This window comes from Leopardus geoffroyi, chromosome D3 (assembly GCF_018350155.1).
Source record: "Leopardus geoffroyi isolate Oge1 chromosome D3, O.geoffroyi_Oge1_pat1.0, whole genome shotgun sequence".
NCBI classification, from domain to species: Eukaryota; Metazoa; Chordata; class Mammalia; order Carnivora; family Felidae; genus Leopardus; species Leopardus geoffroyi.
Window position 1 is genome coordinate 69,119,033 of NC_059339.1, and position 70,729 is coordinate 69,189,761.

The 70,729-nt window shown below is 47.9% G+C and overlaps 1 protein-coding gene and 1 long non-coding RNA gene across 6 annotated transcripts in view; one reads left to right on the forward strand and one right to left on the reverse strand.

Moving 5' to 3' along the window:
- The first annotated feature begins 11,545 nt into the window (after window positions 1–11,545).
- LIPG (lipase G, endothelial type) lies at window positions 11,546–33,058 on the forward strand. Of its 5 annotated transcripts, none has more exons than XM_045457461.1 (10): window positions 11,546–11,754; window positions 15,722–15,903; window positions 17,547–17,726; window positions 18,851–18,962; window positions 24,187–24,408; window positions 25,962–26,204; window positions 26,922–27,042; window positions 27,738–27,956; window positions 29,964–30,068; window positions 32,342–33,058. In XM_045457461.1, exons 1-10 carry the CDS (start codon window positions 11,667–11,669, stop codon window positions 32,361–32,363), a joined length of 1,494 nt encoding a protein of 497 aa, XP_045313417.1. In that variant the 5' UTR covers window positions 11,546–11,666; the 3' UTR covers window positions 32,364–33,058. The 5 variants fall into 5 exon arrangements, with proteins under 5 accessions (XP_045313417.1, XP_045313420.1, XP_045313416.1 ...); XM_045457464.1 differs by lacking the exon at window positions 11,546–11,754 and adding an exon at window positions 12,503–12,915 and having other exon boundaries at window positions 25,962–26,150; XM_045457460.1 differs by lacking the exon at window positions 11,546–11,754 and adding an exon at window positions 12,504–12,915.
- Window positions 33,059–65,000: 31,942 nt separating this feature from the next.
- LOC123587532 overlaps window positions 65,001–70,729 on the reverse strand; it is a 17,034-nt gene continuing 11,305 nt past the window's right edge. The window contains exons 2-3 of the long non-coding RNA XR_006707356.1: window positions 69,178–69,189; window positions 65,001–65,194 (exon numbers count right to left, since the gene is read on the reverse strand). This is a non-coding gene — a long non-coding RNA (uncharacterized LOC123587532). The remainder of the gene's footprint in view (window positions 65,195–69,177; window positions 69,190–70,729) is intronic.

Sequence of the window (70,729 nt, forward strand, 5' to 3'; positions counted from 1 at the left end):
ATATATACCCCATCTTCTTAATCCATTCATCTCTTGATGGACATTTGGGATCTTTTCATAATTTGGTTATTGTTGATAGCACTGCTGTAGATACTGGGGTGCATGTGCCCCTTCAAGTCAGCATTTTTGTATCCTTTGGATAAATTCCTAGTAGTACAATTGCTGGGTTGCAGGGTCGTTAGTTCTATTTTTAATTTTTTGGAGAACCTCCACACTGTTTTCCAGAGCGGCTGCACCAGGAAGCATTCCTACCAACAGTGCAAAAGGGTTCCCCTTTCTCCACATCCTCGCCAGCATCTGTGGTTTCCTGAGTTGTTCATTTTAGCCGTTCTGACCAGTGTGAGGTGGTATCTCATTGTGGTTTTTGATTTGTATTTCCCTGATGATGAGAGATGTTAAGCATCGTTTCATGTGTTGGTTGGCCATCTGGATGTCTTCTTTGGAAAAGTGTCTATTCATATCTTCTGCCCATTTCTTCTGGATTATTTGTTTTTTTAGGTGCTGAGTTTGGTAAGTTCTTTATAGATTTTGGATACTAACCCTTTATCCGATATGTCATTTGCAAATATCTTCTCCCATTCCATCGGTTGCCTTTTAGTTTTGTTGATTGTTTCCTCTGCAGTGCAAAGGGCAGAAGCTTTTTATCTTGGTGGGGTCTCAATAGTTCATTTTTGCTTTTATTTCTCTTGCCTCTGGAGACCTCTGACTTAGATTTTTAAGGATGAATAGAATAAACATCTTGAGGGGCTTTTCAACATAAATGTGCCTAGGCTTCTCAGGTAAGAAAGATCTGGTTTACCTCCTCATTTTACAAGTGAGGAAATGAAGGGGTTATGCTGATTGAATTAGAGCAAAACCAGGTTGGATTCTCTGGGTCACTACCCCCTCACCCCACTGTCTCTTCCTCTGCTCCCTCCAATGCCTCCGCCACCTGTGTTTTCCAAACTGTGCTCCTTCTGGTGAGTTTCAAGAAGAGATAAAAACACTCTTAACTAAAATGGAATAACTGCTTTTCCCTTATTTGCAGAAAAATATTAACATCAATAATATTCTCCCGTAGTTTTCTCCCATAACTTAAAAAAATGGAGGTATTATACTCATTTCAGGAATATAGCAAAATGAGTTGATATCAGTATATATTTCAAAATAACCAGCACAATAAGTCTGGTTCACATCCATCACCACACATAAAATGTTTTTCTCTTGTGATGAGAACTTTCAAGATCTACACAGCAATTTCAAATATGCACTACACCAACATCTCCCATAATTTTTTTTAACCTTGGATTTTTTTTTTTTGTAATTTTACATCAGCGCGGTGTATTCCTATTTTGTAAAATAAAATTTTAAACTTTGTTTTGAACTAATTTTTGCCTTACAAGTTGCAACAATCATACAGAGAGCTCCTTCTCCCTTACCCAGCTACCCCTAATGTTGACACCCTACATAACCACTGTGGAATGGTCAAAACAAGGGCCCCGACATGGGCACAATACTCCCAGCCTAACTGCAAACCTTATTTGGATTTTATCATGTCAAAAAAAAAAAAGTTTTATTTTGAACTGGTTTTAGGCTTACAGAAAAGCCATCATCTTTCTTAAACTATTTGTGCTTTCTAGTACTGTGTGCCTTTAACAGAGAAAAGAACACCAACAAGTAACAAAGGGGTAGTAATGGAAAACCCAGGACTGGCCAATAATGCCGAGACAGCTAGTGTTCCATCTGTATTTTCACACTGCGTTTTGTAGTTTGCAAATTTCATTAAACTGACATTTTAAAACAACTCAGATGAGCTACATAAATGGTTTATGTGAGATCATAGTTTCTGTGATAGAATGGAATATTTTAACATTTAACCCTCTTCGGCAAAAAGCATCATGACCTTTAGGAGCTCTGCCATCTACAAAGAGCTCGAACACTATTGCACTAGATAATGCCACCTGTCCGGTTTGAGATGTAACACACTGTGAGGGTGGTTGTTGATTTTGGGTTTTCCTAGGGGCAGAGTCAAGCTCTTGGCTTTCTGGACCAGGCTCTCTCAACCAGTTACTGCTGAGAGGGTGGCAGACCTCAGACCTCTGTTAACTATTAGGTACTGGGATCAATATTATGTGTCTTCCTTGGAATCATTCCTCTATCTCTAATATTTAGCTCTTCTGTGTACTAATTTAATTAATTTATATTTTCATACTTTAATTATTCATTTTCTTATGCATGCACACAGTGAAAAATTCAAGCCGTAGAGAAAAGCATGAAATAAAGAGTTAAAATCTTCCTCCACCCCTTCCAACCAATCTACACCACTGGTTCTTGGTTCTCAAAGGGCGGGGTGGGGAGGGGGTGCTATTTCCTGGGGGCATTTTGGAAAAGCATAAGAGTGTTTATGATTGCTCCAATGATTAAAGGGTATTACTGATTACTGGAATTTGGGGGGGGGGGGCAAGAATGCTTTTCATCCTGCAGGGAAAAAAAAAAAGAATTTACTGGCATCCAACGCCATGTTTTAATCTTAGTGGATGTTCATGAAAGTGAAAAATACTATTTACCATTACCTAAGTCTAGAATATAGGGGGTGTCGATGGCTGTGTGGGTTGTATACTCTCCAACCTAGGGGTTGCTATTCACATCACAGAGATCATAGATTTCAATATTATGCCATTTTTCTGGCAGATAGCAGTGAAGTGTCTGGTCCTACAAAATTAGCATGGTGTGGTCTTTTTCAGAAAAGTGGAGGTAAAATATTTTGAGGAAGGGAGTCCTTTTTCTGATTTGCGCAAGGTGACATATTGTATTTTTTTTTTAAGTTTATTTATTTATTCAACTAATCTCAGCACCCAACGTGTGGGTCAAACTCACAACCCTGAGATCAAGAGTCACATGCTTCTTCTGACTGAAATAGCCAGGCACCCCTGGATTCTTTTTTTAAAAATTCTTTCAAAATTTAGAAATTTAGAATATTATGGAACTCAGTCCAAAATTGTCTTCTAATTGCATTTAAAACTTTTAAAAAATATTTTATTCTTTTAAAGTAATCTCCACACCTAACGTGGGGCTTGAGCTTAACAACCCTGAGATCAAGAGTTGTGTGCTCTACCAAATAAGCCAGCCAGGCGCCCCTGAAGTGTTTTTTCCTGCAGTAAAAAAGTTTTAAAAGTTTTTGTGTAGTCAAGCTTACTATGTTTTTCATTTATCTTCTGTGTTTATATCCTTCTTAAAGATTCTTTTCCTAATATTTTACTTAAAACATTTGAAATGAGATGGCTTATAGTTTTTTTTCTTTCCTTTTTTCTTTCTGCATTTCAATCTTTGTCAGATTTTGGTATCAGTGTTATTCTGATTTTGCAGAAAGGATTTCGAAGCTTTTCTTCTTTTATTTTGAAGCTCTGAAAAAGTTTAGTTACAGATTTTATTCAGGCACTTATCAACAAGTATTTATTAAGTCCTGGTTCTGGAGATACAGCAATGACCAACATACACAAAAATCCCTTTCATCCTAGCAGGGAAAGGCAGACTGTAAACAAATAAGAAGTACAGATACATCACATGCCAGATGGTGGTAAGTGTTAGGGAGAAAAATAAAGCAGGAGAGGGAGATAGGGAATGTCAGTGTGTGGGGGGGATTACAACTTTCAATTGGGTCATCAGGGAAGCCTCATGAAGACATGGGAGCACAGATCTGAAGGCAGGGAGGGAGTGAGCCCTGTAAATACCTGGGGAATCAGCAGAAGGAACAGCAAAGGTGAAAGCTCCAAGATGGAACATGGATGGTGTGTTCAGAGGACAATAAGAAGGCCAGAATGAGGAGGGGGTTGAGTCAGGTGGAAAGTAGGGTGAATTAATGTCAGAGAGGTACAGGGGAGGCCTTGCAGAGCCTGGCCTTTTATGAGAAGGACTCATCTTTACTACAAAGGAATTGGGGAGCCACCGGAAGGTATTTCAGATGGTTTATTTCAGGTGACAGATGATAGTGGGGGCAATGGAGGTGTTAAATGGTGGTCAGATTCTGGATGAGCATTGAAGGGGAAGCCACCAGGAACTGTTGAATGTTGGATGTGAGATGAGAAAAAAAAGGGAGAAGTCAAAGGCAACTCCCATTTTTGGCTTGAGTGACTGAAAGGATTAGTTTGCCATTTACTGAAATTGGAAAGATGACTGAGGCAGGAGTAGGTTTGGGGGGAAAGATCAAGGGTTCAGTTTTTTTGTTTTTTTTTTTCAACGTTTATTTATTTTTGGGACAGAGAGAGACAGAACATGAACAGGGGAGGGGCAGAGAGAGAGGGAGACACAGAATCGGAAACAGGCTCCAGGCTCTGAGCCATCAGCCCAGAGCCTGATGCGGGGCTCGAACTCACGGACCGCGAGATCGTGACCTGGCTGAAGTCGGACGCTTAAGTGACTGCGCCACCCAGGCGCCCCAAGGATTCAGTTTTAAACATGGTATGTTTGAGATGGCTTTAAGACATCTAAGGTCATGAACAAGTCTAGAGTTCAGGGAAGAGGTTCAGGCTGGGGTTATATATCTCTATCTCTGTCTTTATCTCTCTCTCTCTCTCTATCATATCTATACATCTGTATATATCTCTATATGTTTCAGAATCACATACAGATGTCTTTGAAGGTGTGAAAATAGGTGAGATTATTGAGGGAGTGATTTTAGATAAAGGAACATAAGAGCTCCATAGATGGGGCCCTAGGGTGCTCTAGCTATGCCAACAATGAGAAGTCAGTCAGCAAAGAGACTGAGGAGGAGGGACCAGTGAACAAGGAGGATTTATAAGCCAGATGAGTTTCCAAGGCTGAGGGAGTGGCCGTGATGGGGGTAAGACGAGGGCTGGGGATTGACCTGGCTGTGTGGAAGCCACTGGTGACCTTGATGAGAGAGATTGTGGAAAGGTGGTGGAGTCCGAGTGGGATGGGAGGAGAGGGAATGGAATCAAGGATTAGGGACTCTTTAAAGGAATTTTGCTGTAAAGAGCAGCTGAGAAGGCGAGTCTTGAGACAGAAGGAGGTAGAGTCAATGCAATTTTTTTAAGACGGAGACATTGTAACTCGTGTTTGTGTGCTGATGATCCATGGAAACAATCAATAGAGAGGGGGATTGTTGGGGTGATGTTCTCTTGTGGGTGAGAGGGGATGGAATCGGGTGTTTAACTGGGGCTCCCCGGGCGGGGGGGGGCCTTAGACAGCAGTAGAGTGTTCATCTTTAGCAACAGGATGCGGGCTGAGGACATGGGGACAGATGTGAACAGATGGATGGGTGTGATGGTAGAGGTTTGCGGATGTTCTCTTTGGATTGACTTTATTTTCCCAGTGAAACGGGAAGTCAGATCATCAGGATGATGGATGGGGGAGACATTGGAGATCTGAGGGCAGAGGACAAGATTGGAGAGAGTTGTCTAAGAGAAGGAGTAGAAAGAGAAAATTGTCTAAGGGAATTTAAGTTGGTTGCTAGGCAAACTTCAAAGACCACGTGAGGTTAGTGGTGGTTACTTTAACTTAGCAAGCTCATGTATTTTTTTTCCCAGCTATTATCTGCTATGTAGGTGTAGATATAGGAATATGTGAAAAATTGGATTTAACTGAAGGTTTGGTAGTTTAAGGGAATTTATCTGGGGAACCATATACATCTGGCACTCTGGGAGTTGTAAGGATAGAATTGTTGGTCACTATCAATCTTCTCTTGTGGTTATGGGGTCTCTAGATATTCTGGGGTCAGTTCTTTGTAATGGATTTTGCTAGAAGATGGACCTTTTTGAATCAGGTTAAATTTTTTTCTTTTTACAGAGCTTTGGAAATGCCAGAGCATTTCAAAATGGACTTAATTTGGTGATCTAGCCTTCCAGGCTGTCATTTGAGCCATTATCCGTGCTTCTCAGTTTGGCAACGAGCCCCTCTGCCTCAGCCTTTCCTGTTCTGTTGTGTGGACGTGATGGGTGAGAGAAAGAGTCCTCGCAGGGCCTGCACGGTTTGCTCAGCTGGGCTCCCTCTGCACGGAGTTGGGTGCTGTCTTTTTGTCCTCTCTGTGGGAGGTGTGACCCCCGGGCCTGCTCAGGACCCTGAAGTTCTTGGCTGGGATCACAGTGGTTATTGAGTTTTTCTATGTAGGGCTAGTTGGAGAAGATTACTAACAGTGAATTCAATGGCACTCTGAGCCGAACCACTCTGGTTTTGTGGGGGGTAGAGGGTGTGAATGGGGCTTAATATCCTTTCCCTGGGTCTCATCCTGATAATGTAGCCCAGCACTGCATACTGTCTCTTCCCAAAGTAATGTGCCGGCCTGACTAGTTTCTCAGGTAAATTCCTGAAGCCATCCGACCCCCTGGTTAAACCCAGTATTTGACCTGTTCAATGCCTGTATATATGCAGGAGGAAAACAACCATGTGTAAGCCGCAAATACGGATTTGCAAGAACATCTCTTTATTAAGGAGAATTACTTAGCTCCCTCTAGATGTCTTCTAAGTAAAAGAATCCGAGGTGCCGAGGTTGTGATTTGCAGAGGAAGGGAAACAAACAAATAAACAAATCCAGACAAGCCTACCCATAGCTACCTTCAGCATATGGGAGAGCTGAGGTCATACTACAAATGGAGATTAAAACTGAGGCTCAGTTAATTTCCTCTGTAGTTACAATTCCTAACACAGCGCTCTCCAGACCAACTTTTTGGAGAATTCTGAGCCTTCACTAAACTTTTCATGGGGTGAGGTTTCTGTGGTCAAATCAAATTAGCAAAAGCCAGATACTCTGTCCCCCTCTTGGAAATTCATCATATACTTTATTTATGGAATTAATCATTCAACAAATATTTCACAAGTTCTTTCTATGTGCCAGGATTTATGCTGGGCTCCAGGAGAAAAAACAAAACAAAACACCAAAATCAAATATAGAAGCTGCTTTCATGGGGCTTATACACTAACAGGGAGGTGGACATTAATCAAATAGCCAAACAAATAATGTCTAATTACAGAGACAGGTAAGTTCTATAAAATAAAGGGCTAAGCTTATAGGAAACGTAGGCCAGGGGCCAGGGAAAGTGTCTCTAAAAGAAGAAAACACAAATGGATACCTGAAGTTTGAGAAGAGTTAGCATTAACCAGGGTCAAAGGCCAAATCTTGACGCTTTAGAATATCCAATAGAAATATAATGTGAGCCACATATGTAATAAAAAATTTTCATATTATGGCAGCCATGTTACAAAAAAATAAAGATATGAAATTAATTTTAATGACGTATTTTACCTAACTCAATATATCCAAAATATTGTCATTTCAGCATTTAATCAACATAAACAATTATGAATGCAGTATTTTATTTTATTTTTTCATAAAATTTTTTTTAAGGTTTATTATTTTTGAGACAGAGAGAGACAGAGCATGAGCAGGGGAGGGTCAGAGAGAGAGGGAGACACAGAATCCGAAGCGGGCTCCAGGCTCTGAGCTGTCAGCGCAGAGCCTGACGTGGGGCTCGAACCCATGCACTGTGAGATCATGACCTGAGCCGAAGTCAGATGCTTAACCAACTGAGCCACGCAGGCGCCCCTGAATGCAGTATTTTAATTACTTTTTTGTTCTAAGTCTTTGCAATGCGGTATGTCTTCTATACTCACAGCATATCTTTGTTGAGACTGGTCCCATTTCAAGGGCTCAAAAGTCACAGATAGCTCATGGGTATTTTATTAGAGCAGACAGAGGAACTGAAAAGAAGGCCCATGGGGCAGGAAGGGAGAGAGAGAAGAGGAGGGTGGTGTGAGCTGGGGTGGTGTCATTCCCCAGGGCAGTCCATGGAGAGGGTTGTAGGCCATGTGAAGGATCTTAATTTTGAACTTGAAGCCACTGAAGGGTTAAAGCATATTGAAGGTCCTTGGAAGTTCTGCAGGGAGGATGCCTGTTATAGCTTGTTTTTCACTCAGCGTTCCCATTTTATTCCGGGTAGCACCTGTTACCATTTCTGGCCCACACACTGGGAAATGCCGTTCCAGTCTTTCCTTTTGGGAGAAACGCTGCTGTTGATTGATATAAAGTTCAGTAGCTGAAGACCTCAGCCTTTGAGTTTGTCAAAGGGAGAGCCAGTTTACTTTAATTCCTGTTAGTCGGTCAGAAGTAAGAGACAGTAAGCAGACGGATGCTCCTCCCTTGAAGGAGGTTTGCACTCCTTTGCCAAAAATTGTAAGTAGTAAATAACTTAGAGGATCCCAGTGCCAGCCAAGAGTTGAGACGTAAGGCTTTTCCCTCTTTAAGGGCTTGTCAAGTCCTGCTTCCCCCCCAATACTTTTCCCAATAGCTTTGATTCACTTATATTTTTTTCTTCTTTGAATGTATAATGTGTAGTTTGAGTAAGCTGTGCATTTAATTATAGTTTCCACTTCTTTTTTGAGTTTCTTACAGCATTAAGCGTAATGCTGGACATGTGACAGATGTTTAATAAATATTCGAAGGGGTCAAGCTTGTACTCTTTTTTTCTTTTTCTTTTCTTTCTTGGAACCAGTGATTTACCTTTATTCCAGGATTTCCACTAAGTTGGGTCCTCTCGGCTCATCGTTTCTGTCCTTGGACAGAGAGAGGACACAAGAAAAGCACTGATTTTGGAATCAGAAACCTGGGTTTGTGTTTCATCTCTGCCTTTTTACCAGCTGTGTGATTCTGAGCACGTCGGTTATTTTGGCTCAGTCTTGGTTTCATTATTCGTGAAGCGAGATAGTTCTACTGAATGATCTCTAAGATCTGTCTTAGTTTTAACACTAGATTTCTGCCGTCCAACATGGTAGCCACCAGTTATGTGTGGTTACTGAGCACTTGAAATGTGGCTGGTCTGATTTGACATGCGTTGTAAGTATACAGTACAAGAACAAGAACGTAAGACATCTCATTAATACTCTTCTATATTGACGACATGTTGAAATACCATTTTAGACCTATTGTGTTCAACAAAATATATTATTTTTAAAAAGTTTATTTATTTATTTTGAGAGAGAGAGAGAGAGAGAGAGAGAGAGAAAATCCCAAGCAGACTCCATAGCCAGCTCAGAGCCTGACATGGGGCTCGATCTCACAACCACAAGATCCTGACCTGAGCCCAGATCAAGAGTCAGATGCTTCACCGACTGAGCCACCCAGGTGCCACGAAAGTATATTATTTAAATTAATTTCACAAGTTTCTTTTTTATCTTTTTGTGTTGCTATTAGAAAGTGCAAAAATATACATGTGGAGCTACGGAAAGAATTGTGTCCCCCCACCCAAATTCATATGTTGGAGCCCTGACCCCCAGTATGATGGTATTTAGAGATGGGGCCTTTGAAAGATAATTAGGTTTAGATGGGGTCGGGAGGTTGGGGCCCTAACGATGGGAATTAGTGCCCTTATGAGAAGAGACCAGGGGGCTAGCTTTCTCTCTCTCTCTCTCTCTCTTTCTCCCTCCCATGTGAGGGCATAGTGAGAAGATGACTATCTATAAGCCAAAAAGAGGGTCTTCATCAGAACCTAACCATGCTGGCATCCTGATCTCAGACTTCTAGCTTCCAGAAGTGAGAAAATAAGTTTCTGTTGTGCGAGGCACCCAGTCTACGGTATTTTGCTACCGTAACCTGAGCCGGTTAAGACATGTGGCTTGTGTTATATTTCTGTCGGACAGCACTGGATGTCTGGTAACCCCTCCGCAGCAAGCTGTTGCCACTTCTAACTTTCTGCCTTGTGTTCGTGAGAGCCGGGATGGCCTCGTGAACGTCCCTTGGGGGTGCTCTGCTCAGTGCTTTACCTGTAATAGCTTCTCAATTTACATGTGGTGATTAAGCCATCTCCTTTGTTGCAAGCACTATAGTTTCTGGCTCATTTATGCAGAAGAGAATCATTAAAATGATACTGGGTAGTTACCAGAATCTCTGTGGGGCACAGGAACCAGGCTTCGGAGATGGTTCAGGCACAGGCGGTGCCTAAATCCCACTTCCCACTGCTGTGCCAGAGAAACAGAGCTGCCTGCCAGAGCTGCTGCCCCACTGAGAGGGGCTACCTGCTTCTAGCCTCACTGGCTCCCAGTGCAGAGTTCGACTGATGGAATTTAAAGTGAGAACTCTAACAACAAGGGAAGCTGGAGAGGTCTCCTAAGAGGGGAATTCATTCCTCTAACACGGAAAGGTGCCTTCACATGTTGGTAGCCAAAAAGAATGACCAGAATCCTTCACTAGCATAGCCTGAAACCTTGACATTTTGACTGCAACACAAACCCAGAATTTTCCGTTGAAACTCCTCAGACAGACTTCCTCCACACAGGAGGCTCCCCAGATCTCGTGGTTCTTCTGGGAAGTATGAAGCATAGCAAACAGTTGATGTTACACATTACTCTGATGCTGTGATTGTAATTTCGTTATGTCTTTTGACAGTTATCACATTATATTTTATTATAGAGACACAGGAGGGCACTCTAACCAACCAGCAATAAAACTTAAGTGGTTTAATAGCCTTGGCAGTTTAAAAAAATGGATATGGGCTTTGTTGAATCTGTTTTTTTCTTCCTTCCCTTCCCTCCTTCCCTCCCTTTTTCTTTCTTTCTTTCTTTCTTTCTTTCTTTCTTTCTTTCTTTCTCCCCCTTTCCAGGTAGGATAACCAACTTTGCAGGAATACCTAATTCCCCTAGGGGATCTACATGTAGCAAAGACACATCCTCCACACTGTCCGGTTAAAGTCCTAGGGACTATGGCTTTGAGCAACCCAGAACAGAGAAGGGGGTTTTGGCTCACAGGTTACCCACTGCCTCATCCCTGAGGCATGACAGATGGAGACAGGGTTCCCAAGAGCTCATATGTTAGAGATCAACCGCCCAAATGAAACAGAGAGCAGAGGAGAGAGACCTAGTTGTCAAATGTCCTTCAAATCTGCAGCCTGCCCCCATGACTTACTGGGGGCCTGCCCTCATGTGTAAGTAATACCTGACTTATGTCTGCATTGTTCACCAACGGAGGAGAGCTGGAGGGGAACGGAAGCAACATATCTAGGGGTACCATTTACCATCCCATAAAGTGCACGGGGTTTTATACTGAAAAATAAAGCCAGTCGACTTCTTGTTAATGAATTGCGGCACACGGGAAGGACAAAGCTTGCTCCGTTGGCGGCTGGAGTAACAAAAGTAACAAGGATAGGCCGGAGCAATACCTGCTCCTCGGGACTGGTTTCCCCACACTGATCTCCTCGGCTGGGGCCCCAACACCAGGGAGAAAGGGGCGCGAGGCTGCCCGGGCGCTTTTCCTCCCCAGGTGGGAGTGGGACCGGTTCCCTGCGATTGGGGGGTTACTAGAGGTCAAAGGTGCAGTCTTGCCGAGCCAGCTTTGGCTGGCTGGACCCGCTGGGACCGCTGAGCGCAGCCCCCCCCCCCCCCCCCCCGCGGCCCCTCTTGCCACCTCCTCTCGCAGCTCTGCGTCCCCAGGGGAGGTTGGTGCCGCGGGTGCCCCAGGCGCAGCTCTGCTTGCGCGCGCCAGACACAGACTCACGGCCAAGGTCTCTGGCGCTCTCCGCTCCTAGTCCCGAGGTCGCTTCGGGCAGGGAGCCGGAGCCAGCGCAGGAGGGAGGAACAGGGACCCGTAATCAATAAAGGGAAGGACTGCAGGGGAAAAATGACGAAGGAACAAGTTGCTTAATTCCACTCAACAGGTGGTTGCGTGCGTCGGCCGAGACTTGGCAATGGCCACGTGTCTGAGAACCCCGAGTTTGACTCACTGTTCCCTTTGGAGAGTGTCGCCTGGTATCCCTCTAGCGCTGCACTCCCAAGGTAAGAGAGAGCCTACCCCGTCACTTGGCAGGCCCCGCGCTGAGCGCTGTACCCCATTATCTCTTTTTATTTCCCCGAGTGCCATAAGCTTGGGGCACTGTTAACACCCGAGTATTGCGGACGACGGAACGACCTTAGAGAAGCTGGGGGGGCTTTGCTAGAGTTTTACTGCTAGTGGCGGAGCAAAGACTTCAGAAGGGACTGTGCGATCCTGAAAAGCCCAGGCCACAGCCCACAGCCCCTCAGCTCTGCCGCGTCCTTGTCAAGTCACTCCGTATGCACCTGTCGCGGGCCTCGCTGGGGGTGGGGGGTGGGGGCTCGAGAGGAGAAGGACCAAAAGGGTGAGCAGATGACTCTCCTCCATCCTGACCCTTGGCTCGCGGCGCGGAAAGCTCACTTAGGGAGCACTTTGGAGAGGGTAACCCTCCTTCTCCGGGGGTCGCGTCCCCAGAGGGCGCGGCTTTTCGGGGCAGTGTCCCCCCTGGGGCGGCAGGGGCGAGGAGAATCTGGGGTCTGAGAGTGGACACTAGCAGGAAGTGGGGTGGTGGGAGCTCGGCTGCCAGCAGGGCGGGCGGGGCTGGGCGCGAGGCGCGCGTCCACGCGGTGGGTGTGTGCGGCGCTTTCATTCAAACTTTGGGGAGCCTAGGTTCCGGCGTCAGCGAAGGTGTAACCAATCAGAGTCCGGGGACGGGCATAAATTATGCAAATCACCATCTGGCGATGGGTCAGATGACTCCCATACTTTAAAAACTACCTCGCCGGGAGCTCCAGGAGTGACAGCGGCGAGTCCTGGCTTCCCCGGCGGGCGGGCGGGCGGCCCGGGTGAAGGCACCTCTAGTTCAAGCCCCTTCATACTCCCCGTCCCCTCCTCACGGCTCACTTTAGCCAAGTTTTCCCCTCCACCTTCACCTTCAGCTGGCTAAGGCCACCACTCTCTCCCTGGGCGAGAGAGGGCTGCCCACTTCGGGTCTTACCAGCGCGGACTGCTGGAAACCCCGAGAGGTCTTCTTCCTCTTCTTCTTCTTTTCAGTCCTGTTTCGGGAGAGGGGGTGTGGCGGGGAAGGATGCGAAACTCCGTTCCTCTGCTCTGCCTCTGGAGCGTCCATTGTTGCTTTGCGGCGGGAAGCCCCACACCCCCCGGTCCGGAGGGACGGCTGCAAGGTAACGTGCACTTACCCTTATTACCCGCCCCCCACCCCAGCTTCTCCGGGCCATGCCCCCTCTCTGTCTCGCCGACGCTTTTGCAGCCCCTCCCGGTGCCTGCGAAATCCTCTTTCCTTTCCCACTGCCCATTCGCTCTTCCTCAATCAGCCTTGCAGTTCACTTGTTTCTTGGCGCTCCGGGCGTGCACATCCCCAGCAAAGCATCCGAGAAGCGGCCGGCGAGTGTGTGCGCTGGCCCGCGCTCACCCTCTCGCCCCACCCCCTTCCTTGATAAGATTCCCTGGATCGGTGCTGTCCAGCCAGCCCAGTCGGCTGCCGGCTGCTCTTTAACCGTGTCCTTGGCGAGGCGAGAAGGTTGTTAGAGCTAAGTGGCTTGGTGCCCTTCCTTCTAGCCTGGGTGTAGGTGTTGGCAAAGTTGGGCGGCAGGGGTAGCTGGCTGTGGTGTGATTAGCGCTTGCGGAGAGCGTTTGGTGAGTAACTTGTGCCCAGAAGCTGCTGGGCCGATTCCCCCAGGTTGCCAGCCTCCTCCTCCCCAACACCCTTTCCCATCCCCGCTCTTCCTCTTCCTACCTCTCTTCACCTTCCTCCTTGTAGCTGCTAGCTTTTCTTCCAAATTCCTTTCATCAGAGGAAGCCTTGCCCTGGCGGAGTGAGGGTAGGATCACCCATCCGGGTGCCAAATCTAGTAGCGAAGCAGTGGAGAAGGGAGATCTCCCAAACTCCACCCCATTATTTCACCTTCTTCTAGTCTGCCGAGGTTGGGCCAACGATGCTGGTCCATGTCAGTTTATGTACTTGTGGGAGGGGTAATTTGAATGAATGGGAAAGCCTTGCTTTACTTAACATGTTCCAATGCTAACTGGAACCGAGACCTGGGGTAGGTCAGGTCTCTAGCTCCTGTCCTGTAAATCGGTAACACTCCTTCCGTTTCACGTGTTCTGTGGTTCCGAATATTTGTGGGCCATTCTCTCAGTCGAGAAAGTATGGCTGCTCAGTGCCAGGCACTGTTCTAGGATCGGGGGATGTGATGTGGAACAAGACAGATGAAGACCCCTGCCTCACGGAGCTTGCATTTCAGTGGCGGGAAGACAGACGGCAGAACTAATTAAGATATATCATGATACTCGGTGGGAGAAAAGTAAAGCAGAGGAGGAAGGAACAGGGTGCTGGGGGAGAAGGTGGCACAGTTTTAATCCGTGGTCTGGTTTCCCTCACTGAGAAGTTGGCCACGGAGCAAGGAACTGAAGGAGGTGAGAGAAGGAGCCTTGAGAGCACATGGGTAAGAATAATCACAAAGTCCCAGAGGTTGAAGTGCCCCAGGCTGGAAGCGGTAAGAATGAAGCCGGAGAACTCTGGGGTCAGAAAAGGCCGGATGCTAAGGTGGAACTTTTATGTCAGTATGTGGGTTTATCCACAAATCTGTCCCAGGAAGCCAGCAGACTTCTCTCCTTTTCTCCTAGAATTCCCCATCTGGTCTCTGTGAGTAGCTATCTGGGTGATAACTGGGGAGGGAGACTATTTTTGTCCATGGTTCAAATTTCTGCTGGTTGGGGCTTTTGTTCATTACTTTAATGGCAGTTAACCCGAGGTCTGCTCATGTATATTTAGTTGCATTTTCTGGAACCTTACCCTTTGTACATCTGGTGTATTCTTTTCCTCCCCACTGCCCTCTTCACCACTACTTTCTCTACTGTTTTGCTGTCTCTTTCCATGATGCCATTTGTCCACCCACTCTGGGATAAATGAAGCTCCTGGTTTGGTCATCTGGTATTTTTTCCCTTGATTTCTGGGTGACAGGAGAGTTTGATTTTTCTAACTTCCTAGCCTGTTATCAAGAGGTAGTTTCCTGGATGGCTGAAAGAATGCTGGATGGGGTTCCTTTATGACTGTCCATAATAATGTGGTGATGACAGTGCTTCGTGTTAAAAGGGCATAAGGGCACTGTATGCGCTGAAAGTTACGATTTTGCTGCTTTTATGAATTTCCTCATGGCTCAGTCACTTATTTAACAAACTAAAAGAACGTCTGGCCCATGTTTAGCACTGCGAGAGCCCTGATGCAGGAGGTGTTTGAAGTCAGTCCTGGAATCTAGCTGGCAACGCTGGAGGGAGCCCGTTGTATGATAGCGGATGGCTTCTTACCTCTAATTCCAAAATCCAGAATCTCTCAAAATTGGAAAATTTGTTTGGTAATTTGTTTGGCAGCGAGACTTGGCCTCACCGGCCCTGAACTCATGTCATGTGGCAGCAAAAACTGATCAGAACTGATACGAGGCTATCGATAGACTTGACTTCTGCCCTTGAGCGTGAGTAGTTTCGTATTTCCCTGCAGAAATTTTAGTGTGTTTGATTACGGGGGAATGCCCCCAGACCCTACTGGGGATGTCATGTACTGTGTGGCTTATGTGCCACGATGCCTTTCTAAAATCTGAAAAGTGCTGAATTTTGAAACTCGGCTGGTCCCCAGCATTTCAGGAAAAGAATCGAGGACGCATACTCTCTAAAAGTAGCCACTTGAGCGTAGGAAGGAGAACTCATTTTGGTAGGGAAGAGGAAAGAAAGGTAAGAGAACCTATTTATTTCAGAGTCACAGTAATTAGTACCGATGGCTAATATTCTTAAATTCTGAGATGTCCCTTTATAATATCTTTGCAACTCTTCCGGGAAATGAGAAAACATTCAGCAGGTATAAAAGCTGAAACCCAGAGGATTAGGTAATGTGCTCAAGATTGAACTAGAACTAGACTCCAGATCTTTAACTACCCGAGCCTACTAGATGCACCCACGCTCTGTTTCTTTCCCCCAGATGAGCTCCGTACGCCCAGGAATGTACAGATTGTTGCCAAACCTCTTGTGAGATTTAACCTCCGCACCTCTGGGGACTCAGAACACGAAGGATGCTACCTCTCCCTCGGCCACAACCAGCCCTTGGAAGACTGTGGCTTCAACGTGACAGCCAAAACCTTTTTCATCATTCACGGATGGACGGTGAGCCCAGTGGAGGGAGCTCGGCAGCTTGACACAAGATTTGGTTGCCTTTGTTTTGGTCAATTAAAAAGAAGGCTGGTGCTTCCAGATTCTACTGTCTCTCGCTCTCTCTCTCTTCTTGTGGTCTGCTTGTGTTTCAGACAGCTGTGAAGAATGTAATGGGCACTTCGCTGAGGGGGCTATATGGATGCCAGCAGGGTGGTATTTAATGCTGACACGCAGCGGGCTTTCAGAAAGTGGCTCTCCTGAAGGCAGCGGCCCAGTTCCACTGGCTCTTAAGGGGCCCTCTAATTACACTTAATTACATTGGTCAACCACTGCCTCGAGGGGGCCATCCCTCCCTAAGAGCTGAGCTGAACTGCAGCAACTTGACTGGCTCCGAGAGTCTATGAAGAGCCAGCTGGCCCAGATCTCTGGCCGCCGTTGGCATGGTGCCCTCCTGTTTGCATAGAGATGGCTCCGTTTAAAGGCACTGGGGCTCTTTATGCGCCCTAGCTGAGCAATTCACATTGAAAGGCCCATGACAAACTTCAACAAAAAAGGGCTTTAACGCTCAGCTTTAGAAGCTTTTGACCAGCGAGGGGTTTATTCATTCCTATAATGATGGTCTGTAGGAAAATGACACTATTAAGTGAGCAGGTTTCTGCCTGGGCTAATTGAGGGGGGGACATTCCTTCTTTTAATGATGAGAAATTCATATCCGTTACATGCTTTCTGGGTCTTTAGGTCTATCACCAACTGCTGGGGTCAGGCCTTGTGGGTGGGGGCGCCTATCTACCTAATGTGACTGAAGAGGTGGTCAGGGGCTTGTCTATCCATCCTTATCCCACAGCCTACAATTAGAATCATGCAATTGAACCTTTTTAAGCCCCCCTGTCAAAATGCAAATACAAACTGCCTGCAACTTCCAAATGGGTTGCATTCCAGAAAGTTCTTTTGTAATCTGGAACTTGGAAGAGCTTTTTCCCATAGAAGCAGGATTGTAAACGGCGTTTGGGTTCCCAGGCCACGCACAGAAAACCTATTTATCTAATAATGTACATGTGGATAGGTTTACAACTGGACCTAGTCACTATTTATAACTTTGTTTCTGTGGGAAAATGTGTTCTGAGTTCTAATTTGGGATTCCAGGGACAGATCTTCCCTACTCTGGGGTCAAGAGGGATGGCAGAGATCGGTTGTAGGAAGGGGTCATTTGTTAACTCTGCATCCGCCTAGGAGACCGCGTCTCCTTGCGTCTCCAAGAGAAAAGCTAATTCTCCAGGGTTACCCTTTCTACCTGCCTTTGAGGCCTCTTGCTTGTCTGTGACAGGGACTCAGGCTAACCTCAGGCCAGTATCGCCACCAATGTTTATCTCATAATGGTCCTGTTGGACAGTGGGTAGCAGCCTAAGACACCAGCTATGAAAATTCTGATGGGGGAAAAAAAAAAAAAAGATATAAAGAGCAATGGAAGACAAACACTCATGCAGCAGTCCTGTCTGTGGCGGGCCCTGCTCAGGTACAAATGTCTGGTGCCTGAGCAGCCATTGCGAACATTCTGGAATTGGCTGGGGAGAGGGTCATGGAACTGAATTCCATATTCATCAGGATTCCTGAAACCGACAAGGAGAATTTTTAAAAGTGTCCTTTTTCCTTTGCAGATGAGTGGCATGTTTGAAAATTGGCTATACAAGCTTGTGTCCGCCCTGCAGATGAGAGAGAAAGAAGCCAATGTTGTGGTGGTTGACTGGCTTCCTCTGGCCCACCAGCTCTACACAGACGCGGTCAATAACACGAGGGTGGTGGGACACAGTGTTGCAAGGATGCTCGATTGGCTGCAGGTAAGTGCTTTTAAGAGCAGGATCTTGAACCTGAACCTTCCTAAGAAAACACAGTTCAGACTGTGTTCCAGTGAACTTCAGGTGTCTGAGAATATCTCTGGGATGCAAATTTTTCCTGAATTAAGTATTGCTTGAGATACTTGAAGGCTGGTGCTTTGGGAAAGCTTTTTAGTTATTGATATATCTCTGGATTCTTTTCTGTTCTTTTATTCGCCAGAAGAAAATCTGCCTTATGGGTTGTTACTTGCTGATGCCCTCAGGTTGGGAATAAAAAACTTCCTGGAGTCTGCTCTTGCCTCTGAAGGGTGGCTGTCCTCAGGGGTGAGGAGAGGGTTGGTTCCCACAAATGCAGCCTAATGCCACACTTAAAATATTAAGTGTGGAAAATATGTCTTGAGGTCTTAGATTTACTCTCTATAGGTTAATGATTTGCCTGAGATCACAGACTTTCCTGGGGGCGAGGGTGCGCTGGCAAAGTGACCCCATTATCTGGGCAATTCCAGCCCGACTTTCCTTTTGCCCCTGGAATCTGATGAATTCTGGCAGCATCTGGTCAGGGGTACTCTAGCATTACCTCGTTTTTCTGCCTAGGCCGTTTTGTAGAGCTTGGTGTCTGAGCTGTGGGACCAAAGTCCCACCTCGGCACCTCTGCCAGGAAGTGCCCTCTCAGGGTATGGCGCTTCAGCTCTGGGGTCCTGGGTGGGCTTGTGGTGAGCAGATCGGCAGCTCCTGGGGCCTAAGAAGCAAGGAAAGAGTAGGCTGCTGCAGGCTGTGGCTGGCACTTAGTCTCCAGTGAGTCTGGTGGCTTTGATTTCCACATGGCCACCCCCATCTCCTGCAGTGCCAGAGAGAATGGGAACGTAGCCAAAGGGTCAGGTATGTGGTTTCTAGTCATAACCTCCACCTGCCCCCAGCGCTTGGCATTTAAAGTGGCACAAAGTCCTTTTGCCTTCCCCTCACCTGGCTACGTCCCTTCCCTGTCTCATTGCCGGCAATGAGGGCCATGCCCTGGGAAATCTCTGCCCCTGGTTCCCGTGGCTCTTCCTCGTCGCCATTGAATGGTTGGTGACCCGGTGGGCTCGGGATCACTGGCTGCGCTCACACACTTTTGTGGTTTTCTGCAGGAGAAGGATGATTTTTCTCTTGGGAATGTTCACTTGATCGGCTACAGCCTCGGAGCCCACGTGGCAGGGTATGCTGGCAACTTCGTGAAAGGCACGGTGGGCAGAATCACAGGTAGGGTCTGCTTCCCGCGCTGACGGCTGACCCCCCAGCTCCCCCAGCTCCTTGGCCAAGCTGGCTTTTCTGAACTGGAGTGTTCCCAAAGAGGCAGCACGAGGGAGCCATACAGGGTTAGCTTTGGAAGGGACCCGGGGGATATGGAATCCAGAGCTTTCAAGCATTCTTTTCAGTCACAGAATCCCTTTTTCAAGTTGAGCTTGTGTGGGACCCTGATAAATGAAACAGACAGAAGGGATGTTCTGGTCGAAGCTGGATATATGGTGGGTAGTGTTAGCTTTGCTCTTGGGCCTTCCTCATCCCCAGAGAAATGTCAGGATCCCAGAGCACCAAGGAACCCACTTTGAAAACCGCTGGCCGGGTCTGACAGGCAAGGAAACACCGCGACGCAAACAGCTAATAACTGAAAAGTACAGAACCGCGGTGGGTCCTGACCTATCAGCCTTTGAGGCTCACTCTTTTCTCCACCAGTGATGCTTAGGACCTCAAGGGAAATGAACGGGTGGTGGAGTCGAGTTTGAATTCTGCCTTATTTCTGTTTCATCCACCAAGAGCCTCTTTCCAATGTTTAGCTGGCACGTTTATTAGTGATAATTATCTGTTTAGAATGTGCCGCTTGAGATTCTCTCTCTTCCTCTCTTTCTGTCCCTCCCCCACTCACGGTCTCTCTCTCTCTCTCTCTCTCTCTCTCTCAAAATAAATAAATAAACATAAAAAAAAAGAGGGCTTGGGGTGCCTGGGTGGCTCAGTCGGTGAAGCGTCTGACTTCGGCTCAGGTCGTGATTTCATGGTTTGTGGTTTCGAGCCCCGCGATGGGCTCTGGGCCGACAGCTCAGGGCCTGGAGCCTGCTTTGGATTCTGTGTCTCCCTCTCTCTCTGCCCCTCCCCTGCTCGTTTTCTGTCTCTTTCTCTCAAACATAAATAAACGTTAAAAAAATTAAAAAAAAAAAAAGAGGGCTTTCTGATATTGGCACCCAGGTTGTCAACAAAAAATTGAGTTTCCCTTCTTGCTGAGCTTTTGATGTGTGTTTGGATTAAATCATTTAATGATTTAAAAAGTGTGCAAGATTTTCCTTCCCATTTTTATGCTTCCTCAAATCTGTAAACAGAGCTACCCCTAGGCTGAAGTTAATGGCAGATTTGTTGTCCTAAACCTTTATCTTCCTTCCAGAATTCTTTTACTTGTCTTCACTCCCAGCTTCCCTCTCACCTCCGAGGTACCAAAGGCCCAGCTGCTCACCTCGAAGGAAAGATTTGATCAATTTCTTTCCTGGCAGTGTTTTTATTTTAAAACAGGACTTGGGAAGAAGGGAGTCCTTAGCTAATAAATAATTTAGTAAAGGGAGAATTTCAGGTTTTAGCAGCAAGCAAGTGGGGTAGATTTAAATATATATGGATATTTGTAAAATTTTATTGGCTCACCTCAAATCATCCCTGGGCTTCAGTCTAAGGTACACACACACACACACACACACACACACGTATACACACACTCTCCTTTAGATCCAATTCCTTGATTTAGCGCAGCTTGAGAGCCTCATTTTTGTTTACCAAGACTGTGGGGCCTAATCATCCAGGCGGACAGTGATCGTGTGGCCGCACAGGACTGCTCGTTAACCCGTTGCTGGCACAGCGCTGTTGGGCTATGAGCTGCTCTGGGTTCCACCATCCGAGCGACTCCTCCTGGCCCCCAGTGAGAGGCCTGATGCTGCAGAACCAGGCCAGCCGTGTTCAGACTGCAGCTCATTCAAATCCCCAGCCACCCCTCCCCCTCCCCACCAGCCCAGGGTCATGGGCAGCAAGGACAGGTTGCAGATCTTTCCTTATTCTCTTTCTAAAGCTGCAATGAGCTGGGGAAGCGTTTTCCAGTTCTTTCCCCCTGCCTCTTTGGGTGGCAGCTGCTGAGATGGGGGCTTTGCTGACCGAATGCTAATCAGTGCTCCGTGCTGTCTGCACGCAGCATGGGGCCTGCGTGTCCCAAGCATGGTCCTCTCCTCCAGCCCTTCTCTGCGGGCAGGGGCCTGAGTGAGCCCGGCGGGAAGAAGTACCCTCTGTCCAGTTGCCCAGCAGCACCTCAGACGGCATGGGGCTCACCTGACGGGTGCTGTTGTGCATGTCCGGTGTGGGGGAGGGGCATGGATGTTCTTCTCGGTCAGTCCGCAGACTTCCCCTGGGTCTGGGAACCACGTGGTCCCAACTGGTAGAAGGACCAGACTGTAGCTCGCGTGGGGTCATAAGGCCCCTGATGCTGCTATGCAGAGGCCAGCAGGGAGACACCTGAACCCTAGTCTTGCTTGGGTTAGGGCTGTGGATGGGAGTTTGCCAGAGTTTTACCTTCTTAGGCTTTTGAGAGAATTCTGTGCCTCACTAGGAAAGAGGTCATATGCTTCTCTCTCTTTTTCTTAAAATTTTTAATGTTTATTTATCTCTCCAAGACACACTGCGGTGGGGCAAAGGGGGCCTTTTGGCTTCATTTTGCGGATGGGGTAGTAGGAACCAGTGCTTAAATGACAAGTGCAACATTTTACACCCTTAGTAGCAGAGCCAGGATTCAGACCCAGGCTGTCGGGTTGCAGAGACTGCCCTGGCCACTGTGCCACACTGCCTCTTCTTGGTTGGTGGAGATAAACCAGCAGTGGGAACCGAGCGGGACCTGCCCTGCCAGGCCAGAGTGCAGAGGCTTTCCCGGGCGTGTGTGCGTGTGTGGTTTCCATTTGCTGGACAGAACATCTTGGAAGGTGTCTGACTGAATGGAAGAAGGGCTGGCTGTCCACCTTTTCTTTTTTTGGAGGGGACAAGCTCTCCCTCCCATCCCTAGTTAAAAAAAAGTAAATCGTACCACTTTTCCCCAGAGTCTGTGAGCCCTGGCTCTGTGTCAGGCTGGGTCAGTCTGGGTGGGTGAAGGCTCAGCCTGCCCCCTCCAGCCATCCTTTCGAGAAGCCCTGTCAGCTGCCTGCATTCCTACAGCACAGCTTGGTTTCCATGGCACTGACCGTCTGGTGGAGACTTTTGTTCACATCAGGCGAAGAGCCCCTCTCTTGTATTGGTTGCAAAGCAGAATGTTCCTCTCTCTCTCTCTCTCTCTTTTTCCTTCCAGAAAACATAGCAAGAGGCAGGGGGAGGCTGCCTGTGTCAGTCCTGTAGCCCTTGGCAGCCTCTGAAATGAGTCATCGTGGGCTGTGCCGGGGGGTCACTGCTTTTGTACCATCTTTCTTGTGGGCCCTGGGCTGGGGATGAACCGCCAGGCAGCTCGGGCTTCTTTTCTGCCTTGGCCATGCAGATGCATTTATTTCAACTTCTTCTGGAGCCCGCTTGCTTCCACCAGCCGCTGCAGCTCTCGTGAGTGACGGATTTCATAAGCTTACCGTCCGCTCCAGCCAATAGCTTGGCCTATTGCTTGGCTTAAAATCACCCCTGTCAGGCCTCACAGGATGCTCCCTGGTTCTACTGTGCTGGGATCTGGTGGGTTCTTTTGCCCATCTCCTCCTTTAACGACTATGTTCTCCGTCTAAACTCCTCTCCCACGTGGTGTTTCTAGATCAGGGTGCCCTCAGCACTGTTAATGCTTTGTGGTGGGAGCTGACCTGAGCACTGCTGGATGTTTATCAGCCACCCTGGCCTCTGCCCACTAGACGCTAGCAGCTTCTCGTCCTCGTCCTTCTCCCCTCCACAACTGTGACAACCAAAAGTGTCTCCAGACATTGCCAAGTGTGCCCAGCACCTAGCTGGGCACCCCTGTTCCAGGCTCAACAGACTCCCCCCCCCCCCCCACCGCTTATAGTGCACTGTATTCTCAGCTTTTTCCAGGTCCTCTCTCTGTGTCCATAGGGCGGAAAGCCTTCTATGCGGGCATGAACTTGGCTCCCATAACTACTCGAGCTTGGCAATAGCAGCTGGTATTTACACTGACGAGCGCTTAATCTCTTCATATCTCACATGTGCTGTATGGATTACGACGCTCAGGTTTAATTTTATTGATGATGCTGAAGGTGGGAGAAGTTTTTTCCACTCTAGTTCACCTCCTTTCAGCATCACCTGGGGGTGCTTGCCAGTCAGGATCTCTACGGGGCTGGGGAATCTGCATTTCATGCTTTGCAAATTCTCTTTTTTTTTAATGGTTTTACATTCATGCGGTTCCAAAATTAAAAGATGGTGAAAGTCTTTTATTGTTGTCACCATCTGCTCGGTTCCCTTCCCTGCCGTCTCGCCCAACACACATACACACAGGTAGCCAGGGGCTTGTGTGTCCTTCCAGAGTTTTCTATAGCTACATGGTAGAATTTGAATTTTCAACAAGCTCCCAGAGATATTTGTGCTGTTTCAAATGTGAGAACCGATTCTCTCTACATTGCCGCTTGCCTGTCTAATTTATTTATTTATTTATTTTTTCGACGTTTATTTATTTTTGGGACAGAGAGAGACAGAGCATGAACGGGGGAGGGTCAGAGAGAGAGGGAGACACAGAATCGGAAACAGGCTCCAGGCTCTGAGCCATCAGCCCCAGAGCCCGACGCGGGGCTCGAACTCACGGACCGCGAGATCGTGACCTGGCTGAAGGCGGACGCTTAACCGACTGCGCCACCCAGGCGCCCCGCCGCTTGCCTGTCTAATGCAGAAAGTTTGCAGGCAAAAAGATTTCTCCTTCTTGCTGCAAAACAGAGGAATTTGGAGGCCTGGGATATGGATCCTCAGTGTATCTTGTGTCCGCTCCCCTCCACCCCCCCCCCCCACGTTGCCTCAATCTCATCGATCCACCTTTGGGCCTGATTCATAACTAAAGGAAGGGGAAAAGGAAGTCCAAATGCAAATAGCTCGGTTTGGGGAAACTGAGTCCTCCCTCCAGAAGATGCAGGGAGCTTAGTTATTCTGTAAAGGGGCTGCTACATTAAGGCTGCAGAAGGCTCCCAGTGGCAGAATAGATGGGACGGCTGGCTTAGTTCAGCCACAGCCAGCCCGAGTTCTTTCTAGGAGTGCTCCAGTTCTGACAGTCTGTGGTTCCTTGGAGCTGTATGTCATTGTGACTCAGTTGAGTTGTCAGGATAGGTGAAGGCTTCAGAAGAAAGCAAACGGTCCTCCAACCGCAGGCATCCCACGGTTCCAGATTTACGGGGCTTGGCTCTGAGGATGGCTTCTCTGTGCACACTTAGATTTACTTTTCAATCAAGACTCCAGGACTTTGCACACCTGATGCAGCTGCTCTTGGCTTGCTCTTCTGCTGTAGGTTTGGATCCTGCCGGGCCGCTGTTTGAAGGGGTGGACATCCACAGGAGGCTGTCCCCCGACGACGCGGACTTTGTGGATGTCCTCCACACCTACACACGTTCCTTCGGCTTGAGCATCGGAATTCAGATGCCCGTGGGCCACATCGACATCTACCCCAACGGGGGTGATTTCCAGCCGGGCTGTGGACTCAATGATGTCTTGGGGTCAATTGCGTATGGAAGTGAGTGCCTTACTTTCTGCTTCATACAGTGGCTTGACTCGGTTATCGCATCTCCTCCTAAGTCAGCCAGAGCACGTAGTACTCCCAACAATGTTCATTTCGCGATGCCCACTCCCCCCCCAACGGGGGCGGCCGATCTCGTGTGCAGTTTATCTTCCTGCAGGTCTACTAACAGCCATCTGTTGGCTTCTGCTTTGCCCTCTCATGCACTGAGGTCCCAGTTGTTATTGGTTAGTTTCTTTTTATAAGAAAAGGAATATATATCTGCTGGGAAAAGCACTGTAGAATCGCCTAGAGCAAACAGTAAGCCTCTTCCTCCAGCTGCCTCTTTTACTCTTTAAAGGTAGGCAGTATGAACAATTTTGTGTGTATCTTCCTGGTCTTTTTTCTTTGCAAATTCATTTGTGTGTGTGTGTGTGTGTGTGTGTGTGTGTGTAAGATTATATTTTTTAAAATCACATTGTCCTGTAATTTTCCTTTTTCGGTCACTATATATATTATATATATAGTCACTATATATATATAGTGACTATATATATAATATATAGTATATATATTATATATATAGTATATATATAATATATATATAGTGAATATTCTTAAACATCAGAACACATAGATTTACTTATCTTATTCTTTTTATTTTAAAAGAAAGGTATTTTTACATTTATTTATTTATTTTGAGAGGGGGGAGGCAAGTGAGCAGGGGAGGGGCAGAGAGAGGGAGAGAGAGAATCCCATCCAGGCCCCACACTGTCTATGCAGAGCCCAGTTCGGGGCTCAAACCCACGAACCCACGAGATCGTGACCCGAGCTGAAATCGAGAGTCGGATGCTTAACTGAGCCACCCAGGCACCATCCGCACCGCCCCCCCCTTATTCTTTTTAAAGGCTGTACAATATTCTACAGCATGGATGCTCTATAATTTAATTTTTTGTGACATTTTAAAGAATTAAAACCAAGATGAGGTCTCCATTCACTTACGATTTACCTTCTGGATGCCTGAGCCTGTTCCCAGCAGACTTGGATTGAACTGAATCTGCTGCCGAAACCCATGTGTGGCTGGAGTGACCAACCCCTTTCTGGATTTCCCATTTTCTCACTCCCTCTGGTCTCGGCTGTATTGCTAAGTCTTGGCCCCTATTGGCTCCCTCTACTCTGATGCTCCGCCCTTTGGATGTCCCGCCCTGTCACTCAGTCTTAAGACTGTAGCCCTCTCCCAATGTGATAATATTCAAGTAGCCTCTGCAAAGCTTGGAGGTCCAGCAAGGACCTCTGTCAGATGCTGGCATTCCTTAAGACTAGTAGTGTTACTGAGGAGGGGGTGGCTTTGTCAAATTTGTCCTAAGGTCCTGGGATTTACCCGGCTGTTGGCTGTAGCTTCCGGTTACAAGAGATAGGACGCACCGTGGGCATGGAAATCCCAGTTACGCTCCTAACTTCGTAACCAACCGATCATGTGTCTCTGAGCAAATGGCTTCATCTCTGTGGGCTTTGAGGGCACAATCTATATTTGATGAGAGGCTCATCCTGCCCGTCCCCCCCTCCCCCAGCAATCACGGAAGTGGTGAAATGTGAGCACGAGCGGGCCGTACACCTCTTTGTTGACTCCCTGGTGAATCAGGACAAGCCGAGTTTTGCGTTCCAGTGCACGGACTCAAATCGCTTCAAAAAGGGGATCTGTCTCAGCTGCCGCAAGAACCGTTGTAACAGCATTGGCTACAATGCCAAGAAAACCAGGAGTAAGAGGAACAGCAAAATGTACCTCAAAACCCGGGCAGGCATGCCCTTCAGAGGTAACCCTCTGTCCCCACAGTGTCCTGAGGAGGGACCTTCGTCCTTTCCCTTTGTCTAATACCATGTTGTGGAGCAGGGCACGTCCCAGCCCGGGAGATGTGGCAGGGCACAATGAAACCAAATCATTGCAAATCAGCGATGTTGGGCGTGCCCTAGGAAAGTCAACCTTTAAAAATAAGTGGTGAGGACTCCTTTTGTGATGAAAACCATCGCTCCATGGTCGCAACATCAGTATCTTAAATTTGTGTTGAGACGGAAAATTGTCATTTCTTTGCAATTAACTTTTGCAAAGCTATTTCATATTTTTCTCATGATCATCACAGCAAATCTGAGGGAGGACCGATAGGGCATCAAAATGAGGTCTTGCATTTTTGCAACATGTGAGAAAACCATAGGGTTTTGCGGATGGTATTTTACATGTGAGGAGGCTGGGGCTCAAAGCGGTTAATACCTTGGTTCTTAATTCAAGGTCACACAGCTAGAAAGTTGCTAGGTTGGAATCCCCAAAAGAGTCGCTGGACTCCAAGTTTGGGGCTCCTCCTATACTGAGGTGATCCCTTATGCCATTGGACTGAAGATGACAAGAGGGAGGCTGGGCTGGACCAAAGGGACATTAGCCCCTAAAAACTCAGTGTTGTAAGTGACTCAGTTTGGGTCAGCGTGTCCTGAGATGACCGGCCAAGTTCACAAATGCCTTTGTCCCACTGTCTGTGCAGTTTACCATTATCAGATGAAAATCCACATCTTCAGCTACAAGAATATGGGAGACATTGAACCCAACTTTTACGTCACCCTTTATGGCACCAACGCAGACTCCCAGATCCTGCCTTTGGAAATGTGAGTCCCGGGCTCCCTTTAATGAGTTCAGGACCGAGAACGAGTCCGGCTAAGAATGAGCGAGCGTGGGAGCGTGCGAGCCAGTGCAGGGGAGTGCAGCCTGAGTGCCTGCGGGAGGGGCTGGGTGGCTCTGTGGTCCACACTCTCCACCAAGCCCTTGACTCAGACCCTTTCTGGGAAGGATGCTCCAGGATGAATCAGCAGCATGAGAAACTGCTGGGTCAGCTGGACAGAAACTGTTGCTTCGTTTCAGGCAACGCCTGACACCTGGGGCTCTGGGAAATTTGGAACATAAATGTTATCCCTGCACCATTTCTAATGATCTGTGGGAGGGGCACATGGTGACCGGTATATGTTTGTTAAACGCACGCGAGGTACAAGGCGCCATGCCAAGTCATGTTGGGTCTGCAAAGTAATGTCCTCAAAGTACTCGCTTCTCAGGGCTCAGGGTCTAGCTGGGGGACCAGGTATGTATGCACACACTCACCTCCATAAATGGGATGGGACAGGTCCCCCCAAGGGTCACATGATGGGGACAGGTAGGAAGGGGCTGGGAGTTCAGAGGGAGGTGAGCTTCTGTGGGCTCATTTCTCTGCAGTCACCATGTGGCAGGTGCTGCCACCGTGTCACCCCACACGGTGGGGCAGTTTTCCAGGTGGCCAGGCGGTGAGACCTGCTCCTATCTCCCCTTGTAGAGTGGAGCAGATCGGGCTGAATGCCACCAACACCTTCCTGGTCTACACCGAGGAGGACCTTGGAGACCTCTTGAAGATCAAACTCACCTGGGAGGGGGCAGCTCAGTCCTGGTACAACCTGTGGAAGGAGCTTCGCAGCTACCTGTCCCAGCCCCGCAGCTCTGAGCGGCAGCTGAACATCAGGCGCATCCGGGTCAAGTCTGGGGAGACCCAGCGGAGGTAAGGGCTTCGAGACCTTTCTTTTGCCGCACCTTGTCTTGGCTTGGAGGAAGGGGGGCTTCTCCTGGACGGGGCTCCCTACGAGCACTGCCCTGATGGCCTGTTTGCTGTGGGGTCCACACAACCAAAGCCTTCGCTTGCCCCTGTGCCGAGCATACCAGAGTATCAGGCCTACGGAGCCCCCACGGCTGAGGTCTGCAAGAGGCCCTGATTTCCCCGGACCCTTCGAGCATTATATCCTTCCTTCCAAGGCTCTGAGTCAAGGGTATGGGGTGGGGCCCTGACGTCAAGTCACAGAGAATGCTCTATGCCATGCCAGCTGGCAGTTCCCCCACGAGTTTTAGCCTCAGGCTTAGAGTGAAAACTCTAGACTTTTATGTATCATCCCCTAAAATGGTGCCTTGACTCTCTGAGCAAACTTCTAAGCAGAAGCCAAGGAAGCCCGTGGGACCTTTGTCAAAAGAGGAGGGTTTCCGCGGCCATATCTTTCTGCAGACCACTGGGAGGTCACCGCCAGCCTGGGGATGATAGGAGGCAGGCACCACCCTCCTTGTACCTCATCTGGTATTTTCTCCATCACGGTTCTTCATGTGTCCTGTTTCCATCCATCGCCTGTGGCATAGTGTGGCCTTAGGGGGAGAGAGGCGGGGGGTCCCTTGTCTGAGTGATTCTGGCCTAGAAGTCTGTGAACTGGGGAGAGCTGAGGCCTCTTTGCACCCTACCCCTGTCGCTGGGTTACAGTAGATGTATTCTCCAATTTGACTAGATATTATGGAATCTCCGTCCAAAGTGTTTAGACCAATACAATCTAAAAGTAAGAGCCCCCTTTTCCTTTCCTCCTCACCTACACTGGAGGGGACACTCTTGCCATTCTGTTGGGTGTGAACTGGTCCCTTACTGTTGCTTTAACGTGTTTTAATTTCCTGGTTGAGATGAGATGGCTCACCTCTTTATATGTTTATGGGCCATTTGGGCTTTCTGGTAAAGGTTCTTTTGTTTTTAAATGTCTATTTATTTATTTTGAGAAAGAGAGAGAGAGGGAGGAGACAGAGAGAGAGAGAGGGAGAGAGAGAGAGCGAGCACAGGCAGGGAAGGAGCAGAGAGAGGGAGGGACAATCCCAAGCAGGCTCTGCACCATCAGCACAGAGCCTGATGCGGGGCTTGAACTCATGAACCGTGAGATCATGACCTGAGCCAAAACCAAGAGCCGGACACTTAACTGAGCCACCCAGGCGCCCCTCTGGTAAAGGTTCTTAAACCTGTTCTGCAGGTGGCGTTCGTCCTTCCCATCGGCATCAGGATCAGGTATCCCGTACGTCTGTCAGTCGTGGGGTCATACGAACGCCACACCACAGAGGCTGCGGTAACCCACGTGGTTTGGCTGTACGTTAGAGTTGAAATGGTTATTAGACTAGTGATTTTTCTCTGCGACCTTGGTTGAGCATTTTCTGACTCACAGCTGCATCCAGTTATGCTTGTTGATGGGTGCTTATGAGCACCCCACTGGAGGTACATTGAATTCCTCCATTTGAGGAGACTGTGGTCCACCATAGATACGGGAATCCATGAACAATTCGAGGCAGTGTATGATGTGTAAAATAAGACGAAACATTTATTATTAACTCCATGCCGTGCATAGGAATGACAATAGCAAAGGCAACACCTATAAAACAATATGCTTTTCTATTAAGGTCAAGGGCTTGGGCAGTCAGGGAGACTTCAGAGAGGCTATGCCTTGAAAGGCAGACAGCCTTTTGGATGGACAGACAGAAGGTGGAAGGTGTGATCAAAGGGCTGCATGAACCAAACCACGGGAGATGTCAGAGTGGGACATGGCAGCAGCGATGAGGGGTTCTGAAGATTCTGAGTCAAGGTGTGGCATGATGAAAGCCCTTTTCTCCTCACTTGGTCCACTTTGGATCCAGAAAGCACCGTCTGGCTAAGGCACAGCAATGTGCCTCCCCCACTTGAGTTTTGGCTACATGAGTGGTTTCTTCTTCCTCCTAGGTTGACCTTTTGTGTGGAAGACTTCGACAACACCAGCATATCCCCCGGCCAAGAGCTCTGGTTTCACAAATGTCGGGATGGCTGGAGAATGAAAAATGAAACCAGGTAACCAGGGACTTTCTCATAGGGTCATGCGGTACCTGTTAGGTCACCTAGCATGTGCTGGATATGGGTCTGGGTGCTTGGGATGTAGCAGTGAACAGACCAGATACAGATCTCCTCTTTCGTGAAGCTGACCTGTTGGGAAGAGACAGACCAATCCGTGGAATATGCAGGATGTCGGAGGGCGTTTGTGTCCCTTTGCCCCTTGGTCCAACTCCCCTTCAAGATGTTCACAGACCATGGTCGTGCTGGAGTCAGGCCATCTTAGGTTGAACTTCTCCATAGTGACAGGGGCTACAGGAAGATTCCAGGGCCCCTAGCTTCCTTCTGGGTGCCAGTTTGGAGTGGGGACTCAGGTGGGAGGTAAAGGGGAAGAGCATGGTATAATCCCCATTTTTAGGTTTTTCTGGAGCCCGGGTGGGTGTCGGGGATAGTGATCAGCTCTTCCCCTTTTGGAGAAGCAGGAGTGCTCATGTGTATGACACTGAGCCAGACAAAAGGCACGTCTTGATTCTGTGTCCCATGACCCCATGCCGGAGCCCCATTATTTCAGATTTGAGGAACGCAGATCTCATGGTGTGAGGCAGCAGGTGCATCCAAAAGGGAAATTCATCACAGAGTCTCTGAGCCTAAACACCTGCTTCTGGAGGACAGAGACGGGCCCCTCGATGGCTTCCACCACTTGCCCCAACTGAGATGCTGTATAATAATGCAGCCTCCATACACCGAGCACACGACATGTGCCCACCTGTGTTTAGTGCCTTTTCTATGTTAGCTCATTTACTTGTATCACCAGCCCCATGACATTGGTGCTGTTAACCCTGTGTACTGTTGTGGACCCTGAGGCTCAGGGAAGTTAGGTCACTCTTTCCAGCTCCCCCAGCAGGCAATGGTAGAGTGAAGATTTGACGTTGGTTTATTTTAAAGCCCGTACTCTTTCTTTTTTTTTTTAATTAAAAAATTTTTTTTCATGTTTATTTTTGAGAGAGAGACAGAGCATGAGTGGGGGGAAGGAGCAGAGAGAGAGAGGGAGACACAGAATCCAAAGCAGGTTCCAGGCTCTGAGCTGTCAGCACAGAGACTGACATGGGGCTCGAACATTCAGGATGTGAAATCGTGACCTGAGCTGAAGTCGGAAGCTCAACTGACTGAGCCACCCAGGTGCCCCGTCTGTACTCTTTCTTGAGCATGGAGGGTTCACTTACTCAGATAAATCACCTCACTTTGATCTGGGTATCAATTATCAAGCAGCTGCACCCATTCGGGGGGCCCCTGTGATGAGCCCTCTGCCAACCCTGGGGACCAGGCTTCATCCTGACTGCTCTGTGTCCTGTTCAGGATCACCAGCCTGATCACAACCTTGGTGATCACAGGACATGTAGGATTCTGAAAACTGCCCATCGAATGGCTCAGTCTAGGGCAGGCTCATAGGATGTTCTGCTATAATAATGACTTTAGTTCTTTACATTTGTATTCAGATTGTTACCTTTCCAAAGTGCTCCCCCATGCATCAATTTCGTTGATCCTCAGAATAGCCGTGTAGATGGTACGCACCCAGGAAGGATCAATGTTCTTATCATTATTGTTATGATAACATATCTTATGATAAAACATTTTCTTCTTCTTTTCCGCTCCGGAACTTTGTAACAGCTGAGGATGTTATGTTGATAGTTATGTAATGTTAGTACCTCGTCCTACTAACATCCTACCTTACTCATCCTGGTAATGAGAAAGCCAGTCATTACCCCCAAAAGAACATAAGGCGATAACGTAAAGCCAGTCATTACCCCCAAAAGAACATAAGGTAATAGTCATTACTCCCAAAAGAACATAAGGCGAACAAAAGAACATGCCTGAGTCATGCATCGACACTAGGAAGTTGTGACAATCCCTAGACATAGGTTATGCCTTCGGTATCCTCTCACCTGATGTGGATACTGTTCGCCTATTCACCGATAAAGAGACTGAGGTTCCAAGAGGTTCAATTGCATGTTCGTGTAGCTGAGACTAGAATCAAGATCTCTGGATTCTGTCTTGCCCCCTTCCTGCCACCCTACAGTTGCTCTAGTATTTCTGGATCAAGGCAAAGAGGATCATGGATAGTTTTCCCTGCATTTGTGTGTGTGTGTGTGTGTGTGTGTGTATGTGATAGGTGTGTAAGAAAGCTTGAACTTGTGGCAAACAGAGCACACCCTCAGTACAGGCTGCACGTTTGCCAAGCAAGCCAGGTGAAGATGCCAAATATGATTGCTCATCTCTTACATGGTTCCTTTCAGCCCAACTGTGGAGCTTTCCTGAGCGGCCAGTGAGGCCCACTCACACCCGCCTTCCAGACACATGGAGGAAAGTTACTGCTGAGGACCCACCTGATGGAAGGACCCCTCTTGGCCTTGACCCTCAGGCACTGGCAAGAGACTGTTTGCTGGGCCCAGGACCTTACCCCCTATGACTGTTGGGACTTCTCGCCGGAGGGGACCATACGCTGCTGTTCCTGCTGTTTCTGCCGCTCTAGAATTGCTCTAACTCCAGACCTGTGTGCGAAGGGTCGGACGCCCGGGCCTCCTGTGCACACTGCACTGGTTTCTGGGTGACTGGATGAGCCTGTGCTTCGCCTGACAGGGGACACTTGTGAAAGCGCATGGAGGACTGTCAGCTGCCTGATCTGAATGGTGGGGAGAGGTCTTTCCACTGGGAGCTGACTCGTGTCAGGATGGCAGACCCATGATCTCATTTGCCCAGAGGGAGGGGAGTATAGATGTGGGGTGGTGGCGAGGCCCTCACTGTTGGGGTTCGGTGGGCTGCATTGATCAATAATCATTACATTGCAGGCGTTCCGTCCTGCTCCCCAGCTTACTCTCTAAAGCACACATCATTGGGCGTCTTGATTTTCCAGTTGCTTATTGTTTGATTGGACAGACGTTTATTAAGCACTTAAACTTAATTAGCACAAGGCAGTAGACGCATTAGTAAACCTTTCCAGACTTGGAATCTAATGGAGTTGGGATTTCTAGTCTCCCTTCCAGTTTAGATGATCCATGAATATACATGGGATGAAGGGCACAATGGACACCGGGAGGGCTACAGGGTGTAAGCCTCGGGGATCCGAGGCTTGAAGTGGTTTCAGCTATTTCTTGTTACTTAACGTGCACACTCCCTGTAAGAGCGACATGTTTGATCACTTGCATGGAAACGAGCAGAGTGCCACACGTGCTGGGGATGGAACAGTGGCCCATCTCCAAATGCGATTGCTTCAGAGCAAAATCTCTTCTGCTTGGGGAGGTAGAAGGCATCATATATCTGTTATACGTATCTGTTCATACAGAAACCAGCACCTGTCAAACAGAGCTGGCGCTAAGATTCAATAGAATGCCTTCTCCTCCGTGGAATATCTTGCTCTAGTAGCAGCGCCTTCTCTGTGTTGAACTTAGAAAAGCCTCCAATTGTAGCTCTTGACATAAATGAATATATGCGATATCTGAGAAACTGGTTTATACTTTTCAAAAGATTTGCATGTGCATCACTTCGCTGGAGACTCACAAGAGGAGCGCAAGGCAGCTAATGTCTGTTTTACAACACGAAGGCTTAATGAGGTTCAGCCACATGCCTAGATTTATATCCCAGGTCGGTGGTGGAGCCCGGCGAGGACCCAGATTTCCTGGAGGCAAAGTCCGTGGTATGTTCATTTCTGCAACTTCCTCAAGATGTCTACAGCCTTTTCACCCCAATATGCCTCAGAGGTGACAAACAAGGAGCTGGTTTTTGGAGGCATCCATTAAACCATAAACCCTTATATTAGTATATAGCCAGGAGAATAAGAGGTTGGGCTTTTTATGGACGAGATTTATTTGGAAGCAGGTGTGATGTCAAATTGGGGAGAAGAGTGATTTTTCTTTGTACTTAGGTTTTTCGAAAGATGTTGTTTTAACCTGTGTTGTGCCAAAGTTGTGTAATTGTTCAATGCCAAACTTTTGAAGATGTAACCAGTCAGGTCTTAGTTCAAGGTGTTTTCTTAAATTGTGTGCTTCTTCTGTTGCTTCTGTGAATGCTTTCTAGCCAAAGTGGAGCTTCTGTTATTGGCCATGCCTCCTGATTACTTCTGCCTTCTGTTTTTAGGAATGGAAGCCTCGGGAATCAAATCCTCAGTGGGTCCTGTATTTATACATTTGGCTTGAAGCCTTAGTTGTATATAATGATGCTTTTTTTTTTTTTTTTAACACTTAGAGTACTATTTATTTCTCCAGTGTATATAATGTATAAAAACAAATATATGGTTAGTTTTTATTTTAAAATTAACCAATTTCAAGATTAAACATTTTTAATAGGAAAAAAATAAAAATCTATATAACTCTTTGTGGCCTGGCCTCTCAGTTCTTAACATTTGAAAGAATTATGGCTGCCCAAGCCTAGAGTTTGACAAAAAGTGACCTACATATAAGCTATAGTCTCTATTTGGTACTAATTATTGGTAGGAAGTGGGCAACGGCTTCTTTCACTAAAGAACAAGAAGGAAAACTGTTTGAATGGCAGAAGGGCCTGAAGTATACGTTAGGAAAAAGGAGGGGTGGCTGCACGTTGGTGCGCATTGCATGGGACCCAGATAACAGTAACTCATGCTGTAACTATGCAGGTAGAAACTGAATTCTCTATTTTATTAAAGTCTCAGTTGGTATTGAGGCTCGGCTCCTTAAAGCAGGGTCCAGGCTCTAAGTTTTTGCTGTTCCAACCACAGGGTGTTCGCTTCATCCCCACAATCCAAAGTGTCCCCGTCAGGTCCCCTTCCAGCCCACGAGAAGGAAGAGGAGAAGAATATTGAAATATTCTTGAACTATTTTGAAATATTCTTGAACTATTTCAATATTGAAAATATTGAACTAGATGAAGTTCATATTTGTCAAACTCTGACATCTCTTTCTTATGCCTCTTGCTTTCTTCACTACACAATATCAAGGGCACTTCTCTTGTTGCAATAGAGCTTAATGGTCATTTTGTAAATGGCCACAGAAATGTCCATACGGTGAGGGGACCATCATCTTTTCCTTAGCTGTCCCTCCATGGCTGGTCATCAGGTCCACGATCCTTCCCTGCCTCCTGTGTTCCCCTGGTGCCTCCTTTCCTACTGCACACTCTCATGTGGCTGCAAGCACTTCCCCTCCCCTACCCCTCAGACGTTCCGTTTTCCAAATTTACTTGAGTTTCTACTCCCTCAACCCAAGCCCTTGTTTATTTGGTGTAGCTAACTCCCAAGAGGGATTGTTGGAAGCTTTCAACTCAGTCATGCTAATGTATCAATGGCTAATAAGGTTTTAGCCAGTCCAGAGTCATTCCCATTGTCAAAATAGGATGCTTGTTAACCCAAATTAATCTTTGATTTGCACTGAGGTGGCAGGGCAAATCAAAAGGAAGGTTTCCTGTTAGGGCAGGAAAATATTGGGTCAGGGTGGTGGTCCTGCTTGGGAATCTTTCCTCCAAAAAATATTGCTGTTTTGCACAGTTGATCCCCTGCCTTCACTCCTGACCTATAGCTCCTGGGAGCACCAGTATTTGCTTTTTCCCTCCCCCTTCTCCCCAATAGTTTTCATGGGGGCAGTAGTTGCCATGGAGAAGTGGCGAGAGGTGTCGAAGCTATCTTTTGTAACTGCGGGTTTATCTACAAATTGGGGATGGGTTCTCCTAAAAAAAGATGAATAAGTAAAGGAATAAAGGTAAAACAAACTAGTGTTCAAGTCACTTGTTCTAAACACCTGTGGTTAGCAATATCATTTAACCTTGACTTTCTTTATAGCGTGCCCGTGTATGTATGTGTTGTGACGGGGAAGGGCTTCTGAAAGAGTCTGGAAGCTAGGACAGGTCTAAGCAGGCAAGGGCTCAGGCCCAGAGAGCAGCAAGGAGTAGTTAACTGGCCCAGCGTTAGTTATGGCAGCCCAAAAGAATGCACACTCTACCTGTCTATACTTTCACGGGAGGTGGGTGGTCATGGTCAGATGCCATACGTGAACCTTGCAAGTGTTGAGGCCAGGAACAGAGGCTGGGGTTATTTCACTGGGGTGTGGAAGGTGGGAGTACACTTAATTATGATTCTTAAGTGTTGATTTATTTTTGAGAGACAGAGAGAGAGTTGGGGAGGGGCAGAGAGAGGGGGACAGAGTACCTGAAGTGGGCTCTGTGCTGATGGCAGAAAGCCCAATGAGGGGCTTGAACTCACAAGTTGTGAGATCGTGACCGGAGCCGAAGGGTCTGCTTCGGTGAGCATCGGTGAGCTTAACCGACTGAGCCACTCAGCGCCCCCACCCTTTTGGGGGGAGTACCCTTTATTTTTGTATTTTTATTTTATTTTTAAAGTTTATTTGTTCATTTTGAGAGAGAGAGAGCATGGGTGCATTCAAGTGGGGGAGGGGCAGAGAAAGAGGGAGAGAGAGAGAGAGAGAGAGAGAGAGAGAATCCTAAGCAGGTCCCGTGCTGTCAGTGTGGAGCCTGGACGCAGGGCTAGATTCTCAGAATGAGATCACGACCTGAGTTGCAACCAAGAACCGACGGCTTAACCAACTGAGCCCCCCAGGCGCCCCTGGAACACACTTTAAAAGTAAAGATATCTTGCCTGCTGCCCTGGTCAGTATCTCAAGACAACTTCAGTGCGATAGTTGTGAAGTCAAAGCCTCAGCGATTTATTGGGAGGGACACCATCGTATCGTGAGCTCAACAATTTATTTATTTATTTATTTATTTTTGGGTCAGAGATATCAGTCCTACTGTCTGTCCTGGGTCTTTTTTAAAGATAAACACAGCTTTCTTCTTTCTGACTGAGCTACCCTAAACTCTCCATGCAGGCTTCTTCTGGCCTGTCAAAGAGACCCTCAGAAGGGTGGCTTCATAAACCCTACAGCCATCTTCCTGGTGATCAGGCAACTCTTGTCTCTCCCTCCAAGGCAGGCTTCTTCATTAGCTGTTCTCCTGCTTCTCCCTCTCCCTTGCTTCCTCTCCCCTTCCCCTTCCCCTTCCCCTTTCTCCCCCCTTCTCCTCTTCCCTCCTCTTCCTCCCTCTCCCTTCTTCCCTCCCTCTTCTCCCCCCTCCCCCTCCTCCCCCTCCCCTTTCTCCCCATCTCCCCGTCCCTCCTGCATTCCTGTATCTTTGGTGAAGTATCTGCTCAACTCTTTTCTCCCTTTTAGGGGAAGTTGTTTGTTTTCCTATCATTGAACTCTGGAGGTTCTTTACATGTTCTGGGTATAAATTATTAGACATATGACTTTCATATACTTTCTCCCAGGCTATGGTTTATCTTTTTAGTCACCTAATGGAGTCTTCTGAGGAACGATGTTTAAAATTTTGACGCAATACAGTTTATCAATTTGTTCTTTTATGGATGTTGCCTTTAGTATCATCTGTAAGAAAAATTTACCTAACTCAAGGGTACAAAGATTTTCTCTTCTGTCTTATCTAGGAGTTTTACAGTTTTAGGTTTTACATTTAAGTCTATGATTCATTTTAGGTTCATTGTTTTACATGGTGTGAGGTATTGATCGAAGTTCATTTTTTTTTTTGCATACAGGTATTTGTTTCAGTACCATTTGTTGGAAATACCATATTTTCTCTAGACAACTGTGTTAGCACCTTTGTCAAACGTTGTCGTCTGTGTGTGTGTGACTTTGTTTCTCGACTCTCTGTTTCACCGATCTATTCATTTGTTTTGATGTCAACGGCACACTCTCTCCATCACTGTAGCTTTATAATAAGTCTTGAAATTGCACCCTGATAGTTTTCCCACTTTGTTCCCAAGTTGTTTTAGCTATTCTAGGTCATATGCATTTTTATATACATTTTAGAATCAGCTGCCAATTTCTACAAAAAGCCGGCTGAGATTTTAGTAAGATTGCATTGAATCTAGAGGCCTGTTTGAGAATTGATGTCTTTTTTCTTTGTATAAAACAATTTTTAATGGTTTATTTTTGAGAGAAAGAGTGAGACAGAGCGTGAGCAGGGGAAGGGCAGAGGGAGGCAGACCCAGAATGTGAAGCAGGCTCCAGGCTCTGAGCTGTCAGCACAGAGCCCCAAGTGGGGCTCGAATTCACGAATCATCGTGAGATTGTGATCTGACCTGAAGGACGCTTAACTGACTGAACCACCCAGGCGCCCCAACGTCTTTTCAAAAAATTTATTTAAATTCAAGTTACTTAACATACAGTGTAGTCTTGGCTTCGAGAGTAGAACCCGGTGATTCATCTCTTACATGTGACAGCCAGTGCTCATCCAGAAAAGTATCCTCCTTTATGTCTGTCACCCATGTAACCCCCTTCCACCTCCACACGGAACACTTTTTAGATTGAATTCAGTATTTTATAGCTTGACTGTCTATGACAGACAGCATTATTTCTTCAGGGGGCTTGGCTTACTCTTTCTGAATGCACAAAAAAACTACTTTTGAGTAGAACCATGTTAAGCAATATGCAATCACTTACTTACAGTGGCATTTTTATTTTTAAAATTTAAAATTTGGCCAAAAATGTCGAGATGCCACTTTGCATGGTGCAGGGGGAACTGCCACTCTCCTTCCCAGGCTGCTGGGAGTGTTGGCAGTTGAGGGCTCTCAGATGAGCCTCTCTCCAGGAATTGGCCTCAGCCAACCAAGGAGCTGGAAGGCACAGTTCCTCCCCTGGGGGGCAGTACTTGGCCATTGGCCATTGACTGGTGATTAGATTAGTCCCCCCCCCCCAGAATCTCCCGGTGGGACCAGCCCCTCCTGCTGCCCTTGAACTCCCCACCCCCCCATCCCCTCCCCACCCCAGGTGTGATCCCCGAGAGCAGTCCCCAGCAAAAGTTTTGCATGCAGATCTCCACCTCATGCAGACAACTGTCTCCTGGGAATTCAGCTGAGGCCAGATTATTTCCTAACCAGCTTCCAATTAGTTCCGAGCTTTGAGGAGTGTAGACAGAGAAAATAAGGTCAGCCCCTGAGGCTCAGAGATGAGACTGGGCCAAATAGGAAGCCAATTATCACTGGCCTGTTATGACTGCTTATGGCCAAAGTCATTTACATCACCCCGGCATGCTTTCTCTTTCACATGGCACCCTTTGAAGCTGCCCTGATTTGGGGAGGAGGAGGAGGAAGCATCTGGCAGGGACAGGGATGATGCAGTGGGAGACACAGGGAAAGAGGGAGGCTTTGAGTCAAGGCCAAGTGAAGCTGAAGAGAGGCTTGCTCACGGGGAGCAGGTTATCACAGAGCTGGGGCGTTCGGGGAGCACTCGTGGAAGGTGAAGACTCACTTTGTAACTTTCCTCAACTCCCTTTCAACAGGGGCAGGCATGTGAGATGGGAAGTTGGAGGAAATGGCACCAAAAAATACTATATGACTGTGATACTCAAACATGTTTTTATTCACCTGCTGCTGATGCGAATGAAAACCAGAGCTCTCCGAGGTGACAGGTGGGCAACCAGTATCCTAACGAACGGATTTCCTAAGTGGTCCTTGCTATTCAGGCAACATTCACCTTGACCTAAATCTTGTCCTATTCTGTTGCAATAATATGTGCCTCATGGAATCCCCCCACATGTTTAAAGAGTTAGAATGGGGTCTTTAAAAACAACCTTGGGCTGGCTGACGTAAGTGAGTTTTCCTTATACAACAGACTTACGTTTTTGTAAATTTAATGATATAATGACTAATAAGTCCTCTCGCCTATGTTCCCTTATGTGAGCCTTACAACCATCTCTGCTGTAGGTTTTGTTATGCCCATAACAATGCCTCCTCTTAGCAGAGGAGCAAACTAAAGTCCCCAGAGGTCAGCGGCTGGCACAGGGCCTCTCAGTCAGTGGATGAACTTGGATTTAACTTGGGTCCACAGATATTAAAGCCTGTGTTATTTCCTTCCCTTAAAAGCACTAGAAGACTTTACCTTTCCGAAGAGTGAGTCTGTCCTCTGTATAAATCTGGATGTTCACTTAGTGCGAGGTGGGGCCACCTGCTTTCTGTGAGGGAACACCCATTCTACGATTTTCTCATAAGAAAATGGACAATGAGGAAATAGTCTCTTCAGTGCTCCAGGTGAGTGAGAGATGAGATGTCACCAAGATTTCCAAACTTGCCCAACTGGCTCACTGTGGGATACCGGAATCACACATTCCTGAAGAATGGCCTGGAGATGTTTTACCAGAAGAACCACCTAGTGCGGTGGGAGGGGATGCTACCCAAGGGAAGGAGCAGCTACAGGAAGAGGAGAAGTGCTCCAGCTATGGCTCAGTAAGGCAGGCATGGAAAGTTCTGGAAGTAGTAGAGGACCCAGTGTAGAACTAGGCCCTTTTCAGTTCCATTCCATTTAGTCTTCACTGCACTGCTATGAAATGGATTTTCCCAACCTTTATTTCAAATGTGGACCCTGAGATCTGGAGAGACTGAATCGTCAAATATCAGGGCAATAAGTGGAGGTTGGAATTAAATTTCGAGCCCAGGTCTCACTGACACCAAATCGGTTTTTTTGTTTGTTTTTTTTTTAAATGTTTTATTTATTCTTGAGAGAAAGAGGGACAGAGCACGAGCAAGGGAGGGGCACAGCAAGAGAGGGACACAGAATCCGAAGCCAACTCCAGGCTCTGAGTCGTCAGCACGTGGGACTCGAACTCACGAGCCGTGAGATCATGACCTGAGCCAAAGTCGGATGCTCGACTGACTGAGCCGCCCAGGCGCCCCCAAATCGGTTGTTTTTAAACACTGAGTTACACTGTGTATGAAGCAAGCGGGATAAGGAATTATATTGCATACCTTCAGACTCCCTATTTAAAATATTTCTTCAAGGGGCGCCTGGGTGGCTCAGTCGGTTAGGTGGCCGACTTCGGCTCAGGTCATGATCTCACGGTCCGTGAGTTTGAGTCCCGCGTCAGGCTCTGTGCTGACAGCTCAGAGCCTGGAGCCTGTTTCCGATTCTGTGTCTCCCTCTCTCTCTGACCCTCCCCCGTTCATGCTCTCTCTCTGTCTCAAAAATAAATAAACGTTAAAAAAAAAATTAAAAAATAAATAAATAAAATAAAATATTTCTTCAACATTTAGTTAGTGGAAAGATTAAGACCGAGAAGGGGAAGGGTTGATGGGGTGTGGGGGAGCAGGCAGCGTCCAGCCTCCTTCACTCAGCAGGCATGGAGTTTTGAAATGCAGAACAGGGGTCAGATGTGGGAACTACTGGTCTGTGAAAGTGGGCACTTTGACTTTGAGCCCCGTGGAGAGCCAGCTCAGCTCTTATACCTCCCTGAACCTCAGCTTGCAAAGTCCCTCCAGACAGAAAGCTGGGGATTTCTGTGGGGATTTGCTGTGGGTACCGTGGTTACCACCTCCTTCCACCTTATAAGGCACACTGGGGAGATTGTGCTCGCCTGAGCTCCGCATTGAGCGGTATCTTCTTCCCCATTCTGAAGCCCATCGGAGTATCCCTTACAAGCATAAGCAGTTTAAACCCTGAGAGGTGGCCAGGGTGGTCGCGGTGCCGAAGGCGGGCTCTTCAGGCACTGCCACTGTCCCCCGTGCGGTCACACCACAGACCACATCTGTGGATACTTCAAAGAAGTCTCGTACTCTGTCTTCTGACTTTGCTCAGTATGACTTCCTTCTCTGCTCTGTCCCGGGTTGGCAGCCTGCCTGGAAACGCAGGGCCCCCGTGGCCCAAATGGCTCTACCGTGTCCCTCCTCCCCTGGGCCATGCCACACTGTTTTGTAGCAGGGTTCTGGACACTGTCGTCCCCACTGGGAGAGCAGGAGGGGAGGGGACCTGGTGATCATTTCAGGTAATTGTCACCCACTTGGGTGGCTTTCTCTCAGACTACATCCCCTGCTTCCTTTCAGAATGTCAACAGCCCCAAACAATGTGGCCCCATCTAGCCACATTGATCTGAAGAAAGTTGGGATTATAGAAAGACCGTTTTCTGGGAAGCCTGCCCCAGGATGTGCACATGGTGATAAATAACCTATTCTCTCCTTTTTTATTTACTTCCTGTAACTGTCGATAGACTTTACTGAGGTTGAAGTCCGTGGCATTCCGGTCGAAAATGAATCAAACGGAATATTTCTAAAAACCGGGATTTCGTGTAATTTAGACCTATTCTTATCAAGGAGATTGTAGTCTACCAAGAATTCAGTCCACAGTGTGGCAAATCTTTACTTTGCCCAATCCAATTTCAACACTTAGGAAAAGATAAATCTAAAAGCTTGTACACAAAGAATTATGTATGAGAAGTGGGAATAAAAGAGAGGTACAGAAATGGGCAAAGATTACCAGAAGTGGCTGGCCAGGAAGGAAGACCCAGGGAAAGCCTGCACCTGCTACACAATGTGCTCATCAGAATCCTGACAATTTTTAGAAGAAAATGAGTATAAAAGACACATGTTATAGGGCTAGGGCTTAAGCCAGCCTAGAGGTACCAAGAAGCCTGTCCTAATCTGTGCAAAGCCAGGAAGGGCTATCACCCGGTATTCACAAGATTAACCTGAGCTGTAAAGATGTGCAGATTATTCTATGAATGAAAGACTCTGGAAGAATACTCAGGGGGTACTTGGAAAGTTTTCGTTTCCTAGAGGATGTTCCAGGCCGTGGATCACCCTGCCCTGCAGCTGTGTGCATAACTTCCCCGTGATGACTGGTGAGTTTGCCCAAATTCCATGATCGTGTATTGGCTAACGCCATCCAGGAGTGCATGAAGGCCCCGGGGAAGATCCTGGTAGAGTGGGTCTGGCCACGACAAGGACAGGCACGAAGGTTTGGAACATTTGGCAATGGATGTAACATCTGACTGATTGATACTAGGTTATTCATGATGATGTCAATTTTCCCTTCTTTTGTTCTGGAATAAGTCTCTCATGCATAACAAGTAAGTACTCCAATAATGATTTAATGCATAGTCTTCTGATTCCCTTAGGAAAGGTAGGAAGTACTTAATTAAAGAAGGAAAAAAAAAAAAACACAGATAAAGCAAATAGCTTAGTCAAGAGCTCGCGGCTCAGGGGCACCTAACCTGAGGTTTCTGATGCCAATAAATGGTCCAAGGAGATGTAGTCTGTTGCCTTTCCTCCTGTACTGGTTTCTTTCTGCCCAAAATATTGGGGTGACCAACAAGATCCTTGTTTTTTTCCTTCTGGTCTTTTCAGAAAGCAAAAGGTACTTTTTTTGGGGTACATGAATGTTCATAGTAATATTATTCGTAATAGCCAAAGAGGAGAACCAATTAAAATGTCCATCAACTGAAGAATGATTAAACAAAATGTGGTATGTCCATACAATGAAATATCACTCGGCCACAAAAAGGAATAAAGTTCTGATACATGCTAAGATATGCTAAGATAAGGAAGCCAGTTCCCAAAGACAACATATTGTATGATTCCATCTATGTGGAAAAGAAACCATACAGAATATAGGCAAGTCTACAGATGTAGTTGATTAATGGTTGCCTTGGGCTGAGGGACTTAGAGCAGGGAGGATGGAGTGTGGCTGCTAAACGGTATGGGGTTTCTTTTAGAGGTGATGGAAATGTCTTAAAATTGGCCGTGGTGATGGTTGTATAACTGTGGATATACTAGCAGCCTTTGAATAGTACGTTCCAAATAGGTGAATTGTATGATATGCTAATTATAGCTCAATAAAATGGTTGAAACGGAATAAGGAGAGACCTCTACTAAGATTTGAGGTGCTGTAGATGGGAAGCCTCAACTGTGTTTGCGCCTCTTGCTGTAGTCCTGGGACCAGACCTGAGTGTCAGCACAAGCGGTGACAGAAGTTTCCTGTACTGGATACCCAGGGGCTAAAGCCGGGAGCCATTCAATAAATGACTAAATAGATACTGGAATTCCTACTTCTTTGTTAACACCCAGTTAGTGAAGAGGGAGAGAAAAAAGTTTATGTCTCAGGATGTGGATCCAGGAAGGGCTTTGGATGGTGGCTCAAAGAGATTTTGTATTAAGGCTTTCATAGAACCAACACTATGGGGGTATATTTGTACGTCTCTTATCCCTCAGAGAGCACTGTATCTGGGGTCTCATTGGGGGCCTGGGTGCTTTTAGACGGAGGGGTTGAGAGTGGGTGTCTCTCGTCCGGCATTCAGCGTGGAAACCTGGAATGGATAAGGAAACTGCATGGCTCTAAAAGATGTAATCTCCCATTGTAGCAGGTGGCATTTAAAAGAATCATGAAGATTTTTTCCAGCAGCAAAATTCCCAAAACAGTGCACCAAGTCACCTCTGGAAGACATGGAAACTTTCACGTATGAGGGCACCTGGGAGTAAGATGCAACTAGTTATGGGACTGGGATATGGATTATTTGACTTCTGGGAAGCCTGCAACCAGGGGAGGCTGGAATCTCACCTGTCCCAAGATCAAGTTCAGACGTAATCTGGTCGGTCGAACACAGTCAACTGTGTCATTTCAATCAAGTCTTAAACCATCTCCCGCTACACTAATTTCTTGTGTTAGGCTGGGGCAAGCCTTTTGCCTCTGTAAATCTGGTGTCAAAGGGTCAGTAGGGATGGGTTTGGAAAAAAATTGTGCGGTCACCTTTCATTTTCCCTGTCACTTCCGTCCTTCAGTTCAACTGTGCCTGGAGCCCAAGAACCAGCGTTGTTCCAGTCTGGTCTCAACTCCTGGGCCTTAGCAATATGGCTTGGCAGAGGCCACAGAAAGACAATGGCTCAGGCTAAACCATTCTGAGAAGCAAATTCATGCTGAGACATATTTGACTGTTATTTAACATGTTGCATTTGCAAAGAGCAAGTCAGTTATCTTAAGGAACAATTTAATGACCCCATACCTCATTGCGGTAGAATCTTTTTGCTTTGTTTTATTTTGTGGACTTTCTGAATGCTTCTGAACTGACCTAGTTAAATAGATCAATGCATCCCATACTTTATGTACATAGGAACCCCCTGGGTATCTTGTTAAACTTGACTGTAATTCAGTGGGGCTGGCATGGGGTCCGAGATTCTGCATTTCTAACAAGCCGCCATGGGGTGCTAACACAGCTCACGGGGGACTACCTTTGAGTAGAGGGCCTGCATGACCACCGACCCACAATCAGCAATACTAATGCAGTCAGGAAGGAGCTGAGTTGCTCTTTCTTGAAGCCCCTTTGATGCACTCTACATCCCTCCATCACAGCACTTAAAACATTGGACTATAATTGTTTGCTTGGGACTCAGACTCTCTGTTGCCCTGAGAATTCTCACACCGCAGCAGCCATGTCTTATCCACTTCGTCTTGGACTGTGCCTCTCCCCATCTTAGCACCGTGCTTGGCACGAAGAAGGCACTTAGTGCTGGGTGATGAGCAGACATGGCTCTGGAGGTGAGTGGAGGAGGGCATAAACTCTTACACGGTGCTTTTGTTTCCACTTGGCCATGTGGTGTCATCCAGTGTTTTTCCACCCCGGATGCAGATTAGGGGAATTGAAAAAATACCGATGCCCAGGTGCACTCCAGGTTCCGATTTCATTGAACTGTTTTGGGGCCTATGTCTGGAAGATTTTAAAAGCCTTCTGGGCCCTTAAAACTCAACAGCAAAAAGACCGATACCCAACTAAAACATGGGCAAAAGATTGGGCCAGACGTTTTTTCAAAGAAGGTATACAAATGGCCAGTAAGTTCATGAAGAGATGTGCAAACTCATTAGTCATTAGGGAAAGGCAAATCAAAGCCACAATGAGCTAGTACTTCATACCTAATAGGATAGCTATAATAAAAAATAAAGAGAGGCCCCCCGGGTGGCTCAGTCGGTTGGGCGTCCAACTTCGGCTCAGATCATGATCCCACACTTCGTGGGTTCGAACCCTGTGTCAGGCTCTGTGCTGACAGCTCGGAGCCTGGATCCTGCTTCCGATTCTCTCTCTCCCTCGCTCTCTGCCTCTCCCCTCCTTGCGGTCTGCCTCTCTCTCTCAAAATTCAATGAACATTCAAAAAACATTAAAAAATAAAGAACAAAAGATAAGCGTTGGCGAAGATGAGGCGAAATCAGAACCCTTAAACACTGCTGGAGAGAATGTAAAATGGTGCGGCTGCTTTGGAAAACAGCTTGGCAATTTCTCAACAAGTTAAAAACAGAGTTGTTGCATGACACAGCAACTTCATTCCTAGGAATAGGACCCAGAGAACAGAAAACGTATATTCCCACACAAACTTGTACGTGAATGTTCATAGTAGCATTATTCATTATTGCTGGAAAGTGGAAACAACCCAAATGTTCATCAACTGATGACCAGATACATCAAATATGGTATAGCCATACAATGGAATATTGCCTAGCCATAAAAAGGAATGAAGTGCTGTTATATGTGTGGATGAACTTCAAAAACATTGTGCTAAGTGAAAGAAGCCAAAGGCCACATATTGTATGGCTCCATTTATATGAAATCTCCAGAATATGCAAATCCATATTTGTGGATTAATGGTTGCCAGGGAATGGGGGAGGGTAGAAATGAGAGTTATGGGCTTTCCTTTCAGGATGATAGTAATATTTTATTTATTTATTTATTTATTTATTGACAGCGAGCGTGAGTGGGGGAGGGACAGAGGAAAAGGAAGAGAGAATCCTAAGCAGGTTCCACACCCAGTTCTCAGCCCGACTTGGGGCTCAATCTCATGAACCATGAGATCATAACCTGAGCCAAAATCAAAAGTCGGATGCTTAATGGGCTGAGCAACCAGGTGCCCCGTAACAATATTTTAGAATTAGCTAGAGGTGATAGTGGTGGGACGTTGCAACTATGCTAAAAGCCACTGAATTTTCCACTTTAAAATGGTCACAATGATGGATTCTAAGTTTTGTGACTAGTATCTTAAAAAAAATAATAAAAACTTGAAAGCCTCCCAGGAGATTCTGATTTGTAGGCAGGTTTGAGAACTTCTGGTGTCAGATAACCTAGGGTATGTGCTCCAACATTTGCCCTTGAGACGATGACGTGGTTGACCAGAAGTTCTCAACTTCAAATGCACATTGGAATGACTTGGGGAACTTTAAAAATGCTGATGCCTGGGGCGCCTGGGTGGCGCAGTCGGTTAAGCGTCCGACTTCAGCCAGGTCACGATCTCGCGGTCCGTGAGTTCGAGCCCCGCGTCAGGCTCTGGGCTGATGGCTCAGAGCCTGGAGCCTGTTTCCGATTCTGTGTCTCCCTCTCTCTCTGCCCCTCCCCCGTTCATGCTCTGTCTCTCTCTGTCCCAAAAATAAATAAACGTTGAAAAAAAAATAAAAAAATAAAAAATAAAAAAAAATGCTGATGCCTGGTTCTCCCCACCCCTCTACCAAAAGAGTCTGATTTCAATATTCTGGGTGCAGCCAGGACAGACTCCACAGGATATTCTAATGGGCAGTCAAAGTAGAGACCATGTTGTTCCTAAATATTAGGGTCCAGAGGATCACCGTGAGGGTTGTTAAATGCCCTTTTCTGAAATCTGCCCACAGAGATTCTGGTTCAGGAGGCCTGGAGTGGGGCCTGGGAGTCTTTATTATTAATAAGCTCCCCTGGTGTTACTGCTGTAGGTGGTCTGGACCACACTTTGAGAAACCCTGCTTTGGAGGAGCCCTCTCAAAATTTAATGTGCATACAAGTCACCTGGGACCTTATTAAAATGCAGCTTTTGGTTCTGCGTTTCTAAGCAGCTCTCAGATGATGCCAAGGATACTGGTCCATCGACCACCATTTGAGTCTCAAGGCTATAGAGCCATGGGTCTCAAAGTGGGGTGCCTGGACAGGCATTAGCATCACCTGGGAACTTGTTAGAGATGTAAAATTCTCAGGTTCCACCTCAGATTTGCTCCACCCACCGGGGATGGGACCCAATGATCTGTTTTGTGTGTGTGTGTGTGTGTGTGTGTGAGAGAGAGAGAGAGAGAGAGAGAGAGAGAGAGAGAGAATTTCAAGTTGGCTCCATGCTGCCAGTGCAGGGCCTGATGTGGGGCTCCATCTCGCGAACCGTGAGATCATGACCTGAGCCGAAATCAAGAGTTGGGCGCTTAACTGACTGGGCTCCCCAGGGCCCCCCCCATAGTGATCTGTTCTAACAAGCTCTCCGCGCACTGGAGTTTGAGAACCATTGCTAGATATGTATCAAATGCTCTCACCCCCCCATAAATGCCTCCCCAACATGGACTAACACCTCAGTAGAGCAGCTGAGGGCTGTAAACCCGTGAGACAGCCTGTGGCCTCGGGAGAAGGCTGATTCTGAGGACAGGAAGGCCTTGAAAAGGGGGTGTAGGAGAGGGATGGTGGGTGCTCCCAAGGATTCATGAGGTCCTCAGCCCCGGGTGGTGGCAGAAAGAAGGGCCGGTTCCAAAGGGGGTTGCTGGGCAATAAACGGTAGGGGGTGCATTTGTGGCAGGACGGGGTCTGTGACCAGGGTCTCCTGTCTTCTCTTCATTCCTGCTACAATTCAAGGCACCTGACTTCCCAGGCCTCTGGGCCCCTTGGGAGAGCCGTACCCGCCCCCCCCCCCCCATTTACACTGAGGTGCTAGGGACTTAATGTGTTACTTCTTCCAGGGTCGTCTGCATTTAAAAAGTAGCTTCCAGGAGAAAGCACTAATTCTAAAGTGGAATTTTAAGCTTTGGGGTTCCCGGATAGGAAACTGCCAGGTCTTCAAACCGCACTTCCTCAGTGAAAGTGTAGGGGGCTTATGAATGTGGCTCTGCCTCCGGCTTTCAGCCTGCTCGGCTGGGAGGGCCCCCTCCCTGGGTGCGGCCGGGAGAAGTGAGCCGAGGAACTCCCCATCTGCTGGGCCGCCTCCTGGAATCTCTCACAGCCCCATCCTCTGTGGGAGAGCGGCAGCAATTAGCATAACTGGAACAGAAACGCTTTGTCTACATTCCAGACTGTGGGATTCAGGCCTCCCCCAGAGACATGTTAATTGTGTGGAAGGGACCCTGGGTGCCTCTTGGTGCCAACCCTTGCTCAAATGTTGCTGCTGCTGGAAAATAAACCAGGTGTAGGTGGATCCACGGCCCAGGCTTGTGCACTGATTAACCCCTTTCTCATCCAGGAAGACTGCTCCCCCTCCAGCCTCTCGAGGTCCCTGTCCTTTGTGGTCAGGACAACCTGCTTGTTCTTGTCATGAGTGTGTCCCATCACTTCACCCAGATTGGCCTTCCTCCCCATCTGGGCTGCAGTTCCTTTATAGGGGACCTTGTTTTACACTTAACTCACTAGTCAGCCAATCAACCAATCAATGTTTATTAAAGAAACTCTTTGCCCAGCACTGTGCCAAGATCAATAAGGCACCACCATCCGGAAGGAGGGGGGTGCAGCCTGGGATAGGGGTACACAGTTGAGTGAACAGTGACATACCAGTGGTGAGTAGAGAAATGCACCGGATGCTCTGGGGACATTGAGGAAGGGGTCTGGAAATGTGCCTGGGAAGGTGTGGTGGTGCGGGGTGGGGGGGGGGGGGAGGTGTGGGGGAAGCCTTCCTGGAGGCGGTGACATCGGAAAATTATTAAGAATGAGTAGCATTTTGGGGCGCCTGGGTGGCGCAGTCGGTTAAGCGTCCGACTTCAGCCAGGTCACGATCTCGCGGTCCGTGAGTTCGAGCCCCGCGTCGGGCTCTGGGCTGATGGCTCAGAGCCTGGAGCCTGTTTCCGATTCTGTGTCTCCCTCTCTCTCTGCCCCTCCCCAGTTCATGCTCTGTCTCTCTCTGTCCCAAAAATAAATAAACGTTGAAAAAAAAAAAATTTAAAAAAAAGAATGAGTAGCATTTTATCACATAGGTGTCCCAGACAGGGAAAGGCATCTATGAAGTCCAAGGCGGGACAGAGTTTGGGCTTTCCTAGGACCATAGGTAGCTGAGGTGGCTGGACTGTGGGCCCACTGTGAGAGGGACAGGAGACAAAACGGAGAGGTGAGTGGCTGAGTCCTTGATGTTCCAAGCTAAATTGTTTGGAGGTTGAGAGCCCTGGGCAACCAGTAAGGGGTTTGTGTTTCAGAAAGCGAGGGCCCCCGTGCGGAGGACGGACTCGGAGGGTGCCTTGGAAGTCGGGGGGGCCAGGAAGATATCAAAGTGCTGAGGAATGAGACCCAGGCAGGGGGAGTGGGGAGAGGAAGCAGACAGTGAGGGAGGGGGGCATCTGGGGTGACACAGCCCAGGGTCATGTGTCTGTGATGTCGCCATGGGAATCAGGACAGGGATGAGGACAAGTTCTGTCCGGGACACAGAACGTCTGTGGTGCCCGAGGGAGGACCTGCCCCATGGGAGGGGCCCGGAGTGAAGGAGAGGGAGGGGATGGAGAGATCTGACATCAGAGGTGGTGTCACCATCTTAGAGAAGAAGGGCAAGGAGCCTGGCTGAGTTTGCATCCTGGCTTTGCCTCTTACTAGTTGTGTAAACTGGAGGAAGACGCGACTTACAAGCCGTCTGTGCGTTGCTTTCCACTTTGGCGGAAAAGGAATCAAAGTCCTACTTTGCCAGGCTGCAGGAGGACTGCATCAGGGAATATGAGGAGGGTGCCTGGCACGGCATCCGGGCCGCAGAGACACTTGGTCGTTTTAAGTCACCAGGGAGAAGTTGAAGCCGGGTGTGGGTAAAATGGCCCTGGGGAGCATGAGCCTTGTGCAAAGGAGAGAGTCAAGAACACAATCTCCAAGGAGCCAGCAGCCGGCCAGCTAGGAGAGAGGGGTGAGGGGGACCCAGATGGGAGGAGGGAGTGTCCAAGAGGCCAGACATCACAGGGGCTTACGGGATGAAGGGGGAGACTGCAGCTCATCCTTCCCGAGGTTCCTAGTCATTTTAGAGCACTTTCAGCGGGGCGGGAAATGAGTGTGCATAATATTTGCAAAAACATTTTTGTGAAGGGTAGGAGATAATAAAATGAAGCAAAAGGGAAACAGGTCCGGGGAAGACTTCTCTCTCTCTTTAACATTTATTTTGAAAGAGAGAGAGAGAGCACATGAGCAGAGGAGGGGCAGAGAGAGAAGGGAGAGAAAACCGCGAGCAGGCTCAGCGCTCTCAGCCTGGAGCCTGACGTGCGGCTTGAACTCATGAACTGTGAGATCACCACCTGAGTCGAAACCGAGAGTCAGATGCTTAACCAACGGAGCCACCCAGGAGCCCCAAGACTTCCCTTTTAAGACAGATTTTGTACATCTCTCTTTCCTTCCACTTTCCATATTTTACTGAAATGATCTGTGCAGATGGACATCTGCCTCCCCACCCTTCTCTCAGCCTCCCCTCACCCCGAGAGGAACTGAGGTTGTTGGTTGCCTATGTGTCTTCCCATCAGACCAGGAGGAAGCATGTGGTGTGGGTTTCCCAGCGCCCCTGCCAGTGCCTGGAAAAACATAGGTGCTCCATAAATGTGTCCTGAACCAGCTTGTGGGAGCGAGATATCGGATGGAGGCTCCTGCTTCCAGACGCTGCCCGCTTCGCTTTTGCAGTTTACGATGAATTCAGTCAATCAGTAAGTATTTTAGTGCCTGGAAGGGCTGCGCGTGTCTGGGGGTTGGAGCCGCAAGGCAGCTAGTGACTCCAGCGTGACCGAGAAAAATGACAAAAGAGCAAAACCTCTGAGGTTGCTCTGATCACCTACTGAGGCCAGTGCAAGCTCAAGCATGCCCATGTCGGCTGCGTAGACCCAGAGTGGCTCACTCCTTTGTTCCCGGAACTGGGGTTTGTGGTGCCAAGGATGCGCGAAGTCTTGTCCTTCCTGGGTCATGAAAAGTCTTCACGGGAAGCAGGGTCCTAGCGTTGATTTCATAAATGGGTGCTGTGGAGGAAAGGCTCTGACCACTCAGTGTCCCACTCCTCACTGGTGCCTGCAGTTGTCCTGTTCTAAGTGTGGCCTGCAGGGGTAGGGACACAGAACGACGTAGTAACCTCAGCCTCCTCACCTGGAGAAGTCAGCAAGTCATTTCAGCTCCTGATGCCTCTGATTCAGTTTGAGATGCTTTCTTGAGATTGGGTTTTGGTAGGAAGAGCCCGGAAGGATGGTAAGCGTTTGAGAGGAAAGAAGGGTGACAGGCTGAGAGATGGGAGATTATGGCTTTGGGAGAGCAGCTGCCAACCTCCCTCGTGTCACTTCCCATCCAGCTGAGGAGTCGGGATGACAGCAGCCATGAGATACCCTGACGGTCAAGGCAAGTTCTTGATGACGGCAAGTTCAGGCAAAGTGATACACGTGGGATCCAATGGGAAACAGTAGTTTGGATCAGAGGAGGTCAGACCTGCCCTGGAAGAAACCCAAGGGCCCATGAGGTGGTCTCAGGACTCCCTGGGACCATTCTTTCTAGGGCCTTCTCATTGGATCTGCTCTGGCCTGGACAGCTTCCGGTTCTACCCAGTGCCATAATCCACCTCTTCAGGTAAGCCAGGGCCAGAGCAGACCCAGCCTGTGGGGATGGAACATCTTGGCACAGTCTTCTCCCTCAGCTACAGCGAAAGCACACAAGGAACGTCCCTCTGCCCTTGACAATGCTAGCCCATGAAGGCCTGGTTTTGAGTCTGAGTGGATAGAGCAGAGATTCTGAAAGAGCTTTGTTCTTTCTTCTCTTTGACCTTGAGGTTTGAGGCAGGAAAAGCAGATAGGAGGATGCCTCCCAGGGCTCTGCTGTCCTTAACTTTGCACGGAGCCTGTGTTTCTGCTGTGCTTGTAGCTTTCCCTGCGCCTCCCATGGGGCTGGGCAAACAGATGTTGCCCTGAAAATACTTGCTGATTGACTAAATCAATTGTAAACTGCAAAAGCGAAGTGGTTTTCCACATTTCTGTACTTATATACGTTGAAATCTGCCATTTCAACCTCATCCCGAAGGAGGAGGTTCAAGTTAGCTGTTTGAACGGTGGGAACTTTTGTGCCCTGGGTCCTTCTCCCACAGTGGGATGTACTCCCGGGTCAGCCCCACCCACTGCCCCACAGAGTGGGGACACCCCAAAGCACCCTTGGTCACCTTCTGGTTCTGACCAGGTAGCGAGAGCGTGTTTTGTGACTTGGTCAGGCAGGGTTTGCTCTAAGAAGTGGTCTTTACATCTTGAAGTGGAGGAGACCCTTTCTGATGCCTCGTCGTCAAGTTGGCTTGAGGGGGTGAAGTAATTCTAGCCTCTGTGGAGTCTGTTTTTCACTACACCCTAAAAAGGGGAGGCAATGAACTTGGAGTCAGAAGACTGAGTAGTGCTGCCCCCCGAGATCCATGGATACTTCACTACCTGGGCCTCAGTTTTCTCATCTGTAAAGTGGGGATAAGAATAATTATCCTTGCCCCTCCCAGGCTAGTTTTGAGGACCCGATGAGATGAAAATAGGAAGGAGCCTTAGAAGCTGCCATGTGCAATCCTGAGGAAAGAGATGGTTCTTCTGATTAAGATCTGGCTGGCTCTGCCTCCTCCAGATATCTAGAGATCAGACCACACGGGCCCGCAGGATGTGTGGGCAGCATGTGGCATGAGGCTCGCTCCACCCCATCCAGGGCCGTCTAACTGGCAGCACAACCTGTTGTCTTGAATCTCTTGCCCATTTTGCCCCACAAGGGAGAGGCAGTGGGGGCTTTAGAGCCAGAAATGTTTTCCTGGTTCCTGCCATGAGCAAACCAAGCCTCCCCAGGGCCGCACTCTGAGCTCCCCCAGAAGGGCATTGCTGGAAAGGATGAAAGCCTGGCCTTCATCTCTGGGACAGTGATAACCTTCATGGCCAGGCAGGCCTTTCGCCGCTCCCCCCAGTGACGACACGACTGGAGCCCAGCCCACCTCTCTGTCGCACTCCCCGGTGTTGAATGAATACGCGAGAAGACCAGGAATCATGCACAGGACAATGACAACTGTGCACTTGGAATGTTAGACAGTCCCAGAAATTCTCTTGTGGTTGAGAGGCAGCTGGGTTGAGAAGGGCTGAAGATCTGGATAAGGGGCAGGTGTCGCTTATGAGCCCTTGGGCAGCATCTCATTAAAACCCTCTCATGGGAAGGGTGCCTGGGGGGCTCAGTCATTAAATGTCTGACTTCAGCTCAGGTCATGATCTCCACGCTGGCAGTGCGGAGCCTGCTTGGAATTCTCTCTCTCTCTCCCTTCTGCTCTCTCTCTTTCTCAAAATAAGTAAATAATCAAACTTAAAAAAAACAAACACAAAAACCCCCACCTCTAATGGGAAGCAAGTCAGTGCCAGAGGAGGGGGTGGTGGCTTTCTGGGGGGCTATCTCGGAGTGGTGGCTGAACCCAAACGTTAGCATCAGGACTGTGGAATTTAGTTAAAAAAAAAAAATGATGTTTCACACCGAGAGCAATTTTGAACAGGCATGTAAGAATCAACGACATAGGATGCTTCCTCGTCAGGAATCTACAAGAAAGGGTGTTAAATACAGTCACACGTCATTATGACCCGCAGTGGATTGTGACAACCGCTATGAGGGAGGTGCCAACACAGTGTGATGCGTGTTGTGTGTATTGCTCTGGTCTGAATGTGTCTCCCCCAGATTCCTTTGTTGAGGCCTTATCTCCAAAGTGGCGGTGTTAGGAGTTGGGGACTTCAGGAGGTGATGAGGTCATGGCGGTGGAGCCCACGGGGATGGGATCAACGCTGTTGAAAAGAGATCCCACAGGGGCGCCTGGGTGGCTTGGTCGGTTAAGCGTCCGACTTCGGCTCAGGTCATGACCTCACGGTCTGTGAGTTCGAGCCCCGAGTCTGGCTCTGTGCTGACAGCTCAGAGCCTGGAGCCTGTTTCAGATTCTGTGTCTCCCTCTCTCTCTGCCCCTCCCCTGTTCATGCTCTGTCTCTCTCTGCCTCAAAAATAAATGAACGTTAAAAAAAAATTTTTTTTTTAATTAAAAAAAAAAAAGAAAAGAGATCCCACAAAGCTTCCCCTCCTTCGGCTAACTGTCTTTCCACCACCTTCAGAGCGAGTGTCATATGCACATGTAATCGCTCATGCTCACTCTCATGTGAGCCTCTCTCACATCTCACTCTCATGTAAGCTCCCCTTAGGCTCTAATCCCGACTTTTCCCTTCAGGTTTTCCGTCCACTAAACAGGTTGAACTAGAGGAGTTTCACCGGGGTCCCTTTCCGCACGGCAACTCTTGAACTTTGTGACAGGTTAGCAAGCCACTGGAGGACAGACATTCTGCCCCCCGTACATCTCTGTGCCCCTGACAGCAGCAACACGGAAACCATGGCTAAGTCAGTGTTGAGTTTGTTACTGTGGCAGCCGGCCTCACTGCAAGGGCCAAAGGTCTCCTTGCTGGCATGGGTCTACAGTGTGGTGCGGATGCCCTTGTCTCTTGGGCTGCGTATTACCCAACAGGATGTGTACACATATAGATTATTTTAAGGAATTGGCTTATGTCATTGTGGAGATCGGCAAGCACAAAATCCACAGGCTAGGCTGCAGGCCGAAGGCCCATAGGAAGTGTTGCAGTTCAAGTCCAAAGGCAATCTGCTGACACAATCCCTTCTTCCTGGGGGAGGTTGTTAGTCTTTGTTTTCTATCAGGTTCTTCAACTCATTGGATGAAGCCCACCCACATTACGAGGATAATCTGCTTTACTGGTGTCTACTGATTAAAATGTTAATCTCATGTAAAAAAATATGTTCACAGAAACAGCTAACGTTTGGCCAAATATCTGGGTACTGTGGCCCAACCCAGTTACTACCTAAAGTTAACCATCACAGACTGGTTATCTTGTTTTTCTATGAAGTTCCCCACTGGCCTGGGTGTTTGTTCCTGGTCTTAGAGGCTGGTATTCCGAGATCCTCCCACTGAGGGCAAAACATGCATCCCAAATGAGTGGAAAGAAGGTGTTGTTCTGGGAGTGCATGTGGAGAACCCATTCCTGGGCAGTGGTTGGCAGTGGTAGCTTGTGTCCCAGCAAAGCGTCTTCAACAACACCAGTGATCATAGGATCTGCAAGCTCATGTTGTCAGTCATGGCCTTTGTGTCTCAGTTTCCTCTTCAATTAGGAAGGTGACAATTTGTGGGACTGACTATGCTAATAAGATGTGAGTGCCTATCATATAACAGATGTCACATAAACGACACTCAATAGGTGTCAGTGTTCTTGTCTCTTTCTTCCCTGCCTCCTTCCTTCATTTCCCAGGGGAGATGATTTTCCTTGGACCCAGTGACAAGGACTGAGACAAGTAATCTTCCTTGCTTTGTGGGCAGATATTTTCCTAGTTCCCTCTTTCCACTTGCAGGTAGCCCTCTGGGGATCCAGTATAGTGTCCTATTCGACTACACACCCTTGGGACAGCCTTAGGCGTTGTTTCCATATTCCCCAACTTCACAACCTTTTCCACCAATCCCCACCAGCTATCAGTACCCATTATGTGGGGAGAGTGAGTGCTTCTATTGTCTTGCCTCACTGGCCAGAAGGTAACTCATTTATTTCAAGAATTTTTTTTTTTCCCCTCCTCTTAACGGCCCCACTGTGTGTGACTCAGACCCAGGATAGTTCATGAGTAAGACATCACCGGTAAATTACAAGGGTTCGGCCCTATCAATGTGAAGGAGTGTTCTTTCTTCTGTGACCTTATCCTTACCTTAGGAGCAAACAAAGCCAAAAGAAACAGAGGCACTGTCTCATCTGCCCAAGCCGTTTCTCTCAGGGGTAGTGGTCTAATCCCGACTTTCCAAATCACTTTGCAGTGGAAGGTAAAACAGATCAGGCAAACAGAAACTCTAAAGTAAATAAGATAATGGTTTAGTGACCCCAGGCTTGTCTTGAATGAGCCAGTGGCTGATAAGTTTCCATTTACCTCTGATAGGTAAGATTGGTTGACAAATATGTTAAACAGGAAGGAAGTCAACATTCAAGTTTCTATCATCAAATATTCGTAATATAGCTGACCCTTGAACAACAGAGGGGTTAGGGGCACTGACCCATAGCTCAGTCAAAACTTCATACCTAACTTTTGACTCCCCCAAAACTTAACCGGTAATAGCCTACTGTTGATCAGAAGCCTTACCAATAGCATGCACAGTAGATTCACCCATACTTTATACATTAAATATATCATATACTGTATTCTCACGATAAAGTAAGCTAGGGGAAAGAAAATGTTAAGAAAACCGTGAGAAAGAGAAAATACATTTGTAGTACTGTGCCGTATTTCCTGAAAAAGACCCACCACCAATATGTGCACCTGTGCAGTTTAAAGTCATTCAGCTATAGTTGATTTTGTCAAAGAAAACCACGAAGTGCTAGAAAAGAGGTTCTGGGGAGTAATGGAAGCCCAACCAACCTAAGGTGAGCACATGCTCAGGCTGTGCAGTGCTTCCCTGGGAGTCGACCTGGCCTGCCCATTCCACGTTCTGGGTTCAGGGTCTGTCCTTGGAGGGCTGCCTGTGGCCTTGAGTGAGAGCATCACCAACTTGCGTGGAATTTGCTCACCAATCAAACAATTCCAAACTCAGGGTTGAGGCATGTGGCATTAGAATCCCAGGGGACCTCATTGAACACACACACACACACACACACACACACACCCAAATTTCCCCACCCCATGTGGGTTTGACTTGGCAGGACAGCAGTGGGGCCAAGAACCTGCATGTTCACTGACCTTGCCAGGCAATTCTGCCGCAGGGCCCGGTGTGGGAACCATAGTCTTAACTCAGTGTAGGCTGATTGGAGATGGAACGTGTACTTCCATATCAGCCCCCTTTCTGTTCCCTCTCTGACTGTGCTTTTCCACTGTTTCTTGGCCTCAACACTACAATATGTGTGGGTGTGTGCTCTCAAGAATATGTAGTTATCAGATGTTCTAGGTGTTTAACCCACCCTCCTCATAATAAAAGACATTCTCACACAACCCCTTCCTCCCCCGGGTAATCATGGTTAGTGACTAACCATGAACAATTATTATTTAATTGTTTAATAACAATTACGATGCAATCATTTATTAAAAATCATAAAAATATTTAATAACTTGTTTAACTAATAATTACGGAATTATTAGTTAATTGATTGCTTTCTTGATGTCTGTGTCTCCGGCTAGAATGGGAAAGGAAGTTTCCCTGCACACACACGTGTGTATTTGGACTCTTTTCCTTTATTTAAGTTTATTTTTTTTAAGACGGAGGAGGGGGTGCTCTTCCCTGCGCCGCCTCCCCCCCCCCCTTAGACTTTGCCTCCTCTCTGCCTCCACTCAACAGCCCTACTTTCTTTTTTTTTTTTTTTTTTCAACGTTTATTTATTTTTGGGACAGAGAGAGACAGAGCATGAACGGGGGAGGTGCAGAGAGAGAGGGAGACACAGAATCGGAAACAGGCTCCAGGCTCCGAGCCATCAGCCCAGAGCCCGACGCGGGGCCCGAACTCACGGACCGCGAGATCGTGACCTGGCTGAAGTCGGACGCTTAACCGACTGCGCCACCCAGGCGCCCCATCAACAGCCCTACTTTCTATATCCTCTACATGGTCTCTGATTAGGACAGCCTAGCCTGAGTCCCTCTCCAAGAACTTATATACGTGGGCAAACCAGAAGCCACGTCTTCATGTGAGCACATTCTATCACCCCGATTAGATCAAGGAGGGCAGGAAAGAGGCTCCCACTACTCACTAGTGCCCTGCACGCTGATGGAGGTCCAGCTATTCTGGGTAACTGACTCCCGGTGAAACACGCTTGGCTTCCTGTGCTATGTGAGGCATTGGCAACTGTTTCCACCGGTGGCTTAGACAATGGAAAGAACAGCTCTTTTGTTGGGAAGAATTCTGGGTGTCTAAAGAAAACGTTGCTCTGACCAAAGCAATCCATTTCCTCATTCGTTTGTCCTTTGATTTACTCCTTCTCAGGAGAACTACCAGGTCCAATTCCAGTTAATACACGCTCCCGGGGAATTTACCATCGTACTGGGACAATGAGGCTTAAAACAGTTAGACAACGAGGCAAATCAGCATGTGACTAGGTGCCTCACATACTTGATTCGAATCCTGAATTGAGGAGGTCAGAGAAGGGCGCCAGGGACTGCAGGGTGGTGTAGGCTCTGTGGTGGGGAGTGGTTTCCCAGGCCGTGGAAGGAAGAGCAGAATTTAGACACACAGAACAGAATGTGGGAGACCTTCCGGGCGAAGGACACAAGGCAGAAGAAAGTTGGTGTTTTGCAGCAAGCGGAAGGTGTTCTGGGGCAGTGGAGGGAGCAGAAAAAAATAAATGAGGATTCTATGCTGCTTCCATGGACGTAGCAGGTGAATGGGCCCACTCTGGCCATTCCAGGCCTTGTCTGGGAATCGCTCTGGTAACCAAGAATGTGTGACAGTCGCCTGCTGGGGCTGTCCTCGCTTCTTCCCATGCCCCACAAGCAGGCCCAGCCGGGGCCGGAGGCCTCAGCCAGACCACTCGTGCCTCATTCCAGGCTCAGAGGTAGCAAGAAAGGCTGGAAAGGCAGAGCTGTTTGATTTCCAAGCCTTTCCAAGCCCGCCAGGTGGAAGGCAGCCAGAGAAGCAGAAGCCGGTGACAGCCTGCCCGACTGCCTTAGACAGCTACTCAAGGGAACAATTGGGCAGAAAGGGGGGGGTGGTGGCAGGTCAGAGAACGTGGGCCAGTGGAATTCTGAACAAGGTCAAAGTCCAATTTGGTACAGTGCTTTATTACCAATTTAAATCTCATCTCTCCTCCCAGGGTGGCTGCTGTCCCTGTAGGAGGAAGCCAGGGCTGCCCCAGGGGAAATTTGCATTTAAAGAATCTAAGTGCTTGCTTGGTACCCTGGCAGGGCAGCAGTCTGGCCTGACTGTTCATCCCAGCGTCCAGAAGTCACACACCAAGTTTGCTCCTATTTTGCCCATATCCGGACCCCCGCTTGCTTGTGGGGACAAAAAAAAAAAAAAAATCCCAAACTCTTTGTACTTCTTCCAGGATAGGGGGGAAGGATCTCTGAATGTGCAGTGTGGGCGACGGTGGGGTCTGGAAAGTGGTAATCCTGTGTTCTTCTGAACTGGGACTGGAGGAAATTCTTAGGGGAGCAGCCATCAGCGGCAGCAGGGGTGTTAGAGCCCCGCCTGTACTGTGGCCCATAGGTTGAGGCAAGGATCTGGGTGACCATGGAGATCTGGCGGGGGATTCTCCAGACGTGGTGAGCTGGTTTATTCCCGGCATGTGATTCCGCTTGGGGCAAGGCTCTGTCTTGGGGGACACTGGTTTCTCAGTCTTTGACCTCATCTGGGGTACTTCAGGAAATATTCGTGCCTGGTTTCCAACGCCCCGGAGATTCTGATGTAGCAAATCTATACCCCCTCTCTTTCCCCATCAATCCCACTGCCTCCACCGCCATGCCCACCATCCTGAGGAAAAGGGACAGACAAGTTCCGATTCACTACAGCGCCGTGGGTTGGTCTTTTTGTGACCGCTTTACCTTTTAATCAACACACATCCACTGGGAACCCGGGTGTTGGTGAAAACGTAGCCTCGTCGCTTAAAATCTACACTGCTTGGGTGTTTGATTTCAGTTGTACTGTCCGTGAGAAGAGGGAACATATGGTACAATGTGTTCATGACATCAAGGCTCCTGGGGACAATGACCTCACAAGGAGACTTGTTTGTCAGCACCCTCAGAGGTAAAGCCTGTCACAATCCCTTGGCTGCTTGTTGGGCTGGGACATCAGATGTGGGGGTTATCCAACACCCTGGACCCAGGAGCCCTGTGCGTGCCAAGCTCACAGACCTGCCTCAGGCACCTGAAGACACATTCTGTGTATCCTACAGCTAAGTTTGTGGTCAACGAGGCCTGGCTGGCCCTGACTCCATCTAAGCATTCCTGGGACTCAGGAAGTGAGCTTAGGTTCTGCTGTGGGTCTCGGGGATTCCTTAACCTCCCTTTTCAGCTAGCAATGGCGAACAGAGGTTGAGGTGACAGGGACGCTCTGTTGTCTCTTCCAGTCTGACTGGAAGAAACAGGGAATTCCAGAGCTGTTTAAGAACATGTGGGCCCCTCCAGGCTCTGGTGACTGCCTACAGCTGGCAGGAGCCTGGGAGAGGAGTTACTCAGAGGTCGGCACCACAAATCATCTTTACTGGGCCACGTTCCCCACATGAAAACACCGAGCCCCACTTGGGTCCATTGGCCACTCACTTTAAAAGCAGAAGGAGGTTTTGCGCATCACACACATTCAGGACCCCACCCCACATCAGGGGTCCTCGGTGGCACCAGGCGCTCAGAGTCTGAAGCCCAGAGGTCTTTGGAACGCCATCCAGAACACTTTATCGTCAGCTTCCAACCTCTCCTGTCCTTCCAACCTTCCAACTATCTGTCTCTTTGCTCTCACCTCAGATATTCTCAGACCGACCCACTCTGCCCACCTTACCTCCAGCTCCCCTGGGATGTTTCACAGGCCATTGTCCCTCTATCCATGGCACCACAGGTGTGGAATACCTTACTTCCTCCTTAGATACTCATCAAAGTCTACTGGTCCATGCACGTCCAGTTCTGGAAGATCTCCCTCAACTGGGAGTGATTTACCTGCATTTCTCCAGGATGGCGCTTTGTATTATCTGTCTCCATATCCCTAGAGTATAGCATGGTACGAAGAAGCTGAGGAGGACCGGGTTGATAAGTAAGTATGTCTCGATGACCCATGTCACTAATTTGGCACTCTGTCTTGAGCGTGTAGCTCCATGTACATATATCATCTAACTAAGTTCGAAGCTCAAGAAGGCACAGGTCTTGCAATTCACTTCTCTCTGCACCCGGCAGCACACGGCCCAGAAGCTGGGACATGGAGATGTTCAGTGACAGATGTGTTTTGATACTGAGGAAGAGAGACATTCAGAGTGGCTTCCTTCCCGCTCCCTAATTTGGACACTCTTTCCGCCAAGCCCATTTCTTCACCGTCCCTGCCACCCACTCCCTGCTCACCTGGGCTGTCACGTGTTTGCTCTTTCTGTTCTCCAGTCCCTCTCTTTGTTGCCCCAAGCCCTTCCCGTTGTTCTCAAGGTGCGCTCGAACCCCACCTCACCCATAGTAACCACCTCTAGATCTCTCATAACTGGGAAGACCCGGTTCACCAACTTTGGTCTGCAAGCAATGGCATACTTCTTAATTTCTAAAACAGCTTGTTTCAGTTCATTTTATGGGTCAACTTGTCGGGGCTAAAGGATGACCAGAGAGCTGGTAAAACATTATTTATGAGTGTGCCTGCGAGGATGCCTCCAGATGAGGGTCGCATTTCAATCGGTAGGCTGAGGAAAATGGAGACTCTCACCGATATTGGGTAGGAATCACCCAATGTACTGAGGGCTTGAAAAGAACGAAAAGATCAGGGGAGGGAAATTCACTCTGCCTGAACTGAGATGTCCATCTTTTCCTGCCCTCAGACACCAGTGTTCCTGCTTCTCAGGCCTTCGGACTCAGCCTGGGACTTAGACCATCTACCCCGATCCTCAGGCCTTTAGCCTTGAGCTGCATTACACCATCAGCTTTGCTGGTTCTCTGGCTTACTGACAGCAGATCCTGGGAATTCTTGGCCTCCATAATTATGTGAGCCAATTCTTACAATAAATCTCTCTCTCTCTCTTTCTCTCTCTCGTATACATCCTACTGGTTCTGTTTCTCTGGAGAACCATGACTAATACACAGTTTAATGTTGATTTCATCTCCTCAGCCCACTGGACTGTGAGACAATTCAATCCAAATCTTTCTTTGGTCACTATGTGATCCCCTACTGGGTTGGATAAAGGCCCCAGGCCACTCCTGCCATGAGTCACTAGTCCATATGTCTCACAGTGGCAATGCCCCCACCCAACAGGTGCCGACTCTCTGGATCTACTGCTCTGTGTCTTTCAGATCACCTTTGGGCCATGGGTCAGTTTTATGGTATGGCTTTAAAATTTAATCTTTTTATTTTGGTAAAACATATGCCATATATTTATGCATAACATAAAATTTTACCTTTTTAGCCATTTTTAAGTGTATAATCTAGTGGCATTAAGTACATTTGCAATACTGTGCAACCATCCCTACCATCAATTTCCAGAACTTTGTCATTATCCCAAACAGAAATTGTACACCTTTGAATAATAACCCTCCATTCGCCCCTCACCCCAGGCCCTGGTAACATTTCCTCTGCTTTCTGTAGACAGTGCAGGTAGAAATGTAACAATGGGGTTTTGGCAGTTTGAGAAACACGACTGTCTCAGCCATGGCCGGGCAGCATGGAGCAGGGAGAATGTCTGTTTCACTTAGCATAATACTTTCTAGTTCCATCTACGTTGTTGCAAATGGCAAGATTTCATTCTTTTTGATTGCCGAGTAATATTCCATTATATATCTATATCTATATCTATATCTATATCTATATCTATATCTATATCATCTATCTATCTCTATATAAATCTATCTATCTATCTATTTACCACTTCTTCTTCATCTATTCATCCACCGATGGACATTTGGGCTCTTTCCATACTTTGGCTGTTGTTGATAGTGCTGCTATAAACATGGGGGTGCATGTGTCCCTTCAAAACAGCACACCTGTATCTCATGGATAAATACCTACTAGTGCAATTTCCAGGTCGTAGGGTACTTCTATTTTTGGTTTTTGTGGAACCTCCATACTGTTTTCCAGAGTGGCTGCCCCAGCTTGCATCCCCACCAACAATGCCAAAGAGATCCTCTTTCTCCGCATCCTCGCCAACATCTGTTGTTGCCTGAGTTGTTCATGTTAGGCATTCTGACAGGTGGAAGGTGGTATCTCATTGTGGTTTTGATTTGTACTTCCCTGATGATGAATGATGTTGAGCATCTCTTTCATGTGTCTGTTAGCCATCTGGATGTCTTCTTTGGAGAAGTGTCTATTCATGTCTTCTGCAGGAGGTGTCTTTTCACTCTCCCCACACCTTTTCTATAAACAGGGTGGGTGGATTTGCCTTCCACCTCCCTGGATGGAGGCAATGTGGATATTTGCCAAGGTAAAGGAAGGCACACTTTCTGGAAGCCCTGTGCTTTGTGGGCACTTCTCCTAGGCTCTAGGGAGCTCCTGGAAGCTTGGTCGTCATGTTCACACAACAGAAACAGTTCCCCTGCAAGTCTGGGCACCTTGGGACCATCTTAGAAAAGCTAGGAGGACATGTGGACTGTATCTAGGCTAGGTGGCCAGTGGCCTGGATTTCGCCTGGGTGAGTCTGGGTTTGCTTTTTTCTTCCCTGGAGATTTACTTTTCCCTTTTCTTTCTCCTCAAACCCTGAGCCAGGGGAGACCCAGGAAGAAGCAAGAAGCAAGTCCCAGACACCAAGGCTGTGGGCATGACCACCAAGGGAAATAAGGTTGCGTTTCTTTAACCAGTCAGTTGCTCACCCGATGGCACAAGCCAGACCCCTTGGCTTGGCTAATTTTGCTGTGATTAATCCCGTTTACATTGCTCCCTGCGTGGAGGCCAAAGTTGTGGTTGTGAGGCCGCTCAGCTCCCTGTGCTGGGCCTGGGCCTGGAAAACGTCAGGCTGTGGCTGCCCATACATAAACAACCAGCCACTCCTGAGCTGAGGACAGTTTTCCATTCACCTGGCTCCAGATTTCCAGGTCTACGTCTGTCTGTGTTTCTGTCTTAGTCCTGTGAATAGAGTCTCCCTCAGGGGAGGCCTGTTCTCAGGGCCCAAGAACGGTGGCCACCTATCCCCCATAAGACAAGGGGCTGGACGGTCACACCTGAGTCCCTCAGAACGTTGCAAACTTTTTGGGAAGGACAGCCAGGTCTGTCTTGGGCTAGAGCAACACTGGGTGGGGGACAATACAATGGGTTCAGTGGATAATTCCCTTGTGCTGTGATTCAAGGGGGAGTCCCCTGTTCAGATAGACCTATTCTCGCCGGGGTTACTCAAAATTCTACCTAGGTGTGACTCGGAGAAAAAAGTTACAATAATAATAACGACAGCGTTTCTTGTTTGGATCACACTTTCCAGATTTCGACAGCTTGTTTGGTCTCCATGTCAGGCTCACAGTAGGTGGGCCAGGAATTATTTCCACTATGTTATAGATAGGGACCCTGGGAGCCTCAAGGAGAAGAAGCAGGTTCTGGTCAGGGGTCGGGTGGCCTGAGTCCTATCTTCATTCTGTCACAGTCACTGTCAAAGAACCAATGACTCTCCAAACTTCGTTTCCTTCTTTGAATATACAATAAAACCTTGGTTTGTGAGCATAAGTCATTCCAGCAACATGCGTGTAATCCAAAGCACCTGTATATCAAAGAGAAGTTCAAGAACCACTGGCTCACTTGTGATCACGTGCTGTTTGGCATCAGGTACCACTCGTATGGCAAGACATTGCTCATTTATCAAGTTAAAATTTACTAGAAATGTTTGCTCATCGCATACCAACTTACTTGCCGTCCAAGGTTTTACTGTATTTTGTGATTTATAAAATTCTTTTCATTTAAATATGACATACCAGTTAAACAACTTTTTTTTTTAACGTTTATTTATTTTTGAGAGAGAGAGAGAGACAGAGCGCAAGAGGGAGAGGGGCAGAGAGAGAGAGGGAGATACAGAATCCGAAGCAGGCTCCAGGCTCTGAGCTGAAAGCAGAGCCCGATGTGGGGCTTGAACCCACGAACTTGGAGATTATGACCTGAGCCAAACTGAACGCTTAGCTGACTGAGCCACCCAGGCACCCCTAAATATGACGTATGTTAGAGGCAGACCGTATACACTGATATGGAAGGGTATCCAAGATAAGGTGCTAAGTACAGAGTAATGTGGAATGTGGGTATAACCTGCTACTATTTGAGTCTAAGAAAAAAATGGCTATATATCCACCCACATACCTCTTTGGATTTGTGCATCAACATCCCTGGCTGGATATACAGAGCATGTTGTTGGCAGGGGTTGGGGAAGGAGATGGGTGTGGACGGAGGGTGGTAGGAGGGAGGAAGTCATGGGTGGGTGGGAGGCTGACTTTTCTCCACATATCTTTGTACCTTTTAATTTTCTGCCGTGTATAAACAAAACTTAAAAATACATTATTTTATATTGAAGGTTGTAAGGTTTTCTTTTGGAGCCAATGGGATGATGTAAATGATATGAGATGCTTTATGTGCATAAAGGGATTATTACTATCTGAGGAGGTACTTTAAAGACTATTATCAACCATTAGACTTGACAACATTGTGTATTGGGAAAATTATGGCCTTAGGAATTGAACGGACATTAGTTAAACTTGGCCCTCAGGTTTTGTCATCTAAAAATCTGGGGGAGAAAGAAGTCTTTTGTTTATAAACTTTTTTTAATGTGTATTTATTTTTGAGAGAGAGACGGAGTGCGAGTAGGGGAGGAGCAGAGAGAGAGGGAGACACAGAATCCGAACTGTCAGCACAGAGCCTGACTCGGGGCTCGAATTCACAAATCAGAGATCAACTGAAGTCAGACGCTCAACCACTGAGCCACCCAGGGGCCCCAAGAAAGAAGTATTCTTATGAGTTATAAGAAATACAACGAGGGGCACCTGGGTGGCTCAGTCAGTCAAGTGTCCGACTTCGGCTTAGCTCATGATCTCATGGTTGATGAGTTCGAGCCCCACGTCAGGCTCTGTGCTGACAGCCCAGAGCCTGGAGCCTGCTTGGGATTCTGAGTCTCCCTCTCTCTCTGCCCCTCCTCCGCTCATGCTCTGTCTCTTTCTGTCTCAAAAATAAATAAAAACATTTAAAAAATTAAAAAAGTAAATAAATACAATGAAAATGTGAAACACAGATGCAACATTGGACATGCCTTTCTCCCTTCCCATGACTGTGCCAGCAGGACTCTGGGAAATGGAAAAGTGTTCTGTGTTTCAAGTAAGTTTTTTTTTTTTTTAATTAAAAATTTTTTTTAACGTTTATTTATTTTTGAGACAGAGAGAGACAGAGCATGAACGGGGGAGGGTCAGAGAGAGGGAGACACAGAATCTGAAACAGGCTCCAGGCTCGGAGCTGTCAGCACAGAGCCCGACGCGGGGCTCGAACTCACAGACCGCGAGATCATGACCTGAGCCGAAGTCGGCCGCTTAACCGACTGAGCCACCCAGGCGCCCCTCAAGTAAGTTTTGACATCAGATAAAATCTCTAAGGCAGCAGTGTCCAACAGAAATATAATGCAAGCCATATATGTACTTTTAGGTTTTCTAGTGACCACATTTAAAAAAAAAAAAAAAAAAAAGCACGGGGGTGCCTGGGTGGTTCAGTCGGTTAAGTGTCCAACTGATCTCGCCCGACGTCATGATCTCACAGTTTGTGAGACTGAGCTTTGTGTGGGGCTCTGTGCTGACAGGGAGGAACCTGCTTGGGATTCTCTGTCTCCCTCTCCCTGCACCTCCCCCACTTATGCTCTTGTTCTCTCTCTCAAAATACATAAATAAACTTAAAAAAAAAAAAGAACCACAGTTTCTTTTTAAAAAAAAAGCACAAAGAAACAGGTGACATTAATTTAAAAACTGCTTAAATTAACCCAATTAATTAATTAATTAATTAATGTTTATTTTTGAGAGAGAGAGAGAGAGAGAGAGACAGAGCGTGAGTGGAGGAGGGGCAGAGAGAGAGGGAGACACAGAATCCAAAGCAGGCTCCAGGCTCTGAGCTGTCAGTACAGCGCCTGACATGGGGCTCAAACTCAGTGATGGTGAGATCGTGACCTGAGCCAAAGTCCGAGGCTCGACCGACTGAGCCCATCCAGGCGCCCCAGCCCAGTATGTTTAAAATATAATTTGGGGGTAATCAACATAAAATCATTCCCAGGAGAGCACATTTTTTTTTTCATACTGAGTCTGTGAAATTGTGTGTATTTTAATCAATTTCGACCAGCTCTATTTGGACGTCCTCTGGTTAATAGCCACTTGGGGCTAATAGCTGCCTTACTGTGGAGAGCAGCTGGAAGGTGTGGGCTCTTTGCCAGGAATGACACAGCGGAAGGTTCCAGATAACCCAGGGGCCTGGGGCTGGAGCTTAAAGGAGGAAAGTGACAGAGGGGAACCCAGGTTTGTCCAGTGCAGGCTGTGATTAGAAAGCAAAAGCACAGAACATGCTTGAGTAAATAAATAAGGGGCTGAACACTGTCCTGTGAGGCTGTCCTGCCATCACCCCGAGAAAGGTCAAGTGCTTTCACTGCGGTGGCAAAGTAGAAAGGGAACCGGAGGGGAAGCAAGGACAGGGGGACGGGCAGGGAAAGATCTGGGCACTGTCAAATCTGGGTGACTTCCCTGTCGCCCGCTCTCCTAGGCTCTCTCCCTTCCTTCTCAGTCTTTTTTGGAAGTGCTTTGTCTGCCCGAGCCCTGAATGGTGGTGCCCCTCCAGTCTTGTTCTGAGCCTTCCTGTCCCCTCACGCTGTACAAGGCTCACTCCTCATGGCACCAGGCCCATCCATGGGCTCTCTCTCCAGCCCTGACAGCTCCCCTGAGCTAAAGTCTACTGCACTGAGTCCAGAGTCTTCCCCGAATCCCCACTGGACCTGCCCTCTCCTGCCTCCCCATGCTTGTTCCTCCTCCCATGTTCCCTCTCCTCCTTTCAGTTGCCTGAGGCAGAAACTCGAGAACAAAATGTGATTCCTTTCCTTCCTCCTACTTCCAAATCACCACCGAAGCTTGTCAGTTCTGTCCCCAAAGAGCGATTAAATGTCAGAGAGATTTCTCGTTGTATTGCTGGCATACCGTTCTAATTGGTTCTTGTGCATCTCATTTTGCCTGAACCCAGTCTGCTCTCCACCTTGCAGCCAGCGTATCTTTCTAAAGCTTAAATTCTGTCCTATAACTTTTTGGCCTAAACACATCCACCTGTCACCAATGTCCCTGGATGAAGTCCAGAGTCTGTGTGCGTCCCCTAGCCCGTGGCTGTGACCTTGTCTCCCTCCACTTCCATCCTTGCCTTCTGCAGTGGGTTGAAGAGTGAGCCCCCAGATTCATGTCTACCTGAAACCCCAGAATGGGACTTTCTTTGGAGATAAGATCCTTGCAGGAATAATTAAAGATGGAGATGAGTTCATTCTGCAAGGGGTGAGCCCTAAATCCAGCGACAAGGGTCCTTATGAGAAGAGAAGACACAGACAGGCACATAAACACGAAGTCCATGTGAAGACAGAGGCAGCGATTGGGTGACACAGCTACGGACACCCAGGATTGTTGGAGCCACCGGAAGCTAGGAAGAAGTGAGAGCAGATTCTCCCCTCGAGTCTGCAGAGGGAGTATGGCCTTGGTGACACCTTGTGACACCTTGAGTTTGGATTTCTAGCTGGCATAACTGTGAGGGGACACATTCCTGTTGCTTTAACTCACCACGTTTGTGGTAATGTGTTATGGCGGCTCTTGGAAACCCATTTTCCTGCCCTGCCTCCCTTCTGCCTCAGCCTGACTCCTGGAAGCTTCTTGATGTGTGTTCCCAGCTGGGTGAGGTGCGTCTCCTCTGTGTTTCAGAGTACATGGCTGTCTGTGTACCAGTGGCTTCTCTCTTTGCCTGAATCCCCCACTGGACTGGGAGTCCTGTGGTGACAGGGGCATCCTAGAGACACAACCATTATGCCCGCCACTCCCAGACGATGCCCGGCCTGCAGCCAATGCTGCAGGTGCCCCAAATCAGGTGCCCTTTTCTCACCGTGCCCAGCCCTCTTCTTGGCCCCAGTAGGCTCCAGGCCTCGATGGCCACCAGGCCACGGTTTCTGCTGTCTGCCCACCTGTGTCTTTCACCTTCCATGTGAGGCCCAGGCAGCTCTCATCTCTTGCACAAAGCTTCCCTGCACCTTGGCTCCACTGATCCCCTGGAGGCTAAACTCCTTCAGTGTGAGTCTTACACCCGATATCATTACCCTCGTTCTACTGGTTCCATGCACATGCGTTGTATCTCTCGTGTACGTCTCCTGCCCTAGAGGGTGGGGGCAGAGTCCTGTAGTGCAAAGAGCATGGGCTTCGGAAGCCCAACACTTGCAAGTGAATGATCACTTAGCAAAGCAACTTTGAGCAAATGATTAACCTCACAGCCCAGCCTCCATTTCCTTGTCCATAAGATGGGAATGATACCCTCCTCTTAGGGTTCTTGTGAAGATAATATGAGGCAATGTGTAGCACGTCCTTGGCATGCAGCAGGAGAGTGATAAAACCATGTTGATTAACCAAGCGACCGGATAATCATTGCCATGGTTCCAACCAAGTCCAGGAGCACTTTCTTGTTTTCCCTTTTAACACAGTTAACCTGTGGGTGTTCATTAGTGTCATTTGCAGACAGGGAAAATGAGACTCAGACCAGCCGTCCAGTACTCAAGGCACCCTGCACCCGAGAGGCACACTTGTGGTGTCCTGACAACTTCTCCCCTTAGATTCTCTGCTTTCTCTACCCCATTACTCCTTGGGTGGGTATAACGGGCATGGGGACAACTGTCCCTGTTCTGCCTCTGCTCCTGGGCTGAAAGCAGAGTCCTAGTTCAATAGGCTCCCTCCAGAGTGTCAAAAGATTTCCCACCCAAACTGAAGTAAAACCAATAAGTCACTGAAATAGTAATCGGTAGAAGTTTATTGTGCACACACCAGAAAGACAGTTGGCAAACCAGGAGCGCTCAAACCAAAACATGGAATGAGGCTCAGAGACGTATTGCTATCCAGCGGCTTATATAGTGTGGAAGCAGGGACTGGTTCCTCTTCACAGTGATGAGTTACAATATTAGAATTTTCTTTTTAAAAAATTTTTTTATTTATTTATCTCTGAGAGAGGGAAAGAGAGAGAGAGAGAGCGGGCAGGGGAGGGGCAGCGAGAGAGGGAGAGAGAGAATCCCAAGCAGGCTTCACGCTGTCAGCACAGATCTTGATGTGGGGCT

What these genes read in the sequence shown, in the direction of transcription:
- LIPG (XM_045457460.1), top strand. Translation starts at nt 12,819, where the DNA reads ATGCGAAACTCCGTTCCTCTGCTCTGCCTCTGGAGCGTCCATTGTTGC. An exon ending in CACGGTGGGCAGAATCACAG is followed by an intron (nt 18,963 to 24,186) that starts GTAGGGTCTGCT and finishes CTTCTGCTGTAG; the next exon opens with GTTTGGATCCTGCCGGGCCG. An exon ending in GGGGTCAATTGCGTATGGAA is followed by an intron (nt 24,409 to 25,961) that starts GTGAGTGCCTTA and finishes CCCCTCCCCCAG; the next exon opens with CAATCACGGAAGTGGTGAAA.